The sequence below is a fragment of the Pristiophorus japonicus genome, chromosome 16 (assembly GCF_044704955.1).
Source record: "Pristiophorus japonicus isolate sPriJap1 chromosome 16, sPriJap1.hap1, whole genome shotgun sequence".
Taxonomy (NCBI): domain Eukaryota; kingdom Metazoa; phylum Chordata; class Chondrichthyes; family Pristiophoridae; genus Pristiophorus; species Pristiophorus japonicus.
In genome coordinates this window covers 108,067,392-108,139,480 of record NC_091992.1, presented here as the reverse complement: position 1 = coordinate 108,139,480, position 72,089 = coordinate 108,067,392, and the positions used below count along the sequence as shown (strand labels likewise).

General features: G+C 44.4%; 2 protein-coding genes across 2 annotated transcripts in view; one reads left to right on the top strand and one right to left on the bottom strand.

Moving 5' to 3' along the window:
* Positions 1–17,980: 17,980 nt before the first annotated feature.
* On the top strand, positions 17,981–54,969 carry LOC139226701 (complement C1q tumor necrosis factor-related protein 1-like). Its single transcript, XM_070857656.1, has 3 exons — positions 17,981–18,166; positions 28,402–28,777; positions 49,027–54,969. The coding sequence occupies exons 2-3, from the start codon at positions 28,408–28,410 to the stop codon at positions 49,575–49,577; spliced, it is 921 nt and encodes a 306-aa protein (XP_070713757.1). The 5' UTR covers positions 17,981–18,166; positions 28,402–28,407; the 3' UTR covers positions 49,578–54,969.
* Positions 54,970–61,971: 7,002 nt separating this feature from the next.
* LOC139226700 (fatty acid-binding protein 1, liver-like) overlaps positions 61,972–72,089 on the bottom strand; it is a 10,573-nt gene continuing 455 nt past the window's right edge. The window contains exons 2-4 of the mRNA XM_070857655.1: positions 70,552–70,724; positions 63,009–63,101; positions 61,972–62,052 (exon numbers count right to left, since the gene is read on the bottom strand). Coding sequence (XP_070713756.1) covers positions 62,002–62,052; positions 63,009–63,101; positions 70,552–70,724 — 317 coding nt within the window. The 3' untranslated portion in view covers positions 61,972–62,001. The remainder of the gene's footprint in view (positions 62,053–63,008; positions 63,102–70,551; positions 70,725–72,089) is intronic.

The window sequence follows — 72,089 nt, the reverse complement described above, 5'->3', positions numbered from 1 at the left end:
CATGCAGGTACAGCAAGCGGTTAAGAAAGCAAATGGCATGTTGGCCTTCATAGCGAGGGGATTTGAGTACAGGGGCAGGGAGGTGTTACTACAGTTGTACAGGGCCTTGGTGAGGCCACACCTGGAGTATTGTGTACAGTTTTGGTCTCCTAACTTGAGGAAGGACATTCTTGCATTCTTGCTATTGAGGGAGTGCAGCGAAGGTTCACCAGACTGATTCCCGGGATGGCGGGACTGACATATCAAGAAAGACTGGATCAACTGGGCTTGTATTCACTGGAGTTCAGAAGAATGAGTTCAGCCATGAACTCATTGAATGGCGGTGCAGGCTCGAAGAGCCGAATGGCCTACTCCTGCATCTATTTTCTATGTTTCTATGTTTCTATGTTTCTCTCCATGGCAAGTATATCCTTCCTTAGGCAAGGAGACCAAAATTGTACACAATACTTCAGGTGCGGCTTCACCAGGGCCCTACATAATTGCAGTAAGATGTCTTTACTCTTATACTCAAATCCTCTTGTAATAAAGGATACCATTTGCTTTATTAATTTCTTGCTGTACCTGCATGTTAACTTTCAGTGATTCATGTACAAGGACACCCAAGTCCCTCTGAACACCAACATTTTCCAATCTCTCTCCATTTAAAAAAACTCTGCTTTTCTATTTTTCCTACCAAAGTCAATAACTTCACATTTCTCCACATTATATTCCATTTGCCATGTTCTTGCCCACTCACTTAGCCTGCCTCTATCTCCTTGAAGTCTTTTTGCATCCTCCTCACAAGTTACATTTCCACCTAACGTTGTATCATCAGCAAACTTGGATGTATTATATTTGGTTCGCTCATCCAAATCATTGATATAGATTGTGAATAGCTGAGGTCCAAGCACCGATCCTTGCGGCATCCCACTAGTTACAGCCTGCCAACTTGAAAATGATCCGTTTATTCCTATTCTCTGTTTTCTGTCCGTTAACCAATCCTCAATCCATGCTAGTATATTATCCCCAATCCCATGAGCCCTAATTTTGTTCAATAACCTCTTGTGTGGCATCTTATCGAATGCCTTCTGAAAATCCACTGCCCCACCCCCCCCTTATCTATTCTACTAGTTACAACCTCAAAAACCCCTAACAGATTTGTCAAACATGATTTCCCTTTCATAAATCTGTGTTGACTCTGCCCAATCCTATTATTATTTTCTAATTGCCCTGTTACCACATTTTTAATTATAGATTCCAGCATTTTTCCTACTACAGATATCAGGCTAACTGGTCTGTGGTTCCCTGTTTTCTCTTTCCCTCCTTTCTTAAATAGCAGGGTTACATTAGCTACCTTCCAATCTGCAGGAACCATTCTAGAATCTATAGAAATTTGGAAGATGACAACCAATGCATCCACTATCTCTATAGCCATCTCTTTCAAAACCCTAGGATGTAGGCCTTCAGGTCCAGGGAATTTATCGGTTTTCAGTCCCATTAATTTCTCCAGTACAATTTCTTTACTAATACTCGCTATACTCGCTTTATTCTCGCTATACCCCTGATATTCCACTATTTCTGGAAGGTTTTTCGTGTCTTCTTCCGTGAAGACAGGCACAAAGTATTTGTTTAATTTCTCTTCCTTTCCTTATTCCACATTATAATTTCTCCTGTCTCAGCCTGTAAGGGACCCACATTTGCTTTTGCTAATCTTTTCCTTTTTACATAATGAGAGAAGCTTTTACAGTCTGTTTTTATGTCTCTCGCTAGTTTACTCTCATATTCTATTTTCCCTTCCTGTATCAATTTCTTGGTCCTCCTTTGCTGAATTTGAAACTCTTCCCAATCCTTAGGCTTACTGTTCTTTTCAGCAACATTATAAGCCTCTCCCTTTGATCTAATACAGGTGCAGCGTCCAAAATCCGGAGTTCCGGAATCGGGAATGTTCCGGAATCCGGACTCCGGATCGATTGGTGGCAGGGTTGTCCGGAATCCGTAAAATACTCCAGAATCCGGTCCTGCCGACCTCAAGGTCTCACCACTGCCCTTACCTCGGGGCCTCCTCGCTGGCTCGCCCGAACACCTCCTCCTCGGCGGGGCCCCGCCCGAACACCTCCTCGCTGGCTTGCCCGAACACCTCCTCAGCGACGGGGCCCCACCCGAACACTTCCTCGGCGGCGAGGCCCTGCCCGAACACCTCATCGACAGGGCCCGCGACCCGAAAAGCTTCTTGTCGAGCACCCCCCGCACCCCCCTCCCCCCTTCTGACGTTCCGAAATCTGGAAATAGCCGAACCTGGGCTCAGGTGTTTCCGGATTCGTGATGTCAGAAAGACGTTCCAAAGTCCGGAAAAATGTGGAATCTGGAACGGCCTCGGTCCCGAGGGTTCTGGATTCGGGATGCTGCACCTGTACTATCTTTAACTTCTCTTGTTAGCCTTGGTTGAATCACTTTTCCTGTGGGTTTTTTGTGCTTTAAAAGAATGTATGTTTGTTGTAAATGATGTATTAATTCTGCAAATGCTAGCCATTGCTTGTCTACTGCCATACCTTTTAATGTAGTTTCCCAATCTATCGTAGCCAACTCTTCCCTCATACCTACATAGTTTCCTTTGTTTCGATTTAAGACTCTAGTTTTGGATTCAACTAAATCACTTTCAAACTTAATGTAAAATTCTATCATATTATGGTCACTCTTCCCTAAAGGTCCCTTTACTACAAGGTTATTAATTAACCCTTTCTCATTGTACAATACTGTTCTAAAATATCCTGTTTGCTCGATGGTTCCTCAACATACTGATCTAGAAAACCATCTTGTATACATTCCATGAATTCGTCCTCCACACTATTACTGCAAATTTGGCTTGCCAAGTCTATATGTAGATTAAAGTCCCCCATGATTATTGTATTACCTTTGTTACATGCATCTCTAATTTCCTGATTTATATTGAGCCCAACATTACCACTACAGTTTGGGGGTCTATAAACAACTCCCACCAATGTTTTCTGCCCCTTGCTGTTTCTTAGCTCCAACCAATCTGATTCTACTTCTTGATTTTCTGAGCTAAGATCCTTTCTCTCTACTGTCTTTATCCCATCCTTTATTATGACGGCTCCCCCTCCTCCTTTTCCATTTTGCCTATCTCTTCTAAAAGTTAAGTATACTGGAATATTTAGTTCCCCACCTTGGTCATTTTGCAACCATGTCTCCGTAATGGCTACTAGATCAAACCTATTCATTCCTATCTGCGCTATTAATTCATCTATTTTTTTTGTGAATGCTTCGCGCATTCATATATATAGTGCCTTTAGCTTTGACTTTTTTCTATTTTTCCCTGATCTCATCGTAGTCACTGATGCCCTATTACTCTCCCTCAAAATTTCCATCAAGCTCATCATCTACAGGGCTGCAGTAATACCCGCCCTCCTGTATGGCTCAGAAACATGGACCGTGTACAGTAGACACCTCAAGTTGCTGGAGAAATATCACCAATGATGTCTCCGCAAGATCCTACAAGTTCCCTGGGAGGACAGGCGCACCAACATCAGCGTCCTCATTCAGGCTAACATCCCCAGCATTGAAGCACTGACCACACTCGATCAGCTCCGCTGGGCAGGCCACATTGTTCACATGCCAGACACGAACTCCCAAAGCAAGCGCTCTACTCGGAGCTCCTTCATGGCAAACGAGCCAAAGGTGGGCAGTGGAAACATTACAAGGACACCCTCAAAGCCTCCCTGATAAAGTGCGACATCCCTACTGACACCTGGGAGTCCCTGGCCCAAGACCGCCCTAAGTGGGGGAAGTGCATCCGAGAGGGCGCTGAACATCTCGAGTCTCAATGCCGAGAGCATGCAGAAATCAAGCGCAGGCAGCGGAAAGAGCGTGCGGCAAACCAGTCCCACCCACCCTTTCCCTCAACGACTATCTATCCCACCTGTGACAGATTCTGTGGCTCTCGTATTGGACTGTTCAGCCACCAAAGAACTCACTTCAGGAGTGGAAGCAAGTCTTCCTCAATTCCGAGGGACTGCCTATGACGATGATGATTACTCTCTCTGTCCCTTCCTGACCCACTCTGCTTATTTTTACCCTAAACTCTGCTCTGCTCTTGCTGCTTTTCAATTTACTCTTTCCTGAATCTTCCCACCAGCGCTGGTCCATCAACGCCTTGATTTTAAAATTCTCATCCTCGTGTTTATATCCCGCCATGACCTCACCCCCTCCCTCTCTATGTAACCTCCTCCAGCCCCACAACCCTCCCAAGAACTCTGCATTCCTCCAACTCTGGCCTCTTGCGCACTGCGCCCCCCCCCACTCTCCGCCACTCCTTTCACCCCATCATTGTTTTGATGGCATCATTTGACCACGATTTGCATATGTTCATTAGGCCCTGCCTAATTGCGTTGGGAGCTCCAGCCACCTCAACTGAGGTTCGGGCCTCGGCAACAGAAGGCACGGCAACCAATGGTTGAGCGATTATAATCAAGGATGCTCAAGAGGGCTGAATTGGAGGAGCGCAGCTATCTCGGGGGGGGGGGGGGGAAGTTGTGGGGCTGAAGGAGATTACAGAGATAGGAAGGGGCGAGGACATGGAGTAATTTAAAAAGGATGAGAATTTTGAAATCGAGGCGTTGCTTAACCGGGAGCCAAGGTAGGTCAGTGAGCTCAGGGGTCATGGGCGAGTGGGACTTGGTACGAGTTACTTATCTATTAATGCTAACTGGAAAAAAAATATTGGTGAGAAGCAGACCTTGCTGTTTAACATGGATTAGCCGGCTTTTGTTAAACAATGGCCTGGAATTTGAGTTCAGCGGCAAAGCAAAGGCGTTTGCCCCTGACCACGAAGAAAGCTGTTCTCAGAGATCTCGCGATCTTGCGATCCCTGTGGTGAGGTTTGTCTTTTTCAGTGCAGTGTCGTGGGAGTCCGCTAGTGTGATCTTCTGTGACATCAACAAGCTGTCTAAGAAGCCAATCACGTTGCAGAATTCTCACAGACAGAGAAGCAGGAAATGAGAACCTGCTTTATCCCGGCTTTAAAAAAATGTTAGAGTGAGCAAAGCAAAGATTGGGACTCTCACATTGGGATAAGGTAAACCTGAAATAAATATGTACAAAACTTTTAAAAGATACAATTTTTAAAAACGTTTCTTAAAAATTGTAATTTTTATCATAACGGAGAAATTTCACACTCCACAAAATTAAAATGTGTTTGTGAAGGCCATAATGTTTGTTCAGCAATCAATATATGCTTTAAAACACCAGTCCAACAAGGTCTAAAATTTAATGGAGTATTTACTGTGGAAAAACCCAAGTTTTCATCAGTTTCACTGATTGCACTGATTGCTGGCTATGGGAAGGGGTGGGGGAGGGGAGGGGAGGGGAGGGGAGAGGGAGCGGGAGAGGGGGGGAGGGAGGAGGAATGGCGGTGGTGGTCCACAGCACAGCCAGTGTCGGAGCAGCGAACGACTGACCGCAACTTCAGAATTTCCGCATTTAGATGCGCAGTTCCCGATGCAGCTGAAGACCCAGGCGGACCTGTTGCTTTTCCTCGTTTCCTTCACCAACTGTTGAACTTGCCCGGCTAGAATTTGCTCTTGAGCTCCTGCTGAGATGTTTGAGCACTCCTCTCTGGTGGTTCAGACAATATGTGGTGTCACAGTGCACGAGACGTTTATTTAAAACAAGACCCTAATCTCATGCCGTGCCACAATTATTCCGTTCATGCTGCTGAAGGAAATTGCTTTTTTTTTGCAGTGCCAAGTTGCTCAGTGCTGACACATGCCCAATCTCCGAATCTTGGCCCAGCTCTCAGGGGTGCAGCTGGCAGAGGCAGGTTCTCTCCCCCACGGGGAGGGAGGAAAGGATAATTACAGGATGCATCACCCTGTACAGCTCTTGCACTCATTCTGGCAGCTGCCTCGAGCGCAGCATTACTAAAGGACTGGGGTGGTGCAGATTGGCTGACGAATAGTGAATAATACCGAAGGTGGAAAAGAGACAGGTGAGCAGTGGACTGTGGTTTTAATGTGGAGCTGGGCAGGGCACTTCTGCACCTCCCTGCTCTACATTCAGCTAAGTATTTTTATTTTAAAATGTACCTTTTTGGTGGCGGCTTGCGGCTGTCCCTTTAAGGACCGTTGGTTAGGCCGCGCGTAGACCTGGTTTTCTTGAGCGCATTTGGCCTGGCATCGGCTGTGTTCAGGGAAAACCAATTGGATAAAGGATTTTCCTCTCACCATTTCTATCTGCCCCGCCTCACTCCCCTTGCTTGCCCCCCCGTCCCTCCTCCTCCTCTTCCCTCTCCCTGTCTTCCCCCGATTCACTTTCTCTTCCTTCCCTCCTACATTGGTTTCATTCTGCTCCACACCCTAACCCTGCTTGTCCCGAAACATTCAAATTGGTCTTTCAAGTTGAGGCACGTTTGTGGTTCAGTGTCGCTACTCTATGACAAGTGGAGAGACACAGTCTGCAGTCCCTCACTTAACGAGTCCTTGGTCATAGCCGCACCATCGGCAAGAGGCGCTGAATTGGGTAAAAAAGAATTTGATATGAATTGACTAATTATGACCTAGGATAATTCAGGAGCTTAAATGATTTCCAGCCTCTAATTGATCTGATATTGGTAGAGGGAAATGGAAGACTGAGTAAGCTTGAAATTACTGCTTGATATTGCGCTCTCTAACTTTTGGTAGTGTACCGTGGCCAGTTTAGATTGTTTTGTGCTCAATGTGCTAGTTTACTGAAAGTAGCGAAATGCACCACCATTCTTTGCTCACCTGCAGTTTGCTGTCTGGCGAGGATTATTAACCATTTTCCACAAATTAGCAGATTTTATTCCAGTAATCATTCTGTTTTTTCCAGCTGAGTATTATTTCTTGTCTATTATTCCCCTCCTCCACCACTCCCCGCCCCCCCCCCAACCTGGTTCCCCCTTTTCCTGTTCTCCTGAAGCCATTGGCTCCTTACTGCGTTACATTTCCACGGGCTCCAATCACCATTGGGCACCTCGCCCCATTATTCACACACCAGCCATGAGAGGGGGTGTTGGTGCGACACATGCTCGCGAGGGGACCATCGCTGTTGAGTTCCATCCTGCCTTCATCCAGTGTGCACACACAGATATACTTAATACACAGATATACTTAATACACAGATATACACACACGGACTTAAGGAAAGATATACTTGCATTGGAGGCTGTTCAGAGAAGGTTCACTCGGTTGATTCCAGAGATGAGGGGCTTGACTTATGAAGATAGGTTGGGCCTATACTCATTGGAGTTCAGAAGAATGAGAGGTGATCTTATCAAAACTTATAAGATTATGAGGGGGCTTGACAAGGTGGATGCAGAGAGGATATTCCCACTCATAGGGGAAACTAAAACTAGGGGACATAGTCTTAGAATAAGGGGCCATCCATTTAAAACTGAGATGAGGAGAAATTTCTTCTCTCAGGGGGTTGTAAATCTGTGGAATTCTCTGCCTCAGAGAGCTATTGAGGCTGGGTCATTGAATATATTTAAGGTGAAGATAGATAGATTTTTGAGCGATAAGGGAGTAAAGGGTTCTGGAGAGTAGACAGGGAAGTGGAGCTGAGTCCATCATCATGATCTTATTGGATGGCGGAGCAGGCTCAAAGAGCCAAATGGCCTACTCTTACTCCTATTTCTTATGTTTTTATGTTCTTATATGCGACCCGCTGGATATTGAGTAAGAGCTGAAACCCAAGCAAATTTCTTCGTCCCACCCTAGGGCTCTAAGGTCAATTATAGTGCTCTTACCACCACATGGCTGAGATGTGTGAAGTCGGCACTGAACTGGGAATTGAATCTAAGATCTCCCTTACAATCCTTAGAGGGCTTGACAGGGCAGATGCTGAGAGGCTGTTTCCCCTGTGGGAGAGTCTAGAACTAAAGGTTATCATCTCAGAATACTCAGAATAAGGGATCAGTTACTTAGAACTGAGTTGAGGAGAATCTTTGCAATTCTCTATCCCAGCAGGCTGTGGATGCTCAATCATTGAGTATATTCAAGATGGAGATAGATAGATTTTTGAACACTAAGGGAATCAACGGATATGGGGATAGGGTGGGAAAGTGAAGTTGAGGTAGATCAGCCATGATCTTATTGAATGGCGGAGCAGGCTCGAGGGGTAGTATGGCCTACTCCTGCTCCTGTTTCTTATGTTCTTATAATAAAAACAGAAAATGCAGGAAATACTCAGCAGATCATTCAGAATCTGTGGAGAGAGAAGCAGAATTAACTTTTCAGGCGGATGACCTTTTGTCGCTCTGGTTCTCCCTCCACAGATGCAGTCTGACCCGCTGAGTATTTCCAGCATTCTCCGCTTCTCTTTCAGATTTCCAGCATCTGCAGTGTTTTGTTTTTGTCTTCTGTCCTTAGGATAATGTCATGGGAGATTTTAATTCATTGCCTTTTGCACAAGTTTATATTTAAATGATTACTTATAAAACTTTGAACAAATGATAGTTTTGCACTATTTGCACAATCGCATTGTTTGCATAGGATTTTTGTCTGGAGAGGCAATTAATTTTCTTACAATGCACAGAAAGAAACACAGAGGACATTTCACAGGGAAACACAGGAACTTTTTGCTGAACAGTAGATGATGATCTGGGAGCACTTGAATTTCCTTCCCTTCCCATTCTCCCTCTTCCCCAAGTTCAGATTTGATATTTCCCTTTCATTGAACAATGAAACAATTTTTTAAAATTGGATTCTTAAAAATATATTTTAGAAGTCATAAATAAGGTGTACATTCATACATATATTTTATGAAGCTATTATACATATAGGTGTACATTCACATACATTTTATGGAGCCATTGTATGATTAAGGGCACATCTGCAAATATATTTTGTGAGCTCATTGTATACTTAGATGTATAATTGCACAACTTGAATGAGAGTGTACATTCCCATACATAGTTTATGAAGTCACTGCACATCCAGACTCCATGGTGTCTGCAGCATGAATGCATCACCACCTCAGGCTGCTTGCAGCGAGGGCAATGCAGGTTGAAGGGCCGAGGCAGCTGGTTTGGAGCCCAGGCTCGTGCGGTTAGTTAGGGCAGGGAAGGGGGGTCCTGAATACTGGTGGCCACCTTGATTGGGTTTCGTGCCTCTCATGGCCGGTGAGTAGGTTGCTGCAAAGACAGGGTAGTTGGTGTTGAATGGGTCTCCAGTAATAGGCCTCAGGATTTTTTTCAATGAATGCTACAAATTTAGTTATGAAAAAGAATCTTGAGCAGTTGTTGTAAACTGTGCAGCTGAACTGAGAGGACACTGTTTCAGTTTGACCTGAGGTGCTCGACCTATTTTTATGTGCTAAAATTCATTCATAAGATTCAGTATACAAGGAAAAGTCCATCATTAGGGATTAGCAGCACAAACTGAAAGACCAGCAGGAATTTTTCATTTGTGTAGGAGGACATCACCACCTGCTGTACAAAGAGATGCACTGCATCAGGTTAGTTTGCAAACTGAAAATGCATAAAAGGCAGAGCTGACTTGTCTGCTGCACTTAATTATTTGGCAGTAGTAAAACATAGGGGGTGAAGTTCCTCGTAATCTAAGGTAGTTACACCTTTGCCATGCCATTATTGCAGTGAGAAAGATCGAGGAAAATTGCGCTCAGCGCATCACTATATTGCAATATACGCAAATTTCGTCAATTTTATTAACAGTGCAACTCTTACGCCAGTCAAAACCCCTCAGGGCACATTTGCACTTTTGAAGTAAAAAGAAAAGAAAAAGAAAGTCTTGGATTTATATAGTGCCCTTCATGACCACCGGACGTCTCAAAGCGCTTTACAGCCAATGAAGTACAGATACCTTTGGAGTGTAGTCACTGTTGTAATGTAGGAAACGCGGCAGCCAATTTGCGCACAAGCAAGCTCCCAAACTCAGCAATGCGACAATGACCAGATAATCTGTTTTCTTGTTATGCTGATTGAAGGCTAAATATTGGCCAGGACACCGGGGATAACTCCCCTGCTCTTCTTCGAAATAGTGCCATGGGATCTTTTGCGTCCATTTGAGAGAGTAGACGGCACCTCCGACAATGCTCCCTCAGCACTGCACTGGATTGTCAGCCTAGACTTTTTGTGCTACGAGTTCCTGGAGTGGTTTGAACAGAGGTTTCCTGGGTTTATACTGCTGCATTGGGGTAACTTTACACTCCAAGAAACTGATCCAACAGCTCCTTTTAGCACTTCATGGAAGTGTGAGTGAGGGATTGATGCACTGAAGCGGGCACGTGAAACCTCAGAGCCCATCGAGTCATTTGGGAAATGATTACATGACACTTGAATATGGCCTCCCATCATGAGATAACCTGGAAAAATGTCAAAAAAACATTCATTGACATTAGGAGGCCTGCCAAAGAGATCCTTGCATTGAATCACTGGCTCGCATAGACACTGGAGCACGTAGTTGGCCCTCATCTGCTGCTGAAACCCTCTAGCATGCCTTTGGTTCTTTTAGAAGACTATTCCAATGATCTCCTGGCTGACCTCTCGTCTTCCACTCTATATGAACTTGAGCTCATCCGAAACTCTGCTGCCCATTTTCTAACTTGCAGTAAGTCCCATTCACCCATCACCCCTGTGCTACCTGACCTACATTGTTCTAGGTCTGGCAATGCCTCAGTTGTAAAATTCTCATCCTTTGTTTTCAAATTCCTCCATGGCTTCGCCCCTCACTATTTCTGTAACCTCCTCCAGCCCTACAACCCTCCGAGATTTCTGCGCTCCTCCAATACTGTCTAAGCTCTGAAATACCACCCGTAAACCTCTCCGCCTCTCTACTTCTTCCTCTTCCTTTAAGATGCTCCTTAAAATCAATCTCTTCGACTAAGCTTTTTGGCCACCCATCCTAATGTGGCTAGGTGTCAAACTGTGTTGGATAATGTTTTTGTGAATGCAACTTGGGACATTGTACTACATTAAAGGCGCTATATAAATGCACATTGTTGTTTACAGAGGTACAACACCCAAACCTCCTCTTTGATATCTGGGGAGGTGCAAGTGATATTGCATGAGCTGGAAATGTGCAACCCAGGAAGGCGGAGCAGCATACCTGGCAGGAGGTGATGGCAAAACATTGAAAGGTTGAGATGACCTTGACCGCCACTTAGTGCTGCAGGTTGGTGTCCATGACCTTGCAGTAGATGGGAGATTTGAACACAGAGTATGGAGCCACTCTGTCATGGTCATTGTCAGGTAGGAATTGCCAAGTTCTGCCGATACATGCCGGGTGCAAAGGTGGCAGGGGCCACAGGAAATCCAATGGGGGGGTGGGGCCATCCCATCAGCATCGCCTCCTTCCTGTATTGTGGGCTTTGTATGTGGTTAAACAGAGCTTCGGTACACATCAGTCCCTAACCACAGCGGGGGGTGGGGGGAAGGGGGTGGGCTACAATGGACTGCAGCCAGTAGCTTACTAAAGGAATGATCAGCTAGCTTTCCTGCTTCTGACCATATTCAGCAGCCTTGCTGAAATGGTGCTGTGTGGCTCTTGGATAAGGAGGGAATTAAGCATAGCGCTGATGCCTCCGACAGTTGATTAGCCATCGAACCAGGATTGAATCTGGGACCTGACTGGTTTACGTGGCTCAGCCGCTCGGTTGCTTGACACGCTGAGCCATCACGGGAGCCATGGTTATCCCAGTACGGTACCCTGGGAAAAGATCATCCAGCGGGAGAGTAGCTCCCCAGAGTCAGGTGGCTCTCAGTCAGCTCTCAGTCCAGTCCAAAGTCACGGCTTTCATCCAAATGAACGGAACCGGAGATGAGGGGGTTGACTTATGAGGAAAGGTTGAGTAGTTTGGGCCTCTATTCATTGGAATTCAGAAAAATGAGAAGTGATCTTATCGAAATGTATACGATTATGAGAGGGCTTGACAAGGTGGATGCAGAGAGGATGTTTCCACTGATGGGGGAGACTAGAACTAGGGGGCATGGGTCTTAGAATAAGGGGCCGCCCATTTAAAACAGAGATAAGGAGGAATTTCTTCTCTGAGAGTTATAAATCTCTGGAATTCGGTGCCTCAGAGAGCTGTGGAAGCTGAGCCATTGAATAAATTTAAGACAGAGATAGACAGTTTCTTAGCCGATTAGGGAATAAGGGGTTATGGGGAGCGGGCGGGGAAGTGGAACTGAGTCTATGATCGGATCAGCCATGATCTTATTAAATGACGGAGCAGATTCGAGGGGCCATGTGGCCTAATCCTGTTCCTATTTCTTATGTTCTTTTGTTCTTATGAACTCCTCCAAGACACAAGTAGCTTCTCTTAGTCAGTGCAAAAATGAGAGGGAGGGGGTTGGGGTGATGGGGAGGGGGGAAGGGCGGTGGAGGGGGCGGCAGGGGCGGAGGGGGCAAAGAGACCTAAAATAACTTTTCACATTTCTTAAAAGTGTCAAGGAATGCTTGGATCAATCTATTTTTAAAGTAAACATGGGGCGGGGCAGTATACTCTTCTGAGGCCTTCCTTTTTCTTTAATCAGCGTTCCTTGTAAACAAAATGTTTTTAAAATTGATCTTCTTCGATGCCTGTTAAATCCTCTGTGTCACATACAACTAAAAATCCAGTAAAGAACAGTTAATCCCAGTTGGATCAGCAGCTTTCGTTTTCATGCCATTTTTTTAATTCCCATCCGACTCTGTTGTTGCCTCTCTGGAATCTACATCTCCCTGAGTGTCAGCTCGGGTTACCGAGTCATTGCCACTATTGATCTGACAGAAAACATCTTGGGCTAGATTTTCCACTATGATCACTATCGTCCAAAAATGGGTGATATTTCCGGCCTTAGCGCTTTAAAAAAATTTTCATGGTCGCCGGAATATCGGCCATTTTAAAAACTGCTAGTTTCGCCTTTTTATTTTGGGCCTTAGCGATGCGAAATGGGCCTTAGCGATGTATTCAGTTGTGCAAGGCTGGCGTCCATAGCAACGGCCGTTCTGCGCACGTGAGTTTTTTTTTAGCAAAGAGGTTTTCCCGCGATTCGGGAGTTCAGGGGTCGTCTGCACTTGCTCAGAAGAGTGAAAGAGAGCAAGAGAGAGAGAAGCAGAGAGTAGGGAAGCAGTCGGTTAACTTTTAAGGATGTCTAGTGATACGAGTCTGCAGCAGGAGGAGCTGTCAGGGAGAAGGAGGGCGAAAGCCTTCTCCGATGAAGTGAATGAGGCCCTGGTCAATGAGGTGGAGAATAGGCGGGGACAATTAACCCGGGGTGGGCGTGGGAAACCTCCCGCCCTGGACCTATCAAAAAATATGGGGCGTTATTGCCACTGTTGTTTCTTCAGTGGCCCACGATAGGCGTGAGGCAGACCAGTGCCGCAAGAGGTGGAGCAGCCCGGTTGCTTCGGCAAGAGTAAGTATTAAATTATTACATCTTACATTGTAATGATGCACTGGATTAATTAGAATGTAAATCTGCCGGATTGTAATTAAGCTGGGTAATATTGGGTAGCCTCCCTGCTAAGATTTGGACTGCGGTCGGAACCTACGCCCTTTAAGTCTAATTTTGCTCAGATGCCTTACATTTAATGAACTGTATTAATTATTATTATTGAAAGGAATGACTGGAAACAGACAGACCGCAAACATTCGGCATTTCTACCATGTTAGTTTAGAAGGAGAATTTTTGTGTGCTGTGAGCAACTCTTTAACTTGGTCTCCGTCTCCTTTTTGATTACATTGGTGGATGGGGCACGACTGAGCACTCAGGGGTCCGGTCACTTTTACCCAGACTGTGTGAGTCTCTCCGGCTGCTGTCACTCACAGAGTGACCCAGCCTGGACTGGGGGAGAGTTGCCCTGACTCTCTGTCTGCCCTGGGACACTTTGGGACATTAGCTCCGGTCACACGGAGGTCTCCGAGCACAGCCCATGGACACGGTGCCCCCTCCCATTACACTCCTGTCATTGCCGAGCTCACCAGCGGTCCTGATCCCCCCCCTGGGGGAATCTCCATCGATTTAAATAAACCGCCTACCTCCCCTCAGGCACTGAATGGCACGGCCCGTGGATGGGGCCTTTCCTGGCGATTGTACGCGAGGTGTTTGGTGTCAAGCATTAGTCCGTAAACACGATCTTATTAAATATTTTCTCTGAACGTAGATGTTATAACCATGCAGCCATTGTGGATACAAACCGTATTAGCATATAAATTTAAGGTTATGGATGAATAGAATATGGTGTGACTAATTGTGGATTACAATATCTGTTGTGTTTCTATAATAGTACCCAGTCAATTATTAAACATTTTTATTTAACTTTGCAATTGTTGTGAAGTGTTTTCTAATAACGTAAGGTAAAACATCAATACAATAGTTGGAAATGATGGCCATGGCCAGGCCAGGCAAGGATGAAATGTAACGCAACTGTAACTGTCACCAATGTAAGTTCACGCAAAGCGTTCATTTATGAGCTTCTGACGCAAGAGTATTGCAGCTGCGTAACTACCACGGGGCTTTTCCAGTGTTGCAGGGGGCGCGTGGGGGCATGGTATCATTGCCAGGCTGATTGTCCTCCCTGAGGTCCTCGTCCCCCTCCTCCTCCTCATTCTCCTCTTCCACCTCCCCTCTCTCCCGAGGTGGACCGGCGGTCCCATCTGGCAATCGTTGTCCTCTCTTGATAGCTAGGTTATGCAACATGCAGCACACCACAATGAACTCAGCGACCTGCTCAGGGTGGTATTGTAGGTTGCCTCCTGAGTGGTCCAGGCATCTGAAGCGCTGCTTAAGCATTCCAATTGTCTCTTCGACGATATTGCGTGCAGCTATGTGGCTTTCATTGCAGCGCTTCTTGGCCTCCGTCTGGGGCTTACGCAGGGGGAGTCATGAGCCAGCTGGCAAGGCCATATCCTTTATCCACCAGCATCCAACTGTGACCTTGTGGCTGACTCTTAAACAGGTCAGAGACAGTGCTCTCACGCAAGATGTGCGCATCATGGATGCTCCCTGGAAAATTTGAATTTACTGCCACGATTATTTGCTTGTGGTCGACAACGAACTGCACATTCAGGGAGTGGAATCCCTTTCGGTTCCGAAACACCTCTGCATCCTATAAAGGTGCTTGCAGGCAATGTGCATACAGTCTATTGCTCCCTGCACCTTGGGGAAGTTTGCTATTCTTGAGAACCCCAAAGCCCTCTCACTCTGTGCCTCTCTGGTCATAGGGAAGCTTATAAAGTCCATCCTGTTTGTGTAAAGGGCTTCAGTCACCTGTTGAATATGGCGTGCTGAGAGATACCGCAAATGTCACCAGCTGAGGCCTGAAAGGAGCCCGATGCGTAGAAGGAAAGTGTCACAGTAACCTTAACCTCAACCTAAGCAGCCCTTCACCATCTAACCCGAGCGGCCATTTTTCAAGTGAGAGCTCAGATAGTGTCAAAAGGTTATTCAACAAGACAGTGCATCACAAGTGAACCTGATTATGTCCACACCCCAATGTCCATGCAGACACATTCCAGCATTGTAATTAGAAGCAGGAACCTTGAGTCATTTTCCTTCTCCTGGTCCAAAAATGGGAGACCAATTGGCTCAAGTCAGCTAACTTGGGATGGATGAAGGACCAAATCTGGGAGTTTCCTGTTATGTGCAGCTTACTCCTGCACTAGAAAGCAGATACATTTTGATACTCATAAAACACATCCCTTTGAAAGTGTTCTAAACTATGTACTGATATATTGTTAACTTCCTACATAATAATAATTATTATTGAACCACAGTTCCATGTAAAGTTTTGCAACACACCTTTAGAGATTTTAGAGATCATCACATTGATAGTCAGTCATTTTATACTTTTTAAATTTTAAATCTTGTGGAAAATTACATTGGGCAACCACAGAGCACGTAACAATGCTGAAATGGCAAGGAGACCTCTAGTGGTGAAAAAGTGCAATGCAGTAGGTTGGATAACTTTATAACTAACACAGCAGCACGTAATTGAGCCAGCTTTAATTCACTGCCACTTCTCCTCTAGGAATGTCCACTTTGAAGAAGTTCTGCTCTTCACTGACCCTGCACTTCCTTAAGAATCTGTTACATCTCGAACTTTTCCCGTTCTGACGAAGGGTCACAAACCTGAAACGTTAACTCTGTTACTCTCCACAGATGCTGCCTAACCCGCTGAGATTTCCAGCATTTTCTGTTTTTATTGGCAGAGCATGGTGTGAGTAAGCTATTGCAATGTTCCTTTTCCTATTGTCAATTTGTATCCACACAGAGGCGGTTTGGACTTAAATTAATTTCAATTCTGATCCTTAAGTGGGACAGCAATCTGACTTCTATAGACCGCACAATAATGAATGTAGAGAAAGGAAAGGCACCTTTGGCACAGTAGGGAGTGCTTTTCCAAGTCTGGGTGCATTGCCAGTGCAAACCAGGAAGAGGATTTCACATCGCAGTTGACCTATGTCAGGCTTGACACTGTCGTTGAATCCATAAAACACTTAAATAAAAAGCTTAACAGAAATTGTACATTCTGTTGTGCCACACACATTTAGCTCAGACAATTTTGGATTGTTTTGTTCGTGCTTCCATTGGTTGGCTCTGCAGATCACTAAACTGATCCCAACAAGCACCGACATTCCTCAAACTCAAAATAAAAATAAAACATTACAAATTACAGGATGTTGATTGAAGTTGTGTTTACTGCATTCATTGGGTGCTCTCTTTTTTAAACAGGCTCGACAGATGGTAGTCATTACAACTTGTAATGCGGAGGATTTTCCTGCTGCCAGGAAAAAACGTTATCTTTCCCATCTTTTCTGAATGGAACTGTTTTAGTACAGAATATAGGGATAGAGTAATGCTGTTGGAAATCAGTATCAAATTCCCACAGTTAGTAGCTTGACAACCAACAAAAATAATATTCAGTTATCAAGAATGCAACTATACTGCAGGTTGGATACTGGTCTCAGATTGGCATCCGTCAAGTGTAATGCTCAACCTGCAGCCCTGAGTTATACTGTTGACTGCACCTTGCCCTGAGCTGAGTGGCTGCGTATGCATCCTTGGATGAATATATGCTGTTCTACTCCCCAAGTAGCTAAAGCTTAATAAAAAGAAAGAACTACAAATGCTGGAAATCTGAAATAAAAACAGAACATAAAAAGAAAGACTTGCATTTATATAGTGCCTTTCACGACCACCAGACATCCCAAAGTGTTTTACAGCCAATTAGGTACTTTTTGAAGTGCATTCACTGTTGTAATGTAGGCAACGTACTGGGATGTTTACCTCCCACTTTCCAATTCTGATGAAGGATCTATACGCAAATCCTTTTCCTCTTTTCAAACCTACAGTGTATTTCCAGTTTTTTACTGGCAAACTTTTGGTGTTATGAGAGCGTGGGCAGCGGCGTTTGCTCTCTCCTGACATTAAAATACATTAAAAAAATATGTTTGTCCAATCCAGAAGGTCCAATGGGTGTGATGGGCACTTTTAACATGCTGTGCTGCACTGGGCTGGGGTTATGGGGTACCCTGTGCAAACAGTGTGGGACTACCATGGGTGGTCTTAGCTCTTGCTTTAATGTGCCTGGAAATCAGATCAGCCAAGTTAAATAGACACTCAAAACCATTTCACATTGCCAGAACTGAATTCTAAATTTCAGAGTCGCTCATCCTTTATTTCAAACTTATACTTGTGTGTAAATTTCTTATTTAGTTTGGCTTCTTGGGCATCTTTCTCCCCCGCCCCCTTCTTTTTCTTATGCCCTATCCCTCATTCTTCTCCAAAGAAACTACTTTTTATTCTTTTTCTCTTAATTTTTCTTGCTCCCAATCTCCCCCCCCCCCCCACCTTCTTTTTACCTTATATGTTCCTTTCTGCCACTACATTCCCATGTCTCCCTTTTTCCACTCTTTCTATCTCTCCCATTTCCCCCATGTGTTGATCTTCTGTATTCCGATGGTATCCTCCTCCCTGCTGTCAATCTGGAGAGCACAAGCAGATGGTATGTGTTGAAGGCAGTTTAAGAGTTGCATAAGTCCCAGCTTCAGCCTCTAATAATCTGGAATCTGGCTCAGAATCCCGGACTCGGAGCCAGCAAGGAGTCTGGGGACAAAGGGATGAGATGTAACTTCAAAATATTCAGAGCAAGCACTCATATCGGAGGAAGAAAAAACGTTTTGTTCCACTTTGAATATTGATACCGAGGTAAGCAATGCTTTGTAAACTCCTGAACGCTTTAGTCTATAGAGGCTCTATATAAATATTCAGCACAGATTTCAGGACTGTTTCTTTTGTATTACATTACTTAATCCAAGCGAGTTTGCAGCCAGGTCAGTTGCTATTTCCTAACGGTAGGCTAATAATTGTGCACTGTAAAACTGTAGTCACGCGAAGTCAACTTGCACAAATTTGATTTACATTTTACAATTGGCTACAGCATGATAGTTGTAACATGAATACAGAATGTATTGCTTTATTAGTACTGGTTCTGTGTGATTGTAAACTATCTAAACTGCACCTGGAAGAAAAATTGTGTTTATTGGTAAATACTTACAAAACAAAGCAATGGAAATTCTGGGGTGTGTCTATGATTATACTGGCACAGGAACAAATGGCAGCTTATAGAAAAGCATGCAAGTCCATTATTTAAAGTGTATTAATTGTCATATCAAAATTATTAAAGGTGCTTGATTGCTTTACAAATGAACCGTAAAAGTTCCACAAGGCTAAATGGGAGTATTGAAATGCTGATGGTCACTTTGTACACCATTATTTAAAAAAAAATGGTAACACTTGTAAACATTTTCAAAGATACTGTTCAAAAATAGAAATGTTGGCAAAATTACAGGTGAGCACAGTGTCTTTCATTGTGTTGTTTAACTTTTCTGTTGGCCTGGTGGAGTTCGGGCTTAGTTTTGCAAGATGATAAAGCCCCTGTGAGATGTTTGCAAATGGATGTAAAGTCTTGCTTAGCTGGTTAATGGTACTTGTCGTGTTTAAATGCATCTTTTAAATGACAACAAAGATTGATGACTATGGGGCTTCCACTGCAGTGTGCACTATGAGATCTGAGTGTTATGCCTCCCAGGATGCCTCCCCAGCATTGGTTGAAGTGCAGTCTTTCGTAATGGGACAGCATTCTACGAAATGAACATTAGTTTCACAGAAGTGATAGAGCAATAATAACATGATATACAGAGAGGAAAAGGAAGTGAATTCTGAACATTCCTTCACAGTCTCAAGAACGCAATGTTTTCCAACGTAGGCCCGTTGAAGTACAAGAGACCACTATATATGGAGAATTCTCAATGCAGCCACAGAGAGAGGAAAATAACATAACGAAGTTACAAGTGAATTGTAAACAATGTAACTATTTGTACTGCACTTTTTTGACTGACAGGTGACAAGCTCCGCCCCCTCCAGGCCTGAATCAGTCCCTCCATGTGGTGCCAAGAAGCAGGGCCTGAGGCTCCGACTCTCCCCGCCCCCCCCTTGGCCGGCATGGGGCCCGAGAGCAAGAGAGAGGCTGGTGGGGGTTGGGGGGGCGGGGGCAGGGGGGTGGTAGAGAGGGGCTGGGGGGAGGGAGAGAGAGAGAGAGGCTGGGGGGAGGGGGGTAGAGAGAGGCTGGGGGGAGGGAGAGAGGGGCTGGGGGGAGGGAGAGAGAGAGAGACGGGGGAGGGAAAGAGAGGCTGGGGGGAGGGAGAGAGAGAGGCTGGGGGGAGGGAGAGAGAGGCTGGGGGGAGGGAGAGAGAGAGGCCAGGGGGAGGGAGAGAGAAGGGCTGGGGGGAGGGAGAGAGAGGCTGAGGGGGTGGGGCGTGGGAGAGAAATAGAGAGGCTGGGGGAAGAGAGGTGGGGGGGGTTTGGGGGTGGTGCGAGGGGGAGAGACACAGGTGGGGAGGAAGACAGATCACATTCTTCCAACCCCCTACAAGGGACATCATTGGAGTGGATGATATCCAGAAGTCACGACACTGTCATGATTCACTTCATACCCAATAAACCTGTTAACAATCCGTACACAATGACTGCCCCATCTATGATGGGGGGTGGGGACGCGCGGGGGGTGGGGGAGGGGGGTTGTTGGGGGGTAGGGGGGCGGCGAAGGATACACTTGTGCTGGGATAAGGCACTTCGGCTGGGGGAGGGATGTACTTGGATTGGGGTAAGGCATTTTGGCTGGCCCTTGCTGTCTTCTAGGGAGCTCTGTCCTCTGTTGCTTCAAGAAGTCTAAATGGATCAAGTTACAATTTGCAAAGTCAGAGAGAACTTGGAATGGGCGGTTCCAGTTACACATTCCAGAGAAACTTCAGGGTGTGGCTTATCCTGCAAGGGACCAATCAGTGACAAAGGGTGGCCATTTTTACAGTACAAATAAACGCGCCCAATTGTAAAGCACTTTCTCACCATTCAAAACATATACTTCCCCAATGAGCATTCTGTTTGTCTATTTGTTATTTCATTGAATGGAGGCTATTATCTGTGAGGACTATTTTAAAGGGGCACAGTTTATAAAAGTGTTTGGGCAGGGAAAAGAGCCATGATGATATCGTTTCAAGATGATTTATATCATTGCAGTGTCTAGTTATAAACAAGCAAAATAAGATTGGCCACACATGTTTCGGAAGACAATGGGGCCGAAATTGACCCCCGCTAGAAATGCGGGGCACCTACCGTGTTTGAGCTGTGTTCACCGCCGCGGTTGATGCGGTGGCCTCTTGCGCAAAATTCCAATCTTTGGCTTTTTTTGTCCAAGCGGACCGGAAGTCGGTCATAATGGGGGCGGTAATGGGGGGGAGGGGGAGTGGGACACCGCCAGTATACCGCAGGAGGGCAATTTTCAAAATGGCGGCCATTCCACGAAAAATCGGCGCCCATTCCACTCCGCCGTGTGGCCGGCAAGTTCCGGCCATAACAAGCCTTAAGGGAAAGGGCAATTTTGGCCTCAATGATTGTTAAATGATCTACACATCTCCATGTTTCCACGTCTCTCCATTGGGGGGAATGAAGTAAAAATGGTTAAATAGAGAAAATCAACTCCATGGTCGAATTAATAGATGAAGGCAGCTGTCTATCTAGCAGAGCTATGGTTGTTCGTAATTTATAACATTCTTTTTTTTTTAATCAACTTTGCTTTCATCCCTCTTTAACTCTTCCCCCTCTCACACACTTCTGCATTTTGCCAGTCAGCACTGCCTCCCCTATTGGTAGTTAGACATGCATCATTTATATCAGTGTGCATACATTTGAATGGATGCAAAAAGATCTGTGAGTGCCCGCAATGATGTCGGTCACCAAGTAAAAGGGTTACGTGGCTGAATGCCATCTTAAAATAATAACATCATAAGAACATAAGAAATAGGAGCAGGAGTAGGCCATTTGGCCACTCGAGCCTGCTCCGCCATTCAATAAGATCATTGCTGATCTGATCTTGGCCTCAACTCCACTTCCCCGTCCGCTCCCCATAATCCTTGATTTCCTTAACCTTCAAAAATCTATCTATCTCAAACTTAAATTTATTCAATGACCCAGCCTCCGCAGTTCTCTGGAGTAGAGAATTCCAAAGATTCCTGAGCGACCCCTTATTCTGAGACAGTGCCCCCTAGTTCTAGATTCCCTCATGAGAGGAAACATCCTCTCTGCATTTGCCCTGTCAAGCCCCCTCAGAATCTTATACATTTCGATAAGATCACCTCTCATTCTTCTAAACTCCAATGAGTATAGGCCCAACCTGCTCAACCTGCTCACCTTTCTTTATACGGCAACCCCTTCATCTCAGGAATCAACCAGCGAACCTTCTCTGAACTGCCTCTAATGCAAGTATATCCCTCCTTAAATAATGACTGAAAATGAAAATTAGCTGTTGCAATGATGGTGGTAGTTTGTTGCAAGCAGTTAGCCAGTAATGCACAATCCAGCCCACTACACTTTGTAAAGATGAAACAGGGGTGATCTGGTTTCCAGTAACCAATTAACTTAATATCTTAACATTTTACCCCAGGAGTTTCTTGTGATTCCTGCAAGAGGAAGTTCCCCATTAATTCTCAGACAAATCCTCAGTGGTCAATTTTCACAAAATCTCAGAAAAATACACTTGTTCACATCCCACATGCCCTGTGGCTTCTCTATTACTCTGATTAAAACTTGTTTTCAAATGCAATAAAACTTTTGTAACCTTTGAAAGACACCCCAATGGCAGATTGTTCTAATGAATTATTCCGTGCAAATTAGGTGAATTAGGAAATAGATGTTCTCTTTATAAATAAAAAGCTTTTAAGTTTTAGCTTTAAGAAGCTTGAAATGCATTGGCGAGACCATCATTTTTCTAACTGTTGCTGCCTTTGTATTGCTCTCTCATAGGCAGTCCCTCGAATCGAGGATGACTTGCTTCCATATCAAAAAGGGATGAGTTCAATGAGTTCACACATGTTTCAATGAAGGACCTAATATTCCAGGTCCGAGCGCATATTGAAGGGTGGAAGGTGCCTGTGCGTGGATTTTTTGACGTATGGCGGCCGTTGCACGCCAGCCAACACACGGGCTTGACAGAGCTAAGTCTTGGTCCAGTGGCAAGGGTTAACCAAGACGACTGGAGACCTGCTCTGCTGCACGGACCTAGTGCGCACACATATCGCAGTGTGGGCTGGTTCGTGCTGCCCCTAGGGCCACGCCTCATCTGGGCCCCGAACTTACGCCTCTCCTGGGCCCCAATGACGTCGCTTTGCAATCTTTAGCCGCTCCTTCGCCCCGATCTCACTGCTCTTGCTGTACCTGCCCATGCTCCAATCACCGACCTGGGTTATGGTGACGTCCAATCCTGTCGCCCTCTTCACAGCTGTCGCCCTTCCAGATCGGCACACGCTGTACCCTGTAGCTGTATGTCGCCACGCTGCTCCCAGGCCACCTTCGACATCAGTATCATGCCGAGGTTGTGGGTTGGCTACTGCTGGCATTGAAATGATAAAGTCACTGCTGCAGGTAGTAACCGTAGCTCCGAGAGGTCTTGCATCATTTTGGCTTTGAATTGGCAGCAATATAAAGGTTCTCATTCACTGCACTATTTTTGACAGCAATGGTCATGGGAATTTGCCTGTGCAACAGGTATGTAAACAGGATTCTTCTGGTTTAAGACGGTGACAGGTTAAGGCTACAGTTTATGCCAGATTGAAAACTAATGTGTAATAGCATACTTTAAATATTTTTGTTACACTGTTCCTGCTGGCTAAAGGTGGGATATAAATCCACTGACCTGGGGAAAATAATTTACATTTTGGGCAGCCTGCCCACTCCAGCAGCGAAGAGGCCGGAGCCATCTTGAGACCTGGGCCTTATACCACTGGCGAACTGCCCGATCAGCTCACACTCTTGCTCCTCCCAGCCCCACAAATAATACTTTCAAATGCAACTTTCCACGGCCTCTGAGAGACTCCAGCCCCTGGTTGGAGAGTCTAGAACGAGGGGTTACAGGATAAGTGGTCGGTCATTTCGGACTGAGAGGAGAAATTTCTTCGCTCAGAGGGTTGTCAATCTTTGGCATTGGCTACCCTAGAGGGCTGTGGATGCTCAGTCGCTGTCTATATTTCAAGGCTGAGATCGATAGATTTTTGGAGTCTAGGGTAATCAAGGGATCGGGCAGGAAAGTGGAGTTGAGGCCGAAGATCAGCCATGGTCTTATTGAATAGCGGAGCAGGCTCGAGGGGCCGTATGGCCGACTCCAGCTCCTATTTCTGTTCTTACTGTGCACGCCAGCCCTGTCAAAATGGCAGTGGGAAGAGCATTGGTGTCAATAGGACAGTCAGTCTACTGTCTCCATTTCAAGGCCACTACCGCCCCACTAATGGCGATTTCGACACATTAAAATTGGCCCCTGGCAACCTTTATAGTGCTTCCCCCTAGGAGCTAACCATGTGAGCCCAGACAGTGCCAGGCTATTTGACCTACACTTGGGTTACTGGACAACAATCAGACTGGGAGTCATTGTTGATTTCGCTTCTCCTCAACTCATGGGCACTGCGGGCAATGACAGCACTCTTACATCTGCCCCAAGTTAGTTCAACTAATTCAGCAAAGAGCCTAAATCAAACCATAGATATTCCTGATCTGAATGGCATAGTACTGCATGGGTGACACATTTACCCATTTAGTCATTGGGTGCTATATTCATGTTTTAAAAAAAAAAATTAAATCCTGTGCCACCATTCTGCAGAAAAGAACGAATTGGCTTGTCAGTTGTTTGGACCTGAAATAACCTCACCACAGCTGAATATTGAAAATAAATAAAGGCTTGGATTTATATAGCAGCTTTCACAACCTCAGGACGTCCTAAAGCATTTACGGCCAATAAAGTATTTTTGCAGCGTAGTAATGTTGTAATGTAGGAAGTGTGGTGGCCAATTTCCGCTCAGCGAGGTCCGACAAACAGCAGTGTGACAATGACCAGATAATCTGTTTTAGTGATGTTGGTTGAGGAATAAATTTTGGCCAGGACACCAGGGAGATCTCCGCTGCTCTTCTTCGAAATAATAACTTGGGATCTTTTATATCCACCTGAGATGGCAGACAGGGCCTCGGTTTAACATCTCACCTGAAAGCTGGGACCTCCAACAGTGCAGCACTCCCTTAGTACTGCACTGGAATTCCAGCCTAGATTTTGTGCTCTGACGTAGGACTTTGAACTCACAACCTTCTGACTCAGAGGTGAGATTGCTACCACTGAGCCACGGCTGACACCATTGGTAGAGATTCTTCTGTACATGCATTAGACCAGGCACCCATGGAGATTTGCTGCCTTCCATTACACTGTGATGTGAATGGGCGGTGTCTTTCTTCTTTCTTAGGCAGTGCCCCGGAGTCGAGGATGACTTGCTTCCACACTAAAATGAGTTCTATGGTGATTGATGAGCACTGTTGGGGTTGTCAATGAGGGTCCTGATGTTCCAGGTCCCAAAACTTCATTTTAAAGGGTGGAAGATGCCTGTGTGTGAATTCTGTTAACATGGAGTGGCCGTTGCACACCAGCTACCACCCGAACTTGACAGAGCAAAGGTCTTGGTTCAATGGTAAGGGGATCCAACACAATTAGAGACCAGGATCTGCTGCTTTTGCCTAGCGCACACACACACACACACACACCTGTTCCTACTGAGCCCCTCCCTCCCTCAGGTTCTCTCTCACATGACAAATAGCGACGAGCCGATGACCAGACAATCTGCCCTCAGTGACGTTGATTTAGGGATAAACATCAGCCAGGACACGCTTTGATGCTGACCACAAACTATGTCCCATTGTGTTGGGCTGGACTGTTGGATGCCAGATATTATGCGGCCCATGCCATTTGAGTGCCTGTGATGGGCAAATAGAAGGTATTTATGAATGGGATTGATTGAGGCCACAACAAAACCAGAAACGAGCAACTGATTTTTCACAGGACTCAGGCTCACATTGCTGTTTAAACGCTGTAAGTACTGCACTGGTTGGAGCAGAATGAAGCAATATTTAAGGCACCATACACCCTTACACATTAGTTTTCAATCTGGCATAAAATCAAGCTTTAAATTAACTATATTGTGTAAGCATCCCTGTGTTGAACCAAAACAACCCTGTTTATATGTTGCATAGCAAATTCCCATGGCATTGCTATTTAAAAATAAATAGTCAAAATACTGTACTTTTCTACTGCAGCTTTTCTAAAGCATTTCCACAAAAATAAGAAACTCCATTTTATTTATTTATCATATTTGACTTGATTACCGCCTACACCATCAATTTCACTTATGCTATAGTAAACATGATGAACATTTGCACAGTGGGAGATTTCCATTCCAGCACATGCCATTTTGTTGCTGCCTTTAGACCATATGGTTCTGGGAGGTGGTTGCTGTTTTGGCTGCACTGTGTTGTGGAATCAGTCATTTTCAATGGCTTAGAAAACGGCATCTTCCCAGGATTTTTCGCCTCGCTGCCTTGTGTCCTCCTCAGTTAGCTTTCAACTAAACTGTTGAATTCCAATGATTACTGATTTCTCACTTTGCATCAGCATTCACACTTCGCAGCAGTTGAGACTATTATGCAGTGATCCGAATGTGACAATCCCACGGAGGCCCAGCAGGGGCCCGTACAGGACATTTGAGAGCCGAAGGAGACTGGATATAGCCGCCTGCATTTTGTTTGTTTACATCAGGGCCATTATGTAGGGCTTCCGAAAAGGGGGAGTCTGCTTTTGAGGTGAGACCCATGATGCAGGAAGAGGATATACCCAGAGACCAGGATGTTCAGAGGCCAATTAGAGTGCATTGCATGGTTTGTGAGAGGACTGGGGGATGGGACGGGGAGACGGGGGTAGTTGTTTGAGCAAAGTTTATTGGTAAGTTTATGATTTTTATTTTGGTGTTTATTTATGAGTTACCAAATAAGTTTGTTATAAGAAAGAAAGAAAGACTTTGATTTATATCACGCCTTTCACGAGCACTGGATGTTTCAAAGCGGCTTACAGCGTAATATAGGAAATGCAGCAGCCAGAATGTGCTCAGCAAGCTCCCACAAACAGCAATGTGATAATGATCAGCAATATTCCCGGCAATTTCTGTTTTGTGTGCGGGCCCTTTAACTGGCTGTGCGCCCCACTCAAATCTTCGCGCACGCGCGGCTATTCCCATTGAAAAGCCGGTGAGCGGCCTGTGCGGGAGCAGCTTAACGGGAACATTGATGATCAGATAATCTGTTTTTATGATGTTGATATGAGGGATGAATATTGGCCAGGACACTGGGAATGATAAGAAAACCTATAAACCCAATGCTGGATCCATTGATTTATGTGAACAAAACCAGAGAGGGTGAAATTGCCCTGTGCACTGGTTGGGAGCGGTAACCTACTGGGGCTGGGACTTCCTGCGCCCAGCGCAGAAATCGTGCCCCGGCCGCTGAATTGGGTTGACCGCCCCTCAAAGGAAGTGGAGCAGAAGTAGGGGAGGGCCACTGCGCACTCTGCCGGGTTTCTGATGGCCTCCATGAGACCACCAGGGTGGCATTGTGCCAAGGCCGCAGCCCAGCACCCAAAACGGAGTGCCGGGCTGCATGATGCCGGCCCAGACCATGCGAAAATACAGGTAGGGAAGCCGACCCGAGAGTCGGCAAAAATAGTAAGATGGCGGCGTGGAGCGCTGGCGACCTCCTTTTAACTTCTTACCGACGAGCGGATGTCGTCCAGCTTCACGACCCGCGAAGCTGGCGTTGACACCCGCTCATGCCAGCTTTGTGGCCTGCGGGCAATTTCCCCCGCGGGGCGGAAAGGGGTCGGCGCGTGGCGCTGAGGGATTGCCAAGCACGGCGGTGACATCATCGCTGATTGTGCAGCTGCCCAGGGTGCTACATGCAGGGCGTGGCGCTGCCACGGCAACACCTCCGCAAACTTCCTGGCAATTTCCTGGGAGCCAGTAGTGCCCCTGGGAGCCGGTAGTGCCCCTGGGAGATGGTAGTGCCCCCCGGAGGCGCTAACGGGTCTTTGGAAAAAGGGGCAATTTCGCCCCCATAGAGTTCTATATGTAGTGTCCCAAGACAGCTTTATAATACTGAATGGATTTATGGTCACACTTAGCATGAACCTGAATGAAGTATAGTTAATGTCAAACTCTGGAAATCATAATTTTTTTTTTTGTTTCCTACACGAAGACCTACAGCTGAAAATTTGGTATCGTCCTGCGGGATGGTACCAGCTGTGAGGGGGCGTTCCTGCGCCTTGGGCTTACCGCCCCCGAGAGGAAGTGGAGTGCAGAATCTCGCGCTCCACTTGCTCTCAAGGGCGCAAAGAGACGTGAACTTCCCAGCGCTACGCGGCGAGGCGCATAGCGCTGGCGGGAAGACATTAAAGGGGAGGGCCAAGCTTCTGACTCTATGGGAGGGAGAAGGGGCCATCGCTAGACTACCAGGGCGTGGACTTCCGTGGCAGCAGCCCTGGCACACAAGCTGAGTGCCAGGCTGCAAGATCACAGCACGTTCTGCAGTGAAGAAGGCTGCGACTAGTAAGTCAGCCATTTAAACATTTTTGACCACCGCATCTCCCCTTTAATTTTCGGCCCGCGAAGCTGTTGTGGCATTGCACTTCTGGAGTCCAGTGATCTATCAGTGTTCCCTTCTTTCTCGTCTACATGCTATCCCTGAAGACATCATCCAAAGACATGGGGGCAGCCTTCACACGCACGCCAAGAACACCCAGCTCCACCTCTCCCACCACCTGTTGTCTATTGATTCCGTTGTAATATATGTCTATCCCATTCTAGAGTTAAATGTGTGTTTATTCTCAGTTCTACAGTAAATGATTTCCCTGTCAGTCCTCAGTTCCATGAACATGTGAGTCTTTTCAGGTCCACATTATCGGGTCGCGCCAGTTGATCATTGTTCTCTATGTTTTTCTGTACAATCATATTTGCATTTTATTTTTATAATAGGTGGAAATGCAGCTGAGCATGAATATTCACTTAGCTTTCTTGCTGATAATTGAAGTCTCCGTATTCCTACTTCGTGTCGATGGATTCATAAGAACCCCAACAGTGCCACACGTTGATGTGCCAAATGATGAGCAAAAGGAACAGGAATATTATTACTCAGATACTGAATCAGATCTATATGAGCCCAAGCAGGACTGGGCTCGTACAGAACCAAATCAGCCTGAAAACAAGGCTGCAGAAACTGACTCTGCCCACTGTGTCCAATGCTGTGACCGTGTTGATCGCCTATCACGCCGCAAACAGCGATACCATTACTACAACGACGATCCACCAGAGTTTCAAGCTATCCCTCAAATCAACCTCACTATTCTCAAAGGTAAGGTAACAACTACAAATGAAGGTCAGCAACTCAGCATATATAGGCAATTCTCGCACAGAAGCAGAAGGTGGTATTGGGATATAGAGTCAAGTCGTTCTATTAGCACACCTGAACTACTAGCTGAACTTCTGGTCTTAACTTTCCTACATTACAACAGTGACTACACTCCAAAAGTACTTCATTGGCTGTAAAGCACTTTGAGAAGCCCGGTGATCGTGAAAGGCGATATAGAAATGCAAGTCTTTCTTTTTTTTCTTTCTTAACTAGGCCAACCAGGCTTGTAATAGGATATATGAAAGCAAAAAAAAAACAGGGGAAATGCAAATTAGGGAGGTTAGTTAAAGAAATAAGAACCAGCCAGTTGCAGAAATAATGACAAACAGCGAAGCCAGATTTTGCTGTGGCCCAGCTGATCTGTGGCCAAATCAAATCTGAAATAGTTGGCATTTGCAGCCTCAATATAGACTTGAGCACTTAATGTTGGCTAATATTTCAGTCTGGTTCTGTGTTGTCTTCTGGATGAGGCTTTAATGCTGTTCAAATGGATGTAAAACAGATTCCAGCATATTATATCTTAATCAGAAGCTAATAAAATAACAAACTAATAATTGATCTCATTGCTATGACTGGGACCTTGCTGTGTATGTCTTCAATACAACTGTGACCACACTTCAAAAGTAACGCATTGGCTATGAAGTCATTTGAATGTTCTGAGGATATGAAAAGTGATAATTAAATGCAAGTCATTCTTTCCCTCTTCAGATGCTGATGGACATTTTTCTGTTCTCACTTCACCAATTCTTTAGTTCTTGATGCCAGTAAAAATTTGGGTTAGAAGCTTGGATCCAAATTTAGGTATGTGGCTCTTTGCTGCACAATCAATAATGTATGTCAGAGAAGAAAAGCAGATAGAGAAAGTGCTTAGGCAGCCTCTCCAGGGAGGGTGAATCACAGCATGTCAATCCTTCATCAGACACAGAAAGAGAAAACAGCGACGATAGCCCAAAAGGCTAGAACATGCTTTTCTTAAGCTGTTACCATAAATCTGTCGGGGATTAATGTCACCTAGCAGTGTACAAACCTTCTCTACTGTCAGGGAACAACTAGAACCTACAGCACAGAAACAGGCCGTTCGGCCCAACTGGTCTATGCCGGTGTTTATACTTCACACGAGCTGACTTCCAGTCTACTTACCTCCTTCCACTCTACCGTCTATTCCCTTCACCCTCATATATGGAGATTGCACAGGAATAGTGTGTTTATCAACAATAGTGTTTCAAAATTTCTCGTCGGGAGGGTCGTAGAAAAGATCTTTAAAAATATATTTTCTTACAATTGTTCTCCAGTTACAAAATTGTCATAATTTATTGCATTCATATTTTCATAAATGCTATTTAGTTACTGCATTGGAGAAGTTGTATTACATTTTGAGGATAAAGATAGTGGCGGAGTAATCATGCTTGCATGGCCCAGCCTTGACGTAATCTGCTCACTTCGTACTTGCAAACAGTAGTCTTAAATGCTTAGTAAATTTGTAACTGTTATCGTGCTTCTTATCTGTGACTTTGAGTGTGCAAATAAGTCATTTAGTGGAGGACACTGCAATTAAAAAAACAATTTGAAGGCTGTAATAACATACATAGCTCAATGAGGACATTACCTTTGCTTGCAGGTTATTCTGAGCGTACTGTGAAAATGACGTTTTATACTCGATTTTACATCTTGCTATCCCTATAGCAATGGGTAGGCTTATGACATATAGTGATCCTCAAAGGAAGTGTCAAGCAATCACAAAATTATGAAATGCAAAGTCTGTATCGTTTCATTAACTACTTTATTGAAAGTATCCAATTAAGTTGAAATTTCTATCAACAAGGTAAATCAGGTAGTGGACCATATTTCAAAGATATTGGCCGAGAAATTGGTTTGTACGGCCTACCACAGGCAGCCCAACACCATTCATAGAGAAAAATCTACCCTGAGATATTCATGAAGTTATGTTAATAACAATATCGGAAATTCAAAGGCAGTTAAAAAAAATTATTTTCTTATTCCCATCTCACCATTATAAAAAATAAATTCAAAAATGCTTCAGAACTGACATTTGTGTTTCAGGGAAGTCGACCTCTGCTTGTTTGCATGACCAAGATTACAAAAAAAGACAAGATCAACAAAAAAGTAGAGGAGCAGTCAATCCCGAACACAATTACATTGGTGATATCAAATAAGAAATCTATTTTCTATCTATTTTTATGTGAGTCATTTACTCATCAAATTGAGGGATCTTATTGCTGGGGAATGGAACCTGTCAGGTGTTTCACAGTTTGATGCAGAGGAAAGCTCCTTCCCATTGCATCAATGTGACATTTTTCCATTTCCAGCACCAGCCACTATGTAGTCTCTCTGACTCAGATTGTGGAGCCATAATTCTGCTTATATAACTGCCAGAAGGGTGAGTAACATGGCAAAATCGGAATTTGGTTCTGCTGGGATTACACTCAGTGGAGAGGAAGGTTATAAAAAGGAAAAAAAAGACTTGCATTTATATAGCGCCTTTTATGACCATTGGACGCCTCAAAGCACTATACAGACAATGAAGTACTTTTGGAGTGTAGTCACTGTTGTAAAGTGGGAAATGCTTCCACAAACAGCAATGTGATGATGACCCAGATAATCTGTTTTTGTTATGTTGATTGAGGGATAAGTATTGACCAGGTCACCGGGGATAACTCCCTTGCTCTTCTTCGAAATAGTGCCATGTGATCTTTTATGTCCATCAGTTTAACCTCTCATCCGGAAGACGGCACCTCCGACAGTGCAGCACTCCCTCAGCACTGCACTGGAGTGTCAGCCTAGATTTATGTGCTCAAGAATCTTTAAACCCACAACCTTCTGACTCAGAGTGGAGTGTGCTACCCACTGGACCACAGCTGACATGAGCTGAGAGGAGACGGCAGATCTTCTGCCCACCACCTCCTCCAATGTCAAGGGGATGTGTCTGGAGGAGTTCCTGGGCTATCCCAGGAAATTCTGCTTTGTATGCTACCTGATAGGTCCAGCGGAACTCACACCTGTTCTGCAATGGGCCTTCCAAAAGTCCTAAAATGCCAGGTAATCAAATATGGTGGCGATCAATTACCTTGAAGAAGTTGCCCTTAGCGTCTTTGGGAGCTGAAGACTTGTGGACCTCCAGCCAATCCACCATTTTGGGCTCCCACCAGGGTGAGTACCACTGATAATGCCTGCCCTGAACATGCTCACATCCCCACCCCACAATTTGTCAGATGGCCAACTGTGGCAGTCTTCGGCCCCACTCCACTACACTCTGCCGGTGGAGCAGGACCATTGAAATTTTAGCCTCTGCCACTTTAGTGCCAGTTTTGTGTGGTGGGCCCTCAGAAAATGCTGTCACTCATTTCTGCCCGCATATCATCATCTCCCGCTCCATGCCTGTGATTATTGAGGCTGGATTTGAACCCATGTGTCAGAGGTGAGAGGCAATTGTCAAACCCACTGCATCACCCAATGCTTTGACATGATCTGATTTATAGGGCCCAAAATTGATGACCCTCCCGCCGGGTACCACCGGGTTTTTCAGCAGTATTTCCTTGTTTTGGGCGGTCTTCCATTTGTTGGGAGTTTCATCGGGGCCTTACGCCGATGGTTTCGAAATACCGCTGGGGAGCGGACCGCCAGCGTGCAATGCCGGGAAAACCGCTCCCGCCCGAGTTTGGTGAGAGCGGTGCTCCGTACTTCTTGAAAAAAAACGCCTGGTTGGACCAGCCTTTTGATGGACGGTCGGTATGAAACCCTGCAAAAAAAGGTAAGTGAACGTTTTTTTTCTAATTCTTTTGCAGCGATTCAGTGGAAAGGGTCCTCTGAATGTTTTCCGATGTTTTATTTTTTATTTAAAAAATATATATTTTTCATGTTTTCCCCCTCTCTAGGCTGACTCTAGTCTCGGACTTTATTTGACCAGGACCACTGAGAATCCACGTACAACACCCATTTTTCCTGCTGGATGATTTTTTTCCTATTTTTTCACCAAACCTCCGGCCAAAGTACCGTCAGGACTTTTTCGACAGTAAATGGACAGAACTTACCTTTGATCAATTTTGGATCCTAGACTTTTAATAACATGTAGAAACAGAATAATGTTGAAAGCATTACCTTTCAGTAAAGCTTATTTCATACAAGGCTTTACTGCCAACTTCTATTGTTGAGATGTCAAATAAGGACCCTAAAAAGCACAAGATTTGGATGGAGGGCAAGAAAATTGATCAAATTGATCTTAAGGTCTTAATCTGAGTGTTTTTGTTTTGCATTATATTGACACGCACATCACTCTTCAAAAGGAAGTACTTTCTCTCTCAAAGTATTCCCCCAGAAACACTGGTTAAAAATATTTGTTATATTTGGAAGATAGTCTCTATTTTGCTACAATAAACACAGCTTAATGGAGATCTGCCATTTTGTCATTTTATCCTCAGGTAACTGACCCAGTTGGAAGTCAACAGCTTACTTGTGTTTTAGTGCCAGAATTGGCACCTGGGACCAGAAGAGTAACTGCTCCCCACTCAACTTAATGGCAGCCAGCTAAGGGCTGATGCTAGATAAATCTTTTAGAAAGTATGTCCCCACAGAGTACGAATGCATGGTAAACCAAAGTGCCAGTGGGCAGGTAGAATTGTTGTGAATTCGATGAATATTGGCACAAATTGTTTTTAGTACTGCTTCGATCTATATTTTATTTCCAGGTTCTTGCTGAAAATGATTGTTTGGTCATTGGAGAGAATGAGACCACTCAAGCTTTATTTTGTCACTTATTGGCAGAACAAGAGACGATCTTTCATGTTTTCATTTATGGAGCAAACAAAGTAGATGTGTGTGAACGTGGTAAAATGTGGGTAAAAAGTGCTGACCGACGATTATTCTGTGTGTAGCACTGTTCTGAGAACTTCTGCCCCTCCAGAAATGGGTGAACAAACAGTAGCAGAAAGTAAGAAATACAACTAGTGTAAAGTCCTGTCCCCTCAGTACAGACTCACACGAGGCATGTAATGAAGTCAAAGTCACTCTGGACCTGCACCTTTATTTCACAGCTCTGGAATGCTGCACTTGCCTGAGACCTGTCCTTATATACCTGTCTCTTGCAAGTGCACCCCTGGTGGTAAGGTATGCTGGTGGTTACAGGTCATATCTTATTACAGTCATGTATAACATGTTAGGATACAGTTATATATAATAATGTAAGATACATGACATCACCCTCCCCCAAGGTCTTATTGTCTTTATAGGTTCAGTCTCTCAGGTGGTCTACGCTCTCGCGTGGAGCGTCTGAGTTGTGGTTCAGTTGTTTGCCTTGGTGTCTGTTTTTCTTTGGGTGTGGTTGCTGGTATCTTGCCTGGGCTGTCTGTTTCGATTGGTGTGATTGTTGTTGACTTGCCTGGGCTGTCTGTTGGGATTGCCCTTTCCTCAGTTTGTTCCCTCTGTCTGTCCACCAGGTGTGGTGCGAGTTCCACATTGTGGTCTGCCTCTGGTTCCGCAGTGTTGTTGGTAATTCTGCTTTTGACTTGGTCTACATGCCTCTGGCAGGTTTTGCCATTGTCCATTTGTACTACCAGTAGCTTGTTTCCTTCCTTGCCCATTATTGTCCCTGCAAGCCATTTGGGACACCGGCCATAGTTTAGTACAAACACTTTGTCCCCTATCTCATTCCATCTCCCCCTCGAATTTCTGTCATGGTACTCAGTCAGCTTATGGCGCTTTGCCTCAACGATTTCGTGCATGTCTGGGAGGATTAATGAGAGCCTTGTTTTTAAAGTCCGTTTCATCAACAGTTGCGCGGGGGGATCCCAGTCAATGAGTGCGGACGAGATCTGTATGCCAGCAGCAGTCGCGACAGGCGACCCTGCAGCGTGGGACCTTGGATTTTAAGCATGCCTTGTTTAATGATTTGCACTGCTCTCTCCGCCTGGCTGTTGGAGGCCGGCTTGAACGGTGCAGTCTTGATGTGATTTATGCCGTGGTCAATTATAAAGTCTTGGAATTCTGTGCTGGTGAAGCACGGACCATTGTCACTGACCAATATGTCAGGGATTCCGTGCGTTGCAAACATGGTTGCGAGGCTCTTCACAGTGGTGGAGGTTGTCCTTGAGTTTAAAATGGTGCATTCGATCCACTTTTAAAATGCATCTACAATTACAAAGAACATTTTGCCCATGAATGGGCCCGCATAGTCTTCGTGCACCCACAACCACGGTTTGGTAGGCCAGGGCCAGAGGCTCAGTGGAGCCTCCCTGGGGGCATTGCTGCGTTGGGCACAAATGGTGCACCTTCGGACGCAGAGCTCCAAGTCCGCGTCAATACCAGGCCACCAGACGTGGGATCTGGCTATGGCCTTCATGAGAACGATCCCCGGGTGCTTGCGGTGGAGCTCCCGGACAAATGCCTCTCTGCCTCGCAGAGGCATGACTACTCGGCTGCCCCACATCAGGCAGTCTGCTTGTAGTGATAGCTCATGCATGCGCCTGTGAAAGGGTTTTAATTCCTCGGGGCAGGCATCGCGAGCCTCTGCCCAGTCACCGGTTAGGACACATCTTTTTACTAAGGATAACGTGGGGTCGCTGGCCGTCCAGGCTCTGATTTGGCAAGCCGTCATGGGCGAACCTATGGACTCAAAGGCATTGATTGCCATGACTATCTCACAGTCCTGTTCGTTAGACCCTTCCATGGTCGCCAGGGGAAGCCTGCTGAGCGCGTCGGCACAGTTGTCTGTGCCTTATGGTATAGTCGTAGGACGCCAGCATGAGTGCCCACCGTTGAATTCGCGCCGAGGCGTTGCCGTTTATTGCCTTGCTCTCAGATAGGAGGAACGTGAGGGGCTTATGGTCGCTTTCTAATGCGAACTTGGCCCCGAAAAGGTATTGGTGCATCTTTTTGACACTGTACACGCACGCGAGCGCCTCCTTCTCGACCATTCCATACCCGCGCTCCGCCCGCGAAAGTGACCTGGAGGCATAAGCTTATGGGTTGTAAGTTGCCTGCACGATTGACATGTTGCAAAATGCACCCGACAACATAAGCTGACGCATCGCATGTGAGAACTAGCTTTTTACCTGGGTCAAAGAAAGTCAAAACACTGTTGGAACACAGAAGGTTGCGTGCCTTATTGAAGGCGCGTTCCTGGGTGACCCCCCAAAACCAATCGCACCCCTTCCTGAGTAGCACGTGGAGAGGCTCCAGCAACGTGCTTAAGTTCTGCAGAAAGTTCCCAAAGTAAATGAGTAGCCCGAGAAAGGCGCGCAGTTCTGAGACATTCCGGGGCCTGGGTGCCAGATGAATTGCTTCTGTTTTGGACTCTGTTGGGCGGATTCCATCAGTGGCAATCCTTCTGCCCAAAAATTCAACCTCGGGTGCGAGAAACAGGCACTTGGATTTCTTGACTCGTAGGCCTACCTGATCCAACCGCTTTAGTACTTCCTCCAAATTACGGAGATGGGAGTCGGTGTCCCTGCCCGTGATAAGTATGTCGTCTTGAAATACAACCGACCCCGGGATGGACTTGAGCAGACTCTCCATGTTGCGCTGGAATATGGCAGCTGCCGACCTGATGCCGAATGGGCATCGATTGTACATGAAAAGGCCTCGATGTGTGTTGATGGTGGTGAGTAGCTTGGATTCCTCGGTCAATTCTTGCGTCATATACGCAGATGTGAGATCTAATTTTGAGAAAAGTTTACCTCCAGCCAATGTGGCAATTAAGTCCTCCGCTCTGGTCAGTGGGTACTGGTCCTGTGGGAGACTCTGTTTATGGTAGATTTGTAGTCCCCACAGATTCGTACGGATCCATCAGGCTTCATGACTGGGACGATGGGACTTGCCCAGTCGCTAAATTCTACAGGTGATATAATGCCTTCCTGCAGAAGCCTGTCGAGTTTGTGTTCAATCTTTTCCCTCATCACATAGGGTACAGCTCTGGCCTTGTGATGGACCGGTCTAGCATCCTGTGTGATGTAGATTTTGACTTTGGCCCCTTTGAAAGTGCCCACACCTGGCTGAAAGAGATGTTCAAATTGCTTTATAACTGTTGAGCAGGAGGTCCGTTCCTCTAATGACATGGCATGGACATCATCCCATTTCCAGTTTAGTTTTGCCAGCCAGCTTCTCCCCAGCAGTGCTGGGGGGTCTCCGGGGACAATCCACAGGGGAAGTCGGTTCACTGTCCCTTTGTGTGTGATAGGGAGCATGGCGCTGCCGAGGACTGGTACGATTTCTTTGGTATAAGTCCTTAGTTTGGTGTCGACCCTTGTGAGTTTTGGTCTGTCTCTTTTATGCGGCCACAGTTGTTCAAATTGTTGAGCACCCATGAGAGATTGACTCGCTCCCGTATCCAGCTCCATGTTGACAGATATCCCATTGAGTAGGACCCTCATCATTATAGGAGGCGTCCTGTTGTAGGAGCAGCGGCCATTGATCGTGTTGACCCGCTGTACATCGGTGTCCCGGGTACTGTCCCCACCATCTTCTGGTCCGCTTTCCAACCCATCCGATTCGTATACCAGCCGAGCTGCCGTTTATTTGCACATGCGGGCCAAATGCCCTGTATATTCACAATTTCTGCAAACAGCCTGCTGAAATCGACATCCCCTTGATGAGTGCCCACCCCCACACCTCCAGCACAGACCTGTTCCATTGTTCAAAGTGTTCCCAAAGAATGAGCTGCGTCTGGCTGATCTCTCTTGAGCTTCTCTCAGTTTGTAGTTGATTGCTCGCATTGTGGGTTGATGAGGTGTGAACGGCCGTTCCTGTGGCCCTTGATGGCTTCTGCCTGCTGTTGAGAGCCTGTTCTCCCGGTTTTGTCTGTGTGTGGGGGTAGCAGCTTGTTTAGTGCTGTGAACTTCTTGTTCTGATATTTCATTAGTTGTCGTACCTGCATTGTAAATCAACCTCGTTTCTTCTTCCCCTACTAAGAATGTCTGTGCAACCAGTGCTGCTGCCTCTAAGGTCAGGTTCTTGGTCTCTATGAGCTTTCGGAATATGCTTGCGTGGCCTATTCCTTCAATGAAAATGTCTCTCAGCATTTCTCTCCTCAGTTCATCGGAGAACTCACATAAACTAGCCAACCTCCGAAGTTCCGCCACGAAGTCGGGTATGCTCTGGCCCACACAGCGTCTGTAGTTGTAGAACCTGTGTCTGGCTATGTGTAGGCTGCTCGCTGGCTTCAGGTGGTCTCTTACCAATGTGCTCAATTCTTCAAACGACTTGCTTGCTGGTTTCTCGGGTGCCAACAGATCCTTCATTAAAGCGTATGTTTTCGAGCCACAGCTGGTCAAGAGATGGGCTCTTCTCTTGTCTGCCTTATCGTCGCCTAACCAGTCTTTGGTTACAAAGCTTTGTTGGAGCCTTTCTATAAAGTCCTCCCAATTGTCTCCCGCATTGTACTTTTCATCTGATTCTGTGTATTCTGTAATCCCGTAACTCGTCGCCACTGTAAAGTCCTGTCCCCTCAGTACAGATTCACACGAGGCATGTAGTGAACAGCTCTGGAATTCTGCACTTGCCTGAGACCTCTCCTTATATACCTCTCTCTTGCAAGTACACCCCTGGTGGTAAGGTATGCTGGTGGTTACAGGTCATATCTTATTACAGTCATGTATAGCATGTTAGGATACAGTTATATATAATAATGTCAGATACATGACAACTAGTTTTGTGCTTAAGGCCTTGTTAAGATCACAAATGAGGAGAATGTGTGGTTTTCCTCAGCAGGACAGGTAAGTCAAAAGGTTACGATTTTACTCTGTTCAGACTTGGCATCAACACGTTTAGTGAATGGGAAGATATCAAAGTATCACCACAGCAGTGACAGAAGTAGTTAACACAGTTCTTTATGATGTATGTGTATGGAGAAGGAGCGAGAGTTACAGGTACTAGATTAACAATTTTTAATTTTGTAAAATGAATGGAAAGATCTTTCAAACCCTCATATATCCACCCATTAAAGAAAAAGATCTTGCATATTGATAGCACCTTCTGAAAACTCAGAAATGAGCCAGATCACTTAAAAAAAAAGATTTGTTCTTAGGATGTGAGTATGTATTGCCAATCCCTAGTTGACCTGAGAAAGTAGGGTAGTGGGTTTGCTTGAACCACTGGAGTCCGTGTGGTGATGGTGATGGTGCTGGCACAATGTTGTTACGTGGGGACTGCCACGATTTTGACCCAGTCGTGATGAAGGAATAGCATTATTGGTCCAAGTCAGGATGGTGTGTGACTTGGGATGGTGTTTCCATGCCATTACTGCCCTTATCCTTCTTGATGGTTCAGGTCTTAGGTCTTCTTCTTTCGTATGGTAGTAGCAAAGCAAATCAAATGTCAATATCTAAGTCAGATATCCAGGCCAAAGCTTCCGGTGTAACAGCCTGAATATCTTGTAGGCTGCCTGCAAATTTCCTCTTTAGGGCAGTGCTCAATGATGTGCTCCAGGGTCTGATTAGGAGCTCCACACAGCTGAGAGGTGCTGTTAAACTACAATGAATTAATGTGAAGTACAATCGTTGTTATATACAGAAATACAGCAGCCATCTTGCACGCAGCCAGATCCCACGAGCAGTAAAGAGATGAAGAACCAGTTAATCTTGGGTTTAATTGGTGGTGTCGGTTGAGGGAAGAATATTAGCCAGTACACTGGGAAAACTCTTTGCTCTTCAAGTAGTCTCATGGCATCTTCAACACTCACCTGAACCACTGGAAGAGGCTGACAGAACTTTGGTTTAACATCCTGTTCAAAAGATGACACCTCCAACATTGTAGTACTGTGCTGGAGTGTCAGGGTAGATTATGTGCTTAAATCTTAGAACCCAAAACCTTCTGACTCATGGTGAGAATGCTGCCAAACTGACACACATAGCAAATGGGATGTGGCATATACAAAATTGTCTTTTGATAATGGGTGCATTCAAATTCATAATTGGATGTGTTTGGGCTGTTAGTTTTTGGATTATAACCTGTAATGCACTGTTTCTGCATGAAGTGTGATTAAAAATGTATTTAGATTTTGGCTTCACTCTTTACTTCCTAAAATTGGAAGATACAATTGAAATATACATTCACATATACTGAACAATGACATATCAATTGAACTTGATAACTTATTACTAATATCATTTTTTCCTAGAATGCAGTTTGCTCAGTATCAACCAGAAGCATTTTGAATTGGAGTCAAGTAATGTTATCAGTATAATTCTAAATGGAATATTAATAACAACATTCACCAATCAGGAGACAAGTGCTTAGATTTTCCAATCAGATGCACACCTGACGAATGCTGAGCTACTGTTGTTGAAAATGCTTGTGATTGGGAGTTTGCCCATTAGTGGATGGGAAATTTGGTATTGATATAGGAATTAAAGGTCTTCAGCAGGTTAAAGGGACATGCATGATGATTTGGAAGGTAGGCAAAATATTTATTAAGAATGCAGGAGGCTAGAGCAAGGTCTGTTTCTCAAATGGGACAATTGAAATTCTACTGAAAGAAGTGAGGCAGAGGAGGGGTCCTTTTCAGCAGTGATTGTTGCAGGGCCCCACATGGAGAATGGGAGGACGGGGGGAGGGGGGGGGGGGTAGGGGCTGGTGTTTAATGACCTTACCAAGTCAGCCAAGGTAGAAGAATGCACTATTTCCTTTCATTATTGCAGCGCACTAAGCATGTATGTCAGATAGCGTTACCTCCCCCTGACTGTCTTAAAATACTTTCAGTGCTTACCATAAGTGCCCATTCTGCAGCAAGGTACACATTGACCCTAACCCTTCACCTTAGTGCTCTTTCATTCACATCCAGACATGTACTCAGTCCAAAATAATCCTCCCATCTAATGTAGATTCTTGATGCATGCACATGTCACCATACCCACTATGGGCTGCAGCTGACATTTCTTGTATTAGTGTTTGTCATCATGACAATTGGGACTCCTCACTTATTGTACAGGGGAAGATAGCCTATAACAAAAGTGAGGGAGACCACGAACAGGAGGTGGCATCCTTAACCTGTACACCCTTTAATCTCTTTTGAGGAGGAAACACTTGCAATCCTGGGTAGAGAGGTCATCAATGGTGTCAGAGATGTGAAAGTGTGAGAACCACCCTCAGCTTTCAGTTCATGCAAATATTTTCCTGTTCTTTTTTTTTATCTTGTTCTATTGAATATTTCGTCACTTATAATAGAGCATATATTGAACCTGTTTACCATGTCACTCTTCCTACTGAAAGCTATATACGAAGGCTGCTCATAAGGATACCATTGTATTTTATCTTCATTTTCTCTATCCCTCCCACGCACCAGCCCAGACACAAATACACTGGAGGATTTCCAGAGTGAGTTAGAGCAGGTGGTGATGATGCAGGAGGAGCAGAAACCTGGAGGTCAGTTTGAATTCCACCTGAGCTGATGAGCCAGGGATCTGGACATCATGGGGCTGATATTTAAAAGAAGAACGCTTTCTTACATTGAGCATTGCTGCAGTACGTTGGATCATGTCAAGCAGCATGCTGTACACACTAGCTTGGCGATGGAGTCCACTAACTGTATGTGTACAGGTTAGCAGGCGAGCACTGCAATCGAAAATAGAGTGAATGACAACTCCGGGGACATTTGCAGCAGAGCCCACAAGCATAGACTCTAATAACAGTCAATGCTTTTCACACGGATTTTCAGACAGCTGCAATAGAGGTCTTTGATTCCAGCGTGGAAAGTGCTGGGGTCGAAATTCAGGGTCTGGATAAGGCCTGTTATGTGTTGGCCATGTGGCGGCCATGATCCAAATTCAGCTCGGTGATTTTTCGGGCAGTCCCCACTTCTGCCCCGCTGCTGCCGACCACTCCAAACGTGTCATCAAAGCACGCACCGCTGCTCTCCCGCACCTCCACCCCACTCCGCGCGGAATCTACCTCAGAAAATCGTTGATCCGCCTTGCGGTGGCCCCGACAGCTTTTTCTGTCGGTGCACCTGGTTTCTTGTCTGTGAGCCATGGCAACGCGGCAGCCCTTCAAGGGAAGGGTGCACTGCCGCAGCCGCCATATTTACTTTTTTGCCGGCTGAGTTCCCGATCGGCCGGACAATTATCGCCCCGGGTTTGGCTGGGCTGCCAACAGGCACCCCTTTAGGGTGCCAGGCCGCTGGCCCAGCGGAACCCTCCCTGGTGGCCCAGTGGCCGAATCTAAAGAAATGCTGCTTCTCTCCCCTTTAGCTGGGGGGGAGAGATTGGTGACGCACACGCTCACTGACGTCACCACCACTCAGCCGCTGAGTGACAGCGACGGTGACTCTGTCCCGCCCCCATTTCCGCCCCTCACCAACACGTACTGCCGCACTTCCGCCCCCATTATGACCGGCTTCAGGTCCGATGTGAAAAATACTTCAAAGAGGAGAAAATCAATCAGAGGCCCGCCTCATCGCACCCAATGGTAAAAACTTAAAAAAAAGGTAGGTGCGCCGGCTTTCTGGTGGGCCTGAATTTTGGCCTCGCTCTCTTTAGGCTTCAGATTACAGTTTGCCACAGAGGGTTGAATTCTCCTTCAGTCCCAAAGAGGAACGCATTTATTTCCCCCACAGCTTTATCCATATTTTTCTCTACTTGTGTGGTAAAATCATGATCAAAATTTAAAATAAAAATATTTTATGCAATGATTAAAATAATGTGCATAAGAAGGATTGCATTTTTCATTGAGAAGTTGTTGTATGGTTTTCTTTTAGTGGAGGGAGTTTTTGGTACTTTGTCGCAGTCAAATGTCTGTTTGGTCCTTTGCCATTGGTGTCTTATGCATCATTCCAACGTTCACCGGAGATGTGCCTTTATGGGGGCACCTAGGGTGTCCAGTATTAGCGCCATCCCTCAGTTTTCTCAATTTAGAAGAACCGGTCCATTACGAGCTGGCGACGTGCGACTCTTGATCTGGCAGCATCTCCACGCTGCCTCCCCCGTGGATGGTGTGGCTACCAATGGGGATCTCACCAGGCTCCTCTTCATCGTCTTCCTCCTCCTGAGGTGGGCCTGTAATCCCTACTGGCAATGCTTGGCTCCTCATGATGGCCAAGCTGTGCAGCATGCAGCACACCACAGTGAATTCGGAAACCTGTTGATGGGAGTATTAAAGGCTACCTCAAGAGCGGTCCAGGCATCAGTCTGCCTGTTGGAGATGGCATATCTCTGTCAGCACTTTATTTCATAAGCACAGCCTTCTCACACACTGCTCCTCGGAGAGCTCAAGGTACTGCTTATTCCATACAAACCCATGGGGGGGGGGGGAAGCTCTCCTCTTCAGACGTCTTCAGCCTCTCCTCATCCATGGCCCGACATGGCCAAGAGCCCTTCTTCTAGCTTGACACCGTCGAGCAATAGCATGGAGCATGATACGGTGGCGAACTAGTAATGCCCCCATTAAATTCTCTCACTGAAGTTGTAAGCGCACTATAACGGCAGATAAAACTGCTGCTTTCAAGTCAGAGTTTGACGCAGCGTGCTGTGCGTAACTGTTGCAGTCAGTGTGACCTGCGATGTAGGATCCTCCTCGCTCCATTTAAAGGGCGCCACAAATACCGCCTGCTGCACCCTGGGAAGGCCTGGTTTTTCAGGCGTTTCCTGGGCGGGCATTAGGGCCTAATTTTGCATCTGGGGCGCTAGGGGAGCATTGAACAACGATTGATGTCATGATCTCAGTGAAACTAGAGGGCGGGGCGGTAAGTTTCTGCACCGCTGCAAACCATGAGCCAAATTTGCAGATAGGTTGGTAAAAGCTGGACACCCACCGTAACGCCGAGAAACACCCTTTACCGCCCCTGCGGGGCACTACCAGAGGCACAAGGAGGCGGAAAATACTGCCCCAGGTACCTGAAATTTGTCTTACAATATTTGCCAAGAAGTTCCATAGCTCAATGAATAAACTTTGGGACATTTCTGCTTGGTAAATGGCTTGTTAGCTTGAGAAGTATTTAAATATCATTGTTGGAGGCGCACCATTATTGGCTGCTGTTTTATCATTCCCACTAACAAAATCACATTTTCAGAAAGTCTACATTTCACAACTGTACATGCCTGTGATTTCATGTGTGAGTTGTAAAGTACAAAAATGGGATCTCTCCCATTTTTCTCAATAAAATATGCAATTGGAAAGCCTTCCGGCATTGCATACACTTGAGCCATGGTTGTGGGGGAAAATACAACCTGTTGGTGCTACCAAACATCTAGTTAAAATATTTGGATAAGCAAAAGATAGGAAACTGATCTTCCTTGCCTATTTTGGTGTTTTGTAGGGACGGGTAAAAATCCAAAATGTGAAGCACCTGGTGCTTCATAGAATCATGGAATCAGAGAAATTTACAGCACAAAAGGAGCCCATTGGGCCCATTGTGTCCTTGCAGGCTGACAAAGAGCTAGCCAGCCTAATCCCACCTTCCAGCTCTTCGTCCATAGCCCTGTAGGTTATTGCACTTCAAGTGCATATCCATGTACTTTTTAAATGCTATGAGGGTTTCTGCCTCTACCACCTTTTCAGGCAGTGAGTTCCAGACCTCCACCACCCTCTGGGTGAAAAAAATTCTCATCAAATCCCCTCTAAACCTCCTACCATTTACTTTAAATCTGTGCCCCCTGGTTATTCATTACTCTGCTAAGGGAAATGGGTCCTTCCTATCCACTCTATCTAGGCCCCTCATAACTTTATACACCTCAATGAGGTCTTCCCTCAGCCTCCTCTGTTCCAAAGAAAACAACCCCAATCTTTCCTCATAGCTAAAATTCTCCAGTCCAGGCATCATCCTTGTAAATCTCCTCTGTGCCCTCTCTAATGCAATCACATCTTTCCTGTAATGTGGTGACCCAGAACTGCATGCAGTACTCCAGCTGTGGCCTAACTAGTGCTTTATACAGTTCAAGCATAACCTCCCTGCTCTTATATTCTATGCCTAGGTTAATAAAGGCAAGTATCCCATATGCTTTAGAAACATAGAAATATTGAAAAATAGGTGCAGGAGTAGGCCATTCGGCCCTTCTAGCCTGCACCGCCATTCAATGAGTTCATGGCTGATCATGCAACTTCAGTACCCCTTTCCTGCTTTCTCGCCATACCCCTTGATCCCCCTAGTAGTAAGGACTTCATCTAACTCCCTTTTGAATATATTTAGTGAATTGGCCTCAACTACTTTCTGTGGTAGAGAATTCCACATGTTCACCACTCTCTGGGTGAAGAAGTTTCTCCTCATCTCGGTCCTAAATGGCTTACTCCTTATCCTTAGACTGTGACCCCTGGTTCTGGACTTCCCCAACATTGGGAACATTCTTCCTGCATCTAACCTGTCTAAACCCGTCAGAATTTTAAACGTTTCTATGAGGTCCCCTCTCATTCTTCTGAACTCAGTGAACCACCTCTTAACCACCTGTTACCTTCAGGGATCTGTGGACATGCACTCCAAGATCCCTCTGTTTCTCTGCACTTCTCAATGTCCTACCATTTATTGTGTATTCCATTGCCTTGTTAGCCCTCTCCAAATGCATTACCTCACACTTCTTTGGATTGAATTCCATTTGCCACTGTTCTACCCACCTGACCAGTCCATTGATATCTTCCTGCAGTCTACAGCTTTCTTCCTCATTATTAACCACACAACCAATTTTTGTATCATCTGCAAACTTCTTAATCACACCCCCAACATTCGTCTAAATCATTGATACATACCACAAAAAGCAAGGGACATAGTACTGAGCCCTGCGGAACCCCACTGGAAACAGCCTTCCAGTCACAAAAACACCCATCAACCATTACCCTTTGCTTCCTGCCTCTGAGCCAATTTTGGATCCAACTTGCCACTTTGCCCTGGATCCCATGGGCTTTTACTTTCGTGACCAGTCTGCAATGTGGGACCTTATCAAAAGTCTTGTTAAAATTCATAAACACTACATCAAACACACTGCCCTCATTGACGCTCCTGGTTACCTCCTCAAAAATCACGTTAGTCAGGCACGATCTTCCCTTAACAAATCCACGCTGACTGTCCTTGATTAATCCGTGTTTTTCTAAATGAAGATTTATCCTGTCCCTCAGAATTTTGCCCAAATCATCTTAGTCATCTGCATTGTGGCTGGCCATTACCTCTCCAACTGTGAAGCATGGAACCAGCCAGCCAATATTAATGGAGCGAGGTGGTGCAGAAAGAGTCAGAACAAAAACAAATATCATTGACGGGCGTGTTCATCTGCTGACACTAACAGCAAATATGCCCAACCAGTGTGGTCTGGCTCCTTTTCTTGGATTTGTAAATGAAAATGTTGCTTTTGTCAACAGTATTCCATAATGATTCCATTACAGTGGCTTGTGCTGTTTTTAATTACCAGGCTCTATCGGAAAATTAGAATCAGTAAATGCTGCAAAAGTTTCAAACTTTTCCAGGGTCTCCAAACAACGAATGAAGCATGATCACTTCTAAACAATGTGAGCAGTTTGAAAAAACTTGCAAACTATAGAAATGGTTTGAAGTACATCTCAGTGTGTGCTTCTGCATGTAAGATAATTTAATTTTGGTACAAGATTTGAACACATAATCCAGGCTGATACTTCAGTGCAGTACTGAGAGAGTTCTGTATTGTTGGAGGTGCCATCTTTCTGATGAGCGATTTAACCAAGGTCTTCCTGTTCAGGTAGTTGTAAAAGATTCCTTTCCTATTGGTAGAAAAGCTGGGAATTCTTCTGGTCTCCTGGCCAACATTCATCCCTCTACCAACACCATTAAACCAGATTAGCTGGCGATCTATCTTATTTGTTGTTGTGCTGGACCATGCTGCGTGAACATTTGCTGCCATGCTTGCTTACATAACAACTTCACCCCTCTGTCTCTCCCTTGATGTTTTACTTCTAAAAAAGTACTTAATTAATTGTGAAATGCTTTGGGATGACTGGGGATACAAAAGGCACTATAAATTCAAGTTCTTTGTTTCTTTCATTTGCAACATCTGTCTGTTGATAGATTAAAAATGTTAGGGCCGATTTTAACTTGTGACTGTGGCAATAAATGGCTGGTAGTGGGTGGTTGAACCATTGCTGCCCATTTACCGACGAAAGTTAAAATACGCTTTTTTACGTCGATGGTCACTACTTGCAAATTTTTTCCATTATAAATTCCTCCGTCCGCATTTACAATGGAAGATTCCTATGTAAACTTGTCACGCCCTAATTACACTCTCCTGCTGCACTCCCGGGCTCCACTCCTTTGGTTGTACTGGCTGTTTCAATTATTTTTACTGGCATCTTGGGCCCTACTTTGCCCAACGTCAGTACAACATCAGGCAAAGTGAAAGACATCTCGATGAGACACATGGGGCAGAGATTGGCAGACCAATTGTATCGGAGATAAGATTTACAATGAGAGAGTTTGAAAGATGACAGTATCATAGAATCATAGAATGGTTACAGCACAGAAGAAGGCCATTCGGCCCATCGAGCCCGTGCCAGCTCTCTGCAAGAGCACTTCAGCCAGTCCCACTTCCCTGCCCTTTCCCCATAGCCCTGGAATTTCTTTTCCTTCAGGTACTTATACAGTTCCCTTTTGAAAGCCACGACTGAATCTGTCTCCACCACCCCTTCAGGCAGTGCATTCCAGGTACTAACCGCTCGCTGCGTAAAAAAAGATTTCCTCATGTCACCTTTGGTTCTTATGTGTCCTCTGGTTCTCGACCCTTCCGCCAATGGGAACAGTTTCTGTCTATCTACTCTGTATAGATCCTCATGATTTTGAACACCTCTATCAAATCTCCTCTTAGCCTTCTCTGCTCTAAGGAGAACAATCCCAGCGTCTCCAGTCTATCCATGTAACTGAAGTCCCTCATCCCTGGAACCACATTTTTGTAAATCTTTTCTGCACCCCCTCTAAGGCCTTTACATCCTTCTGAAAGTGCGGTGCCCAGAATTGGACACAATACTTCAGCTGAGGTAGGAACAGTGTTTTATAAAGGCTCATCATAACTTCCTTGCTTTTGTGTCTGTAGGGCTGGATTTACGGTTTTGTTGTTTTTGGGGCGAAAACGGAGGCGGGACGGGAAAGTTACTGGCCGGGAATAGGTTACGCGCTCCTAAGAAATTTTTGCCATTTGGGACCCGAAGCTCCTGACCTGACACAGAAGACCTCGCTGCCCCATTTCACGCCACTCCGGGGCGAAACTCGGAGCACAAAGGACCCGAAAATGCAGACATTTATTTATGAAGCCCAGGATCCCGTATGCTTTTTTAACCACTTTCTCAACCTGTCCTGCCACCTTCAACGATTTGTGCACATATACCTCCAGGTCTCTCTGTTCATGCAGCCCCTTTAGAATTGTACCCTTTAGATTATATTGCCTCTCCTTGTGCTTCCTACCAAAATGTATCACTTTGCACTTTTCTGCGTTAAATAAATCAGTAATAAATCAAGGATAGATAAATCAATGGAAGAGAACAGAGAGATTGGGATAGAGGAAAGAGAGATCAGTATAAAGAAAGGAAATGATCAGGGACAGACATTTATGTTCTGACATGAATGTACAAAGATATCTTGAAACTTTAGAATTAGTTGGCAATAGGTTGGCATTGACTGTAAAAGATATGTGGGCTCCATATTATAATTCAAAACTACAGTACAAAATGAAGATGGGTTCAGGTCACTGCAGGTGGAGTATGTTCTGGGTGTTGTCCTGGTGCGGGCATGGGGAGAGGGCTTATCAAATATTCCCTTTGTCTTTCCACTGATTAAAATCCAGATCATCCTTGGGGAATGCAGTTCTCATCTGGCTGACTGGTAAATATCACGAATGAAGTTAGTAAATTCAGTGTATAGCACAAAATCAGCAGTCTGTCTCAGAGAGAAAACAAAGGTGAATAAACAAGTAAATTATTGACTAATATGAACGGTTGGTAGGAAGCCTCAAGAATGTTTATTAAAAGAAAATTCTCAGTCCCTATTTTTAAAAATTATTTGACATTTGTCATACTTGTGAGAACTGAAAATGTCACACTGATAAGATGGGGTGGGGGTGGTGTTGACTATTTTAGAGAGATCTGAGTTGAATCTAATCATTGCTCCATTTAACCTTGAATTTTTGATTCCAATACGAGCTGCAAAGTCCTCGCTTGCCTTAAACCAGTGAAGAAGAACACAGTTAGATAGATACTGTCAAGCTACAATGATTTACTGCTTATTAATATGTTATTTAATTCTTTTTTAGGTGAGAAGGGTGACAAAGGGCCACGAGGATCTTATGGTAAAAATGGAAAAGCAGGAATACGAGGATCACGGGGTCTGGCAGGTTCAAAGGGTACAAAGGGAAGTATAGGCAAGCTTGGAGAGCCATGCAAACTGTACTACGCTGCTTTCTCTGTGGGCCGAAAGAAAGAACTACACAGTAATAATTACTACCAGACCTTGATATTTGATACCGAGTATGTCAATTTGTACGATCAGTTTAATATGTTCACAGGGAAGTTTTACTGCTCCATTCCAGGTATCTACCACTTTAGCCTGAATGTACACACCTGGAATCAGAAGGAAACCTATATGCACATCATGAGGAATGACAAGGAGGTTGTCATCCTCTATGCCCAGCCCAGTGATCGCAGCATCATGCAAAGTCAGAGCATTATGATAGACCTGAAACACAATGATGAAGTCTGGATTCGTTTGTTCAAAGGAGAACGGGAGAACGCCATTTTCAGCGATGGCTTTGATACTTACATCACCTTTAATGGTTACCTGATTAAACCAAACAGTGAGATTTGAATAAATAACAAAATAAATAACTCTTCAATTAATGTGGGACAGTTATTAGGAAGCAATAAGGAAGATTAATAAAGGGAAGCTTCAGGTGTCTGTTTTTAAAGTTGTTTTATATCTCTCATCTTGATTTGCAGTGACTAAAATCATCTTAGTTGCTCGGTACATGTTTTTAGCAACATGCAGGCTCCATTTCCCAAAGCACCGAAACTTGCACTTGGTGTCGTTGCTCTTTTTGTTTCCAGCATGCTCCGGTGGTATCATAGGGACTGCCAGTATTGGTGCTTCTATGTGTCATCCAGAGAATACAGTGAAGCTTCAGACCTTCCATGTAATGTAAAGAGCAAGAGTACTGATAGTAGAGTCTTTAACAGCTATGCTGTGACATTCTTCTGCATCCACTCGAGCATCATAACATGTGTATGTCCAATTAGTGTTGTGCTGTCAAGGTGCGGAAACAGCTAGGAGATCGATGAGATACGGTTCATAAATATCTGAAGTGCAATGCGTAACAATCTTAAAAATGTATCTTGTGGGACGAGATCACTGCAACTACAGCAATGCAACTATTCTGTGACTGTCTAGAGGGGGCAATTTTAACCCCCATCGAGAAATTGACAAGATCAGTTGCAATGCTAGTTTTGCACGTCACCCCATTTTACTCACCACTGAAGTCAATATCGAGTAATATTGGGTGGGGTGTAAAAGAAACATTCCACCTGCCCATCTACTTAGGTTCAAATTACCCACAAGGATAACGTCTGAGATCCCTGGCATTTCCCTTTAAGTAAACTGCTTTCTTTTTGATTGTCAGTCTTTCCGTAGACTCTATTTTTATTACAGTTCCATTCACGTTTTAAATATAAAAGTTGTGACTGTAAAATGAAACAAATTATGTTAATTTATTGAACACAGTTTCTGCAACAGCAGAACCCCCAGGCACTTAAGCCTAGATTTTCCAATTGGTTTCAGATTAAAAATGGGTGTGAATCAGTTAAAATGAACTAGAAATTAAAGTGAAGAACCATTGCCAGTTCATTGCCCATTTATTGCTCATGAGAGTAGGGGAATTTTAACTTCCAGACCTCATCTGCATCCTTGCTGTCAGTTACCTCTCTGATCTTGGTGCACCCTGCTATATAATGGACATAATTTGTGGCCTATTTTATAATATTCAAGCTGGTAGCCATTTTGTGTCATTCTTGTTATGCAGCTCACAACAGAATAGTACTCCAACCCAAAAAGAACCTTCCTCTAAGTCTCACTTCCTTTGGCACAATTGCTATGGTCTCATCTGAAAAGTAGTGTGTTCTCTGTGCTGCTGGACTCCTTCCAGATGTTGTGAAGCACCAAAGAAGCTCGCTGCCTTGAAAAGCCACAAACCATTAGAGCTGCCCGTTTAAATCCTGCAGCAGCACCCAATTTCTGGCCCTAAAAAGGACAAATCACAGGCATTTACAAAGCCAGCAACCTGGCCTCTTTTATGTTAATGAGACTGATCCCAGAATGCCAGGCAGGATCAGTGCACTGAAAGTTGGGCAGGTGCTCTTCCCGCATCTTCTGACTTCTGTACAAGCTTATTCCTGATTTAGACTACAATATTGCAACAGGAGTAAAGAAACAAGCAAGATTTGCATGCGCAAACAAATATGAGCAACTTTTAATTTTTCTACCATACTTTTGTGAAATGATGGGCAAGTAAAAATTATGGAGTCTACAAGATATGGTTGACTAAAATGGAAACTTATCCTACTTGAACCTTGAGTATCAATTCCTGTTATGGTCAGTTCCTTTTGTGTATGTGGATGCTAATTGCATTTGCAGATAGCGCCAAAAGTTGCCTGTAACGATAAGTGATTTCCACTTTGACTATGGTTTTAATAAGGCTTGATTTCTGCTTCAAAATGATACCCAGCTATAACTCCGCACATGCTGTTTACGCAAAAAACTAAAAAATGATATAGTGCAAAATGATATTTGCGAATTGCTTTTTTAAATAACCTACGAAATAATTTCAGTACATTACAAGAGGTAAACATGCTTTCTGGAATCTGGTAGCAATCTTTAATATGGACTAATTTAAATTAAAAAAATAAACAACAACAACAAAATAGCTGCACTGTAGGTGAACACAGAATACTTTTTGTGGAAATGAGGATGATGTATGCCAGTATTGGGAACAGATCATACTCCATTTTAGAAACCCATTGTTAACACCAGTGCTCCTAGGTCAAGTGTAGCACAAGACTGATGCAAAGTAAAGGACTCTCTGCTCAATCCCAACCACGTCACTTAATCCCAACCGTAGAAGAGCATTCACTATCTGCAGCATCAGTGTGAAACTGCTCCGAATCATTTCCAGTAGGATCCTTGCAGCTAGCACAGAGGGACGAGACTATTATCCCCACAGCCTGGTCTGGATTTGATCCCGTACGTTTCAGGCACACTGCCCTGATGTGGCGTCTCATATGAGCTGGATAAATGCTGAAATTAAAGGACAGAAGCATTGAGTCAGGATACATTAGAGCTCATCTTCTGAATCTAAACACTATGGGGGTGTGACTGAAGGAACTTTACTTGACTAAACTCTGTTTCTAATATTATCAATCAGCTTCTGAATGTCATCGGGAAAACATAGAAACATAGAAACATAGAAAATAGGTGCAGGAGTAGGCCATTCGGCCCTTCGAGCCTGCACCGCCATTCAATGAGTTCATGGCTGAACATACAACTTCAGTACCCCATTCCTGCTTTCTCGCCATACCCCTTGATCCCCCTAGTAGTAAGGACTACATCTAACTCCTTTTTGAATATATTTAGTGAATTGGCCTCAACGACTTTCTGTGGCAGAGAATTCCACAGGTTCACCACTCTCTGGGTGAAGAAGTTTCCCCTCATCTCGGTCCTAAATGGCTTACCCCTTATCCTTAGACTGTGACCCCTGGTTCTGGACTTCCCCAACATTGGGAACATTCTTCCTGCATCTAACTGTCTAAACCCATCAGAATTTTAAACGTTTCTATGAGATCCCCTCTCATTCTTCTGAACTCCAGTGAATACAAGCCCTGTTGATCCAGTCTTTCTTGATATGTCAGTTCTGCCATCCCGGGAATCAGTCTGGTGAACCTTCGCTGCACTCCCTCAATAGCAAGAATGTCCTTCCTCAAGTTAGGAGACCAAAATTGTACACAATACTCCAGGTGTGGCCTCACCAAGGCCCTGTACAACTGTAGTAACACCTCCCTGCCCCTGTACTCAAATCCCCTCGCTATGAAGGCCAACATGCCATTTGCTTTCTTAACTGCCTGCTGTACCTGCATGCCAACCTTCAATGACTGATGTACCATGACACCCAGGTCTCGTTGCACCTCCCCTTTTCCTAATCTGTCACCATCCAGATAATAGTCTGTCTCTCTGTTTTTATCACCAAAGTGGGTAACTTCACATTTATCCACATTATACTTCATCTGCCATGCATTTGCCCACTCACCTAACCTATCCAAGTCACTCTGCAGCCTCATAGCATCCTCCTCGCAGCTCACACTGCCACCCAACTTCGTGTCATCCGCAAATTTGGAGATACTACATTTAATCTCCTCGTCTAAATCATTAATGTACACTGTAAACAGCTGGGGCCCCAGCACAGAACCTTGCGGTATCCCACTAGTCACTGCCTGCCATTCTAAAAAGTACCCATTTACTCCTACTCTTTGCTTCCTGTCTGACAACCAGTTCTCAATCCACGTCAGCACACTACCCCCAATCCCATGTGCTTTAACTTTGCACATTAATCTCTTGTGTGGGACCTTGTCGAAAGCCTCTGAAAGTCCAAATACACCACATCAACTGGTTCTCCCTTGTCCACTCTACTGGAAACACTGAGATCTATTTTCTGCACAAGTCAGAGATTGGACCTGGAACATCCTGGCTTGTATGGGGAAGTATCTTACTTATCCACTGAGCCACTGGGAGAACTCGACTTTTACTGACATCATATATAACGTGTATCATGACATAACATAATTGGGTTCAATAAACTATTTGGGGATTGATGGTCTGAATTATGATCATCTGAATATAAATTGTGTTTACTGAAGTCAACTTCAATCACTTTATAAGAGTATAGACTTTCCATTAGCTTCTCAATATTAAAGTAATCCAGTTTCACTGTCTCCACAAGGTAATATTATTTTCTGTCACTTGTTTCCATCATTTCTGCACTTGAATGTTATAACATAGTTTCTGCTGCCTTTCCATTGTTTCATTAATGCTGAATTATTCCATCACTTTAGTGTTTGTGTTTATTCAAAGTCATCATATTTAATGTTGTATTATCTTTATGCACTGCCAATGTATTGAATTAGCATTATACATAAATCATATAACATTGCTGTTATCACTCATCAGTGTTCATACAGCTGCATTCCCATGGCCTTTCTTTTGTGTTACCATAGAATCTGAAGATCTCATTTCTGAATATTTATAATATTAAAATCACTTTGCTACAAAACATTTGTTCAATTTGCCTAAAATGATTAGTTAGAACAGACCATTTAATATGCAGAAGTAAGTTAAGAAGAATGGGTTAATGTGTGTGGGCAATCACATGCAAGGATTTTAATACTATGAATTGCACATGTTGGTGATACATTCCAGATCATTGCCCTTTCATCTTTGAGAAAAATGATGGATTCTAATCCTGAAAGCAGTGAGAAAGGCTTCCCCTTTCTGATAGCTACATTGGACATAAGTGTTATCATGATTTGCTGCCTATTTGAGAGTATTCAAGCTGGTAGCCATTTTGTGCAATTCTTTTGTGTTACCATAGAGTCTAAAGATCTAAAGTTGGTCGAAAGACATCAGAATGAAATGATTGCATGCAAGCTAGAAACTGGAGATTTGCTTCACTGAATGTTCTGAGCACTTTATATAGGATTCTTTATTTTAATTTATTAATCAAAAGGTTGAACAGGTTCCCATTGGTTCTATAGTTTATTTCCACTCCAGTGGGGAGCTTGTTGAGAGTGAGATGAAGCATTGCAGCGAGGAAGATTGAGGAAAGCGTTGGTGCGATGATGCAGCCCTGCTTGACCCCGTCCATTAAAGTAGAGTAATTGTAATTTCCGCATTGGAGTGTACAGTCACCTGAGAACTCACTTCTAGAGTGGAAGCAAGTCTTCCTCGATTTTGAGGGACTGCCTATGATGATGATTAATCAAAAACCAGTCCAGTTTATTGAAGTCTTTTTTTAAAGGCTGAAAAAAGAGTTTGGAAAGGGAATGCTATTCGTTTACTGGACATTATCCAACTTTCTGTGTATGACAATATCATTTTATACTTTCTAGTATATGCCTAATATTTGTGTTTTAAGTGTAAATAAATTCATTGAGTAAATTTATCCTGTTCAGTTGGGTCACAATGACAATATATCTGCGTTTTGAATTGGTTGGAGATGTAAAGAGGACTCTATATTAATTCCAGTGCCATTACAAAGTAGAGCAATTGTAAACCATAGGCTACACAATCTGCAGAATTCCAAATAACAAAGAGCACAGATCACACACAGTGATTCTGGTACAACTGATGAAGTACACTGGTATTTTAGAAAGCCCAAGCTGCAAATCTCTATTCCAAGTGACCTCAGATGAGCTAGTAATAGCACAGTGGAGTAAAGGCTTAATGCACATGTTAGGGTAGTTTAAGAGGGGTTGTGGTTTGCAAATGATCCATGCTGCACCTGACATTATTCAACTTGCACTGTTAAAACCACTCTTAACTCGTAGAACAGCATGGATACAGTTGTTGAGGATTTCCTGCCTGCTCAGACCTATCCCTCCTGGTCAGATGAGGGTATGTAACCAAAAACTGACTTCAACAGAAAAATAGAATAAGAAAACAATTTTTGCATGCAATTTTTTTGCAATTTATATATTCTGCATTGCGTACAGAAGGATCTGAGTAGATATGATTCACAACTCAAAAATTTATCTAAGTGTACCAGAAAACCTATTAAATCATGACATAAAATTTAAAATACTTCAAAAAGCCTATCATTAAAATATATTCATTTTAACTTTATTGCAGTGCAAATCAGAAATTATAGCTCATGTATAAAACTGGAGATATAGGAACTCAAAAATGATTTTTTGAATAATGGCAAAAATTAACTACTGCAGAAAGAGAATTAATTAGCTGTGAGTTTCGGTAATGTTCAATTTATTTTAATTTAATTGACTGTTGAATTGTGGAAACTAGCTGCACATTTTTGAAGGCCCATTAGGGCTATTTCTGTAGCTTCCACACTCAATAACGAGACAAGACACTCACGGAATATTTGATTCAAATATATGATCCTCACTTTTAATCATATTTTCAAAATGGACATTTTGATTACATTCTGAACTGATCCAGGGAATATATGATTTACGAGAGCGATACAACACGTACTTCAGTATAAGAGACCATTCACTTTTTTTGTTTCAGTGAAGATATGAATCCATTCACACGCTGCTGGTTTTCGTGGTCTTCCTTAATTTTTAATTCTTGATGTCATTCAAAATATTTCACCTTAGCATTTGGTTTATTTCTGATTGTATTCAGCCCCTGTGTTCTTGATCCTGTTACTGCTCATCTTTTTTACTGAGGTAAATGGAAAACCGGGCTTGTTAAAAGTTGCTTTTCAGATCATTTGCAGAAGTTGGAGAGTTTACAGTAGTAAGCTAGAGAAATGACTAACGGCTGTCAGTATTTGACAGAGGAATGCTCCAGACCTCTTTGTCAAGATCAGGAAGTCATGTCTGTTTAGCATGGTGGTAATGGATGCGTTGATTTCATTAATTTATGAAGACTAAATGTCAGACATTGAAGGTCATAGTTTGATTAAAACAACTCAACTCCTTTTTCCAACCCTTCAGGATTCTGCTGGACACCATGTGGATTTAAGAGGAAGTTAGAAGTTATTTCATTACAAAGTAAATGCCAAGAATTCAGTGTTTCTTTAGCTGATTCCAGATAAATGTTCTAGATTAAATATTTTTGGTGGCTCCTTTTTTTTCCAGGTTTGGCAGACAAATTATTGGAGAACATCTGCATAATGTTTTTGAAAAGAATATATCTATTGTTTATGTTCAGTTCAAAGAATATCTAGAAATGTTATTGTACCCTTGTTGTTATGGATGTGGTAAGATGTTTTTATGAGCTTAATTCCAGTCCTGGGAATATATCTAAAGTTCTCCCTTTTGGGAAGGACACGTGCAATTGTCTTTTAAGATGAAATGAGCCAACAGACTTGAAAATCCATTTTTATTGAGGACTGCAAGGACTTACTGCTTCAGTACTCCTGACTATCTAGGACATTGTAATGTATGCACCTGTGAGCATGCTCAAAGGCTCGTGGAGCTTTTGCACTGTGAGTGGTTTAGCCAGTCACGTGATGTTCACGAGATTCATCAAAACCCTAGTTAATTGAGTTCAGGCTCTCCATGATGAGGTGTGCAGTTGTGAGCCTGGTGGATGAACTGGTAATGCTCAGTTTCATTGTTAAACCTTTGTTAATAAACTAGCTAGTTATTTACAGCAAATGTGTAGCTGTGAATTCTTAAGCAAAGAACTCATGAAGCAAATACACTACAGACATGTGCATACAACTGACAGTGAAAAGAATTAGCTCAAGAGAGGTCAAAATAAAATTTTATCAGGGACACTTTCAGCTAATCCACCCAACGGGATCAGGTTGAATACCGGTTTTACACCAAGCCCGATTCTACTCTCCATTGACTTGGAGTGACTTTGGGCAGGATGTAAAACACGTGTTCAACCTGATCCCGTCAGTTTCCCACTAGGCGGATTAGGTTAAAATCACCCTGTATATTTATTGTTATAGACTTTCATTGACATTCTCATCATAATTAAACTGGTGAAATAAAATCATAAGTGAAAATTTAAAGGAACCAAGATCCAAAACAGATATAAACTTGTCACTCGTAAGTGACATAACATTTTGCAAAGCAATTATGTGGTTTGACGCAAATTTCATCAATGCATTGAGTGTTGGAAAGCACATTTGCAATAAAAACAGTGCATCTTTAAATGTGATGAAGTTAGTAACAGAACAATACACATAATGACATAAATTATTTATTAACACGGACTAACCAATTATTACAGTATTAGAATAATAACAGTACACACTATGCCTCTATTTTTTGCCATGATTGTGCACCGTTTTTGTCGTCCAAATGTTTTTTGCTGTGAAATACATACTTTCCAACTTTTGCCAACGTTTGGATGCCGGCCCCAACCATGTGCGCCAGTTTAAAATGTCAAAACGGGATGGATCCGGCGCCACTTTTCTGGACTTAATCGATTTTGGCCGTCCATGATTTTTTTCAGCGCAGCGCAAAAAACCCAAAAGCCCCCCCAAAAAAACCCATACATTAACTTACGGAATCAGTGAGGCGCACAAGTGAACAGGAGCGAGGCAACTGAATACACAATAAAATATCTTTTTTTTCACAGGGGAACTCTTTTTGGAGCAAGGGAAGAAGATTTCCGGGCCGCAAGGACTACTCCCCACTGGCTGGACCCGCTGCAATCCCGGGCCGAATGGTCCCCCGCTCAGTCCTGCTCTCCCTGCGAGTTGAAGTAGGGGAGCGGGAAGGCCATTCGGCCCGGGATTGCTGCGGGTCCAGCGGAAGGGGGTGGGGGGAGCGGTGGCCATGGGTCCAGCTGGGGGGCGGGAGCGGGAGCGGTGGCCATGGGTCCAGCGGGGGGGAGCTCCTTTGTGGCCCTTTCAGCAGTGGTGGGGAGCAATCCTTTCGGGGGAGCAGGCTTCAGCTTGCTTCCGCATCCCTGGTTGCCCTGGCAACTTCAGCTTTTTGCATATGCCCAGAAAGTTTTTAGCGCAGACTTGAAGTCCCCCGCCCTCCAGACTAACTTCAGAGAGCACTGCGCCAAATTCAAATATTTATTTGGCAAAAGTCCCGATTTTTTTCTTCTGGCGCAAATGTACACAAAAAAATTGTACGTTAACATGCGTGGGCGCCAAAAATCCAGCAAGTGGGAAATAGGAGCCTATAGATTGTTATATGGTTAAGTATCTTGTGCTAAAGGTGATTATATGGCAGTGTTGGAGATCAAAACATTGGGCAAAGCCTGAATCAAGTGGAATTGATGTATCAAATAATCACTGGAGATTACATAATTAAGTCCTGGGCTGAGGTTGGTTCTATTTGGCAAGAGTGCTACCATCTGGTTGAAGTGAGATATAGTACACGTGAATCTATATCTCATATGATACACAAAAACTGACAACGGGTATGACACAAATCAGGCCGTTCTAGTCTTGACAAAAATTGGCCGAGGTGTGCAGTACGCCTGGCCTTATTTTGAATGATGCAACAAAATTTGCAGATGACACAAAGATTAATGGGAAAGCGGGTTGTGTAGAGAACACAGAGAGGCTGCAAAGAGATTTAGATAGGTTAAGCGAATGGGTTAAGGTTTGGCAGATGGAATACAAGGTTGGAAAATGTGAGGTCATCCACCTTGGAAAAAAAACAGTAAAAGGGAATATTATTTGAATGGGGAGAAATTACAACATGGGGGTCCTTGTGCATGAATCCCAAAAAGTTAGTTTGCAGGTGCAGCAGGTAATCAGGAAGGCAAATGGAATGTTGGCCTTTATTGCGAGAGGGATGGAGTACAAAAGCAGGGAGGTCCTGCTGCAACTGTATAGGGTATTGGTGAGGCCGCATTTGGAGTACTGCATGCAGTTTTGGTCACCTTTCTTAAGGAAGGATATACTAGCTTTGGAGGGGGTACAGAGACGATTCACTAGGCTGATTCCGGAGGTGATGGGGTTACCTTATGATGATAGATTGAGTAGACTGGGTCTTTACTCGTTGGAGTTCAGAAGGATGAGGGGTGATCTTATAGAAACATTTAAAATAATGAAAGGGATAGACAAGATAGAGGCAGAGAGGTTGTTTCCACTGGTCGGGGAGACTAGAACTAGGGGGCACAACCTCAAAATATGAGGGAGCCAATTTAAAACTGAGTTGAGAAGGAATTTCTTCTCCCAGAGGGTTGTGAATCTGTGGAATTCTCTGCCCAAGGAAGCAGTTGAGGCTAGCTCATTGAATGTATTCAAATCACAGATAGATAGATTTTTAACCAATAAGGGAATTAAGGGCTACAGGGAGCGGGCGGGTTAGTGGAGCTGAGTCCATGGCTAGATCAGCCATGATCTTGTTGAATGGCGGAGCAGGCTCGAGGGGCTAGATGGCCTACTCCTGTTCCTAATTCTTATGTTCTTATGTTAACAAGTCCTCTTCAACCCTGATGCTGGCACATGAGCAAAATATTTCCATTGTTAAATTATGACCATCTCTGTTCTTTGTGTTTCTTTATGATATGTTTCTTCTATATTATATAAAGTGGAAGTCAGAATCCAGTAATCTGATTGAGTTTAGAATATCTGATTGTTATATCCAGAAACCAAATATTTTGCTTAAAAATACTATTTCTCCATAGCTTTAACCCGTGAATACAACCTTTTAGAATAAGTATACTTTTATATTCTATCCTTGCACTTTCATTCCCAGGAACCATCTAGTTCCAGAAAATCAATTTACAAATGATTATTTTTTAATTAATTCATGTGGACATTTCGTCAAGGCCAGTGTTTATTGCCCATCCCTAATTGCACTTGAGAAGGTGGTGGTGCTGAGCCACCTTCTTGAACTGCTGCAGTAACAGTTTTTTACAACTGAGTGGTTTGCTAGGCAATTTCAGAGGGGCAGTTAAGAGTCAACCACATTGCCGTGGGTATGAAGTCACATACAGGCCAGACCGGGTAAAGACGGCAGATTATAAAAAATGTTCACTAACCTTTTTTTCAGGATTTTCATACTTACCGTCGGGGACAGACCAGCCTCCTGCCAGCGGTCCACCCCCGTTCTGGTGCCAACTCCCACCTGTATGAATATGGGAGCTCGGCGGGCGGGAGGTCAGTTGTGCCACTCAGCCGTCCCCTAAGTAAGTATGAAGAGGGATTGGGTGGGATAGGCTCAATCACTGAAGAATCAGGGTAATCAAGGTAAACCTTTTTTTGGATGGGTTATATCCACTGTATGAAATTCTGGCAATGATGGTGATCTTCGCCCTCCAACCTTTTATATTTGGGATGGGTGTGCGAAACACTGTTGTTTCATTTTTGGATTGAGGGTTTGGAGCCAGGCAAGACTGATGAGATGAAAATCTCTCTCTTTGCTGGCTGTAACTGGAATCCCAACTCTATTTTTGATGGGTATGGGTCCACAGCACAAAAAAGCCTCGACAATTTCACTCAAAGAGCTCACAAAGAGGCTTCCGGTTGGTAATAAAAAATTCACAACGGTGTAAATGTGCAATGCGGTGTGACTCTTCTAAGCTTAAAGGTACATTGCTGAGCAGAGGGAGCTTTTGTTTCTGTAGCATGGCTAGTGCATGCTCAATGCTAACACTAGTTGCCAAATTCTGAAGCGTGTTCCATTTGCCACCAATGACAGCTGTCACCTTTATCAACACAGGAATATAAATGCAAGTCAAAAATTGATATTGTTGTTGTGTTGGTTGCCAGGAACAGGGACATTTGGGGAGGAGATATGAAGTGCAGAGGCAAACAGATATAAATAATCAGAGTGATAGAGAATTCAAACAAGCTGCATTTAGACAGGCTGTGAAAATTCACAGACACCAAGTCAGAGATGCTACATGAGTGGGAGCATGTTGCATTAAGTCATCAATCAACTTGACATTTTAGGACCTTGGGTAGCGAGCCAATTAAAAGATTAAAAGACTATTAATTGAGCCAATAAGGTCAAAGAAGGCAAGTTCTTTTCTGTAAATTGAACCCGGTATAAATACAGCCATTTTGGCCATGTGATATCAGAAGGACAAAGACCTGGCTTAAAGCCAAGAGCTTGTTACTGCTGCTAAAATAAAGTGACATTAAAACTACAATTGGAGTTCGTATTTCATTGGAAATTAAGAGATCTAACACAGAGCAAAGGAAGTTTCTATCTCTCTTTCCAACTCCTCCTCCCCTCTCTCCTTTTCTATCCACATTTCTTCTCCTTCCACTCTCTTTTTTCTTTTCCCTTGTCCCATCCGTCTGTTCTGCTCTTCCTCGCTCTTTTCTCCCCCTACCCCACCCCACATTAGAACTTTGAACTCCAGAGATAGCTGTGATTATCAGTTCCCACCATTATACTCACAACTAGGTGTATTTTTGAACTGCTGCAGTCAAGGGTGATGAAATTAATCACTGCAGTGTAACTTATAGGCACCCTATTTTACAATATTGACAACACAAAACAAGCTTATAGCTAAACATTTTATTTGAAACAACTCAGGCATGACATACATTCTCAATGAAAGACAAGCCTTTTTAAATTATTTTACTGATTCTTTTGTAGGTGAGATCGCCAACAGTGAGTATCTGAAAGAACAAAAAAGATCACTGAAAAAATAATATGTGGCAATTGCAATGAAACCTGTGAATACAAGACCTTTTGGATTATTTTCAAGTTCTCTTTATGAATAGCTAGTCTCCACTAATACAGGTTCAACTCTGAATATATTGTATGTCACATTAGGTAGTAACTTCAAACTACTAACTGGTTGTTTCTCTATAAAAGATAATCTTTAACACAGGGTTTCTGTTGTACATATTTCCATTGCCAACATTGTCTGTTCTCCATTTAAAGGTGTCAGATTGGTAGATTTGTTCTCGGATTTCTGTATTTCTTTATTTGAAGCTATTTAATAGTGAAATATTGCATCTCCATTGTCGTCCTTGGGAAACAGGGCTTCCAATGACTATCAGCCAGTGCCTGGGAGATTTTCAGCTTTTTGCAATTATTTTTGAAAATGATGTCATTATGCACTGTGTGTAAGTAATTGGTAAAGATCATTATTTTCACCCACCAGCGGAGACACAGAGCACCTTGGTTTAATGTTGCCTGGACCCCAAGCTCTGCAATTACCTGCCTAAATCTCTCCGCCTCTCTTTCCTCCTTCAAGATGCTCCTTAAAACCTACCTCTTTGACCAAGCTTTTGGTCACCTGTGCTAACTTCTACTTATGCGGCTCGGTGTCAAATTATTTTATCTCATAATACCCCTGTGAAGCGCCTTGGGACGTTTCACTATATTAAAGGTGCTATATAAACACAAGTTATTGTTGTTAGGCACAGGTACTTGAAACCAAGTGCTGCCCCCTAAACCGCTCAGAGGCAATATTTAGGGGTATGAATTTTAAAGCGAGGTTTGAAGTGACAACTTGGCAACTACTTCTTTGGCATTTAAAATTTGTACTCAGTGTGCTAAACTTAGATTGCAGGAGCTGATACTATGGAAGCGATTATCTTTGTGAAAAGGATAAAGAAGCACTTACATCAATCAGTTTGTTTTCACTCAGCTCGGTGACGGATGTTACTGAATTTAACTTGACAATGAACTTGTTTGCACCATCCAAGTTCACAACAGACTGAAATAAAGCAGAACAATATTGAAGTTTCATATTTGCTCTTTGATATCCATGTGGAGTTTTAATTCACACTTTGGGCTTGATACGTCCTTACTATACAGTATAAATGCACACGAGGCCCATGCTTGAGAGAAGGTCAGTCTGTGACCTGTCCTTTATTCCTTAGCACTCAAGTGATGAAGGTGGGTGGAGCTTCCCCTTTTATACCTGAAGGTCCAGGTTAGGAGTGTCTCCCACCTAGTGGTCAGTGTTCTCACGGTGTACAACTTAGGTCAGTTTATACATGGGTTACAATGCTGGTTGAATACATGACATCACCTCCCCCGCCAAAGTCTTATTGGGATCACAGGTTGAGTCTCTCTGGTGGTTTACGCTCCCTTGTAGAGCGCCTGAGTTGGGGCTCCGGGTGTTGGGCGCTGGCCTGAGTGTCTGCCTGTCCGGACTGCCCACAGTGACTGGGCTCTCCTCCCTTTGGTTCCGGTGTTCGGTAACCTGTGGTGGAGTGAACTCTATATCGTGTTCTTCCTCTGCTTCTTCTATGGGGTTGCTGAACCTCCTTTTTGTTTGATCCACATGTTTGCGGCAGATTTGTCCATTGGTAAGTTTAACTACCAGAATCCTATTTCCCTCTTTGGCAACCACAGTGCCTCCGAGCCATTTGGGCCCTGAAGCGTAGTTGAGGACAAAAACAGGATCATTTACATCAATACATTGCGCCCTCTCATTCCTGTCATGGTAGTGATATTGTGACTGGCGCCTGCTCTCGACAATTTCTTTCATGGTGGGGTGTATAAGGGATAATCGGGTTTTGAGCGTCCTTTTCATTAGTAGCTCTGCGGGTGGAACCCCTGTGAGCGAGTATGGTCGGGATCTATAGGCCAACAGGAGGCGTGATAAGCGGGTTTGTAGGGAACCCCCTTGGAATCTGAGCATCCCCTGTTTGATTATCTGCACTGCTCGTTCTGCCTGGCCGTTTGAGGCCGGCTTGAACGGTGCCGTTCTAACATGGTTAATTCCATTGCCTGCCATGAAATCCTGGAATTCAGTGCTTGTGAAGCACGGGCCATTGTCACTGACCAAGATGTCCGGTAGACCGTGGGTGGCGAACATTGCCCGTAGACTTTCTACCGTGGCAGAGGATGTGCTTGAATTTAAAATGTCACACTCGATCCATTTGGAGTAGGCGTCTACTACAACCAAAAACATTTTCCCCATGAAAGGACCTGTGTAGTCCACGTGGATGCGTGACCAAGGCTTGGCGGGCCATGGCCAGGGGCTAAGGGGGGCTTCCCTGGGCGCATGGCCCAGCTGGACACACGTGTTGCATCTGCGAACACAAAGTTCCAGATCTGCATCTATCCCTGGCCACCAAACGTGTGACCTGGCAATTGCCTTCATCGTGACAATGCCCGGGTGCCCATTGTGGAGTTCTCTGTTGAACACCTCTCTGCCCATCTGGGGCATGACTACGCGGTTTCCCCACAGTAGGCAATCGGCCTGAATCGAGAGTTCATCCCTGCGCCTGTGAAATGGTTTAAATTTCTCAGGGCATGCCCTGAACGTGGCTGCCCAGTCCCCATTCAGGACACATTTCTTGACTAGAGACAATAGCGGGTCTCTATTTGTCCAGACTTTAATCTGACGGGCTGTCACGGGTGAGCCTTCGCTTCCGAAAGCTTCAACAGCCATGACCATCTCAGCACCATGCTCGGTAGCCCCCTCAGTGGTGGCTAGTGGGAGCCTGCTGAGTGCATCGGCGCAGTTTTCGGTGCCCGGTCTGTGCCGAATTGTGTAGTCATAGGCAGCTAACGTGAGTGCCCACCTCTGTATGTGGGCCGATGCGTTTGCATTTATGGCCTTGTTGTCGGCCAAAAGGGACGTTAGGGGTTTGTGATCTGTCTCCAGCTCAAATTTCCTGCCAAACAGGTACTGGTGCATTTTCTTTACCGCATATACACATGCGAGCGTCTCCTTTTCTACCATCCTGTAGCCCCTTTCTGCCTGGGACAGACTCCTGGACTCCTGGAACAGATGTCCGTTCGGGATTCGCTCGGCCGCCGCGATCTTCCAACGAAATATGGAAAGCCTCCTCAAGTCGATTCCAGGGACGGTGGTTTTTCAGGACGACATCCTCATTACGGGTTACGATACTGAAGAACACCTCCACAACCTGGAGGAGGTGCTACGCAGACTGGACCGGGTAGGTCTGCGACTGAAAAAGGCGAAGTGCGTCTTCCTAGCTCCAGAGGTAGAATTCCTGGGGATGAGGGTAGCAGCAGACGGGATCAGCCCTATTGCATCCAAGACGGAAGCGATCCAGAGAGCACCCAGACCCCGTAACACGACCCTTGGCATTGACATGCTGCAACACACACCCGACACCATAAGACGACACATCGCATGTTAACACAAGTTTCTTACATGGGTCATATAGCGTTAACAGATTGTTGGAACATAACAAATTGCGTGCTTTATTAAAAGCCCTTTCCTGGCTGTCCCCCCAGACCCATTCATGACCTTTGCGTAGGAGCACGTGTAGCAGCTCTAGCAGCGTGCTCAATTTGGGAAGAAAGTTACCAAAATAGTTCAGGAGCCCCAGGAACGAATGCAGCTCCGTCGTGTTACGGGGTCTGGGTGCTCTCTGGATCGCTTCCGTCTTGGATGCAGTAGGCTGATCCCATCTGCTGCTACCCTCATCCCCAGGAATTCTACCTCTGGAGCTAGGAAGACGCACTTCGCCTTTTTCAGTCGCAGACCTACCCGGTCCAGTCTGCGTAGCACCTCCTCCAGGTTGTGGAGGTGTTCTTCAGTATCGTAACCCGTAATGAGGATGTCGTCCTGAAAAACCACCGTCCCTGGAATTGACTTGAGGAGGCTTTCCATATTTCATTGGAAGATCGCGGCGGCCGAGCGAATCCAGAACGGACACTGTTGTACTCAAACAACCCCTTGTGTGTCGTGATGGTGGTCAGCTTCTTCAACTCACTTGCCAGCTCCTGGGTCATGTAAGCTGAGGTCATGTCCAATTTTGAAAAAAGTTTGCCACCGGATAGCGTCGCAAAGAGGTCCTCCGCTCACGGTAGCGGGTACTGGTCTTGGAGTGACACCCGATTGATGGTGGCCTTGTAATCGCCACATATCCTGACCGACCCATCCGCCTTGAGCACCGGCACAATCGGGCTCGCCCAGTCACTGAATTCGACTGGCGAGATGATGCCTTCCCTCAACAGGCGGTCCAATTCGCCTTCTATCTTTTCCCGCATCACGTACGGCACCGCTCTGGCCTTGTGGTGTACTGCTCTGGCATCCGGGTTTATGTGAATCACTACCTTGGCCCCCATGAAAGTGCCAATGCCGGGTTGAAATAATGAGTCAAATTTGTCCAGGACCTGTGAGCATGATACTCGCTCCACAGAGGAAATTGCATTGACATCGCCCCATTTCCAGTTCATGACAGCAAGCCAACTCCTCCCCAGTAGTGCGGGACCGTCCCCTGGGACAATCCAGAGTGGCAGTCTGTTCTCCGAATCTTTGTGGGTCACGACTACCGTGGCGCTGCCTAGCACCGGAATGATCTGCTTTGTGTAAGTCTGTAGCTGTGCGTCAATCGGCGATAATTTTGGCCTCCTGGCCTTGGATGCCCACAACTTTTCGAACTGTTTGATACCCATCAGGGACTGGCTGGCACCCGTGTCTAACTCCATTGATACTGGGATGCCATTGAGGAGCACTTTCATCATTATCGGTGGCGTCCTGGTGTATGAACTGTATACGTGCTCCACATGAACTCGCTGAACTTCAGCTTCCAGCGATTTCCCCCAGTGTCCATTTCTGCAATTTCTGCAGATATTTTGCTCATCTCTGCAAACTCCGACTGAATGTATGCCTCCACGCCTCCAGCATGAGTTGCGGTTTGAAACAAAAGGTCCCTTGCCAGTCCTTGAGTGCAGCATTAACAGGTGTTGATGGCCCCATTACTGGCCGCATTGTCCCTTGCAATGGCGTGAATCGCTGTTCAGCTTGCCACTGTCTCTGTCGAACTCCCCCTCTGGGTTCGACTACATGTTGGGGCATGCCTGACTGCCCTTGTCTGCCTGGAGAACTGTGTGCTGCTTTAACAATGTTGAATCTCTGTCCCAACCATTCCTTAACACAGTACCTCTCGTCTGTTCTGCTAGTGGCCATGCTCGCGTGGTTTAAATCCCAGTTTCTTGTCGCCATTGATACGTCCTTACTACACAGTATAAATGCACACGAGGCCCATGCTTGAGAGAAGGTCAGTCTGTGACCTGTCCTTTATTCCTTAGCACTCAAGTGATGAAGGTGGGTGGAGCTTCCCCTTTTATACCTGAAGGTCCAGGTTAGGAGTGTCTCCCACCTAGTGGTCAGTGTTCTCACGGTGTACAACTTAGGTCAGTTTATACATGGGTTACAATGCTGGTTGAATACATGACAGGGCTGATCTTGACTTTCAGCCAGTTCTGGCAGCAAAGGGACGGCCGTGATTTCGAGACTGCAGCCTCGATTGAATTTGGCAGGCATGCTGTAGACGTCACGCGGACGTCCGATGCAGGTAGCTGCTGTTCGGTTTCAGGAATGTCGACCGGTTGGGATGCTGGGAGAGGCCTGCAAGTAGGTCCTGGGGGGAGGGGTTTGGGAGGCTGATGTGCGGCTAGGCTAGGCCAGGCCAGCAGCAGTATTTTTCTTGAGCTTGAGGAGCACTCTCGTTCCTTCCTTCTCTAAAACAAAATGATCTGGTCCTAATCAGAACGCCAGTATACATGGAGGGAAGTGTGCATGTCACAAACCTTTCCATGTGCCCCATAAAATTGCAATCGGGGCTCTTATTTCAGGCAGATGCTTGAGCCGCAGTAGGCCCCAGTGAAAGTCACAGTGAAAGAAAGACTTGCATTTATATAGCGCCTTTCACAACCACCGGACATCTCAAAGCACTTTACAGCCAAGTACTTTTGGAGCGTAGTCACTGTTGTAATGTGGGAAACGCAGCAGCCAATTTGCGCACAGCAAGCTCCCACAACCAGCAATGTGATAATGACCAGATAATCTGTTTTGTTATGTTGATTTGAGGGATAGATATTGGCCGGGGCACCAGGGATAACTCCCCTGCTCTTCTTCAAAATAGTGCCGGGGGATCTTTTACGTCCATCTGAGAGAGCAGACGGTTTAATGTCGCATCTGAAAGACAGCACCTCCAACAGTGCAGCACTCCCTTAGTACTGCACTGGAGTATCAGCCCTAGATTTTTGTGCTCAAGTCCCTGGAATGGGACTTGAACCACAACCTTCTAACTCAAAGATGAGTGTGCTGCCACTGAGCTACAGCTGGGCTGATTGTCGGAGCTAACCGGGGCAGCAAGGCTACTGACCATTTGTAGTCCCATACCGTCACATTATCAATGACTTAGACGAAAGAATAGAGTGCTGTGTATCCAAGCTTGCTGATGACGCAAAGTTAGGTGGCACAGTAAGCAGTGCAGATGCGAACTAAAAGTTGCAAAGATACATTGAGGGATTAAACGAGTGGGAAAATCTATGGCAGATGGAGTTCAGTGTGGGGAAGTGTGAGGTCATGCACTTCGGATCTAAGAAAGATAGATCAGAGTAATTTCTAATGGTGCGAGGTTAGGAAATGGGGAGGAGCAGAGAGATTTATGGATCCATGTAAAGAAATCACTAAAAACTGAATTTAAAATGAATGTTGGCCTTAATCTCAAGAGGGCGAGAATACAAAGGAGTGGAAGTTATCTTACAGTTGTACAAAGCTGTGGTTGGACCATATTTGGAGTACAATGTTCCGTTCTGGCCACCACACCTCAGGAAGGATATATTGGCCTTGGAGGGGCTGCAGTGCAGATTCACCAGAATGATACCGGAGCTAAAAGGGTTAAATTAAGAGGATGGGTTGCATAGAGTAGGCTTGTATTCCCTTGCGTATAGAAAATTAAGGGTGATCGAATTGAGGTGCTTAAGATCATTAAAGAATTTGATAGGGGAGATGGAGGATTTCCTCGGGTGGGAGAGTCCAGAACAAGGGGACATAACCTTCAAATGTGAGCTAGGCTGTTCAAGAGTGATGTCAGGAAGCACTTCTTCACACAAAGGGCAGTGGAAATTGAGAACTCTCTTCCCCCTAAAAGCTGTAGAGGCTGGGCGTCAAATGAAAATGTCAAAACTGAGACTGATACGCTGGCATGGATTGGTTGGGCCAAATGGCCTGTTTCTGTGCCGTATATCCTATGATAGATTTTTGTTAGGTAAGGGCATTAAAGGATATGGAACCAAGGCGGGTAGATAAGAGTTAAAATATAAATCAGCCGAGATCTAATTGAATGGCGGAACAAGCTCGCGACTCTGAATGGCTTATTTCTGTTCTTATATTCCCATGCTCCTCAATCAGGGATTTCTACATGTGCAGCCACAGTCCTTGTGATTTTCAAAATCATTTCTATGTTACGAAATATGTCAGCTGTATATGTCTGAGAATTGAAATGTATTCTGTCTGGCTGAGCATTTCTAAACACCTTAAAGCTATTTAGAAGATGGAAGAGAGCGTAATTGTTTATCTGCAAGTGTGTTTTTTTGGGGGGGGACTTCAAAATGATTTTGATAATTCGAATAATTGGCTTGTTTGAGTCTGGCTGTGCAGTCGAAGCTAGAACCAAACGTTAGATCTCCGGCTCACTGACTCCAATTACTTCTGATGATGCTCATCGGCTTGTGGATGCTACTGCTGTCAACACAGAAGCTATTCATCTCTCATGTTTTGAGGAACCAAGTCTCTCCAATCTATTGGTAAGGTTAATTGGTGTGGGGTGCCTGGAGATTTGGAGCTCCTAGTAGTACTGATAAGGAAGAGAAGATGTCAGCAGGCAAGAAACTAGCTGTGGACCATGCAATATTTAAATATAGAAAATGTACCATGAAAGAACCCCCACTACAACAACTGAGGACCCAGACAGCAATACTTAAAATGGAAGAGGCTTGGATATTTTATTATCTTTCTCTCTCCTTCCCTATCATATCAAGCATATTTTTGCGTATTTATTCATAGTTTTCTTTTGTGTTTTATATTGCTATAACAGTACAAAAAAAGTACGGAGAATAAATAAAAGGAAATATCACTAGTGTGAGGTTATAAATCAGTTGATGAAAATCAACAGAAAATTGACATAGGTACAGAATATTGGAGTAATTGTTGTCCTTAGGGCCATAGGACACAGTTAAAAGATGTGTAAAGTGACTGTGAAAACTGTGAGGGAAGATTTGGTGTGTACAACAAAATTGTAAATCTGTTCTTTATAAAGAGTTTTACGATTTTGTTACACATTGTGTACAGAGGAAATCGTCCCTCTGTGAAGATAATAATAGCAATATTTCCCCTTCAACAATTGCTTTCCATCTTGGTCGAATGACGAGCCGACTAATTGTACCTTGATCTTGTCCCCTATGATTGGTGCGAAATCAGTTTCCTGTCCGATGGTGAATTCATTGTGAATCACATTACTTCCGGTTGTGACGGTGACTTTAAAGGCATTTCCATTGTGAACTATTTCAGTGATGCTTTTCAAGTCTTTGTTTTTTTGAATCAGATCATCTGGGACCCCTGAAAGATAAAAGGGAGAAAAACGTGAGAATTTAGATCCAATGTCCTGTTGTCATTACTTAATTAAACTTCATCAAATTCAGTGATACTTAAGTCAGAAACATAAGAACATGAGAAATAGGAGCAGGAGTAGGTCATTCGGCCTCCCGAGCCTGCTGTGCCATTCAGTGAGACCATGGCTGATTTTCTTCCTCAACTCCACTTTCCTGCACTATCCCCATATCACTTGATTCCCTTAATATCCAAAATCTATCAATCTCTGTCTTGAATAAACTGAACGACTGTGCCTCCACAGCCCTCTGAGGTAGAGAATTCCAAAGATTCACCACACACTGAGTGAAACAATTTTTCCTCATCTCAGTCCTAAATGGCCGATCCCTTGTTCTGAAACTGTCCGTGGTTTTAGACTCCCCAGCCAGGGGAAACGTCCTCTCTGCATCTACCCTGTCAAGCCCTGTAAGAATTTTATTTTTTCAATGAGATCACCTCTCATTCTTCTAAACAAATGTGACTGTTGCACTGAAGAAGGATGCTGGGTGCTTTTCTGATATTGATAGATCGCTAATAGATCTCTAACCTCAAATCTCTAATACGAATTGCTATCTGGTCAGGAACAAGCCCATTTTCCAAAATGCATCTTGCTGCAAAAAGTTACATTCATGTTTCTAAAATAGACATATTATTATCCTTTTAAATTACTAACCGCTTCTTTATGACCCCAAAAGGCTGTTGAGGCTAGGTCAATTGAAAATGTCAATACTGAGATTGATTGATTTTTGTTAGGTAAAGGTATTAAGGGATATGGAACCAAGGCGGGTAAATGGAGTTAAGAAAAAGATCAGCCAATAATCTAATTGAATTGCGGACCAGGATCGAGTGGCTGAATGGCCTAGTCTGAGTAAAATTTCCCTCAATTCCCCAGGCCAAACAAATATAAATGCCGTGTGTATTTTCACTGACAGTGCTTTCACTTCACATTAGCAGCTGGAAATATTTAGCACTGATGCACAATAGTTAATCAAATCTGTGACATTTGTTTCTCAAGACCGAAAAAGTTCATCATTTCTCAGAGGGTGAAATTTGGAGTTGATTAAAGAAAAGCAGCTGCAGTTTATAGTTGACATCTTTTCTAGGCTCAATCCCTTGAACAGTACGGTGTATAACTATCCTCTAACAGTGAGGCAGAAAAAACAATTAATGTTGTCACATGTAAATATTCTGAAGTAAAGTGGCTTTCTTTTTGAAAAGCCAACTTAATGTTTGATTCAATACATGGGGAAATCAAACAATATTTATGCAGTTAGTTTATGCTAGCATTGGGTTTTAAAATGCTGCCAGTACAGGTACCAATATTTGCACACAGTT

Coding starts and splice junctions, on each gene's coding strand:
- LOC139226701 (XM_070857656.1), top strand. CDS start 28,408: ATGCAGCTGAGCATGAATATTCACTTAGCTTTCTTGCTGATAATTGAA. Junction 28,778..49,026: donor CAACCTCACTATTCTCAAAG/GTAAGGTAACAA, acceptor ATTCTTTTTTAG/GTGAGAAGGGTGACAAAGGG.